The 72,089-nt window shown below is 47.4% G+C and overlaps 1 protein-coding gene and 1 pseudogene across 1 annotated transcript; both read right to left on the bottom strand.

Annotated features, from left to right (window-relative positions):
* Nucleotides 1-30,199: 30,199 nt before the first annotated feature.
* LOC119924003 (olfactory receptor class A-like protein 1) lies at nt 30,200-31,090 on the bottom strand. Its single transcript, XM_038743123.1, has one exon. The coding sequence runs from the start codon at nt 31,088-31,090 to the stop codon at nt 30,200-30,202; it is 891 nt and encodes a 296-aa protein (XP_038599051.1).
* A 20,002-nt stretch (nt 31,091-51,092) lies between these two features.
* Nucleotides 51,093-52,019, bottom strand: LOC119923966 (annotated as a pseudogene).
* Between the last annotated feature and the right edge of the window lie 20,070 nt (nt 52,020-72,089).

Below are 72,089 nucleotides of genomic sequence, written 5' to 3'. Positions count from 1 at the left end.
AAAACCTTCCAAAGGTTGTTCACCCATCCTCCCATTATTTTATGGTATTTGTTAAAGTTTATTCTATGTGTCAAACACTGTTCTAAGCACTGGGGAAGGTGCAAGCAAATTAGGTTTGACAGAACCCCTGCCTCACATGGGCCTCACAGTCTAAGTAGCAACAAAAATGCATGAAACCAAAGTACCTTACTATCAGCTTTAAGACAGTATGCCATCTCTCTCCTTCCTGCTTTACCTTGCTGATCTCCCACTGAAACCCAGTCCACTCACTTTACCTCTCTATTGCCAATCTATTCACTATACATCAAGCACTCTTTTTTTACATCTTCTTCTAGCGTGCAACTGATCCCCCTCCTTCCTCTTTGACAGACTATCTCTCTTGCCACCCTCAAAAGCAAACTGGAATTACAGTTCCCCTAAGAAGTTTCCACTAAGGGGCCTCTGACTAAACCCTCATTACTCCCATTCACCCTCACTTATATGTCAACAAAGCCCTTAGGTCATTACACTTCAAACACTTTGAATTTTGTCCCACCACATTCCACTTACATATGCATCCATCTGTCACTCATTTTAATGTCTGTCTCTCCCTCTAATCTGTGGGCTCCTTGTAGACAGGGATAGTGTCTACTAGCTACATTGAATTGCACTCATGATACCCGTAGTTCAGTGCTGTGCACACAGTAAGCACACAATAGGTACCATTGATTGATTTATTGATTGATTTGTATAAGAGGATGGGAACTATGAACCAAGAAATAGCATCACAAGAGACTCAGGCTTGGCTCCTGGCAGAGCTGAGCTGGGGGTAGATGCTGGGATGTCTCTGGGGCAGCAGGATATGGCAGTGATGATGCCATGTCTCTCCATGGGCATCTTTAATGGTCAATTAATTTTGGGGTAGAGATTTGGGCTTGTTTCAGATTGTTGGACAGCAGGGAGTTTAGTCTGGTTACTTCTAGAGATGTTCCAGTTCAAGTGTCAGAGCTGATGAGTGCTCAGCAAGTCACTCCTTCACACACACACACACACACACACACACACACACACACACACACACACACACATCACTCCCTGAGGGAAGGAAGAAGTGAGGAAAGTGGCTGATAAATGCTGCCTCAGCCTTGTCCTGGCCAGAGTCTGACTGCTCGCTATCTGCCTTCTCATCCAGCATGAGCAACGGAGAGAGGTGAGTAAAATGAAGCCATCTCTCTGTCAGTGCAGTTTCTGGGCTTTCCTTAAGAACTCTGCGGCTTTCGAATGGACCTACAGTGGGTGCCAGGGCAGGTCACTTCTGAAGAGCCCTCTACCAGGGCTTCCACTTCCCATTCCCAGGACCTATGGAGCAGAGGACTCTTGGTAATGATAATTATAACAATATATAATAATATAATAATGATAATTATAACAATAATAACTGTGGTATTCGTTAAGTACTTATTATGTGTCAGGCACTATACTATGTGCTGGTGTAGATACAAGGTAATTGGGTTGGACATAATCCCTGTCCCACTTGGGGCTCACAATCTTAATTCCCATTTTACAAATGCGGTAACTGAGGCACAGAAAATTGATTTGCCTAAGGTCACACAGCAGACAAGTGGTGGAGCCAGGATTAGAACCCAGGTCCTTCTGACTCCCAGAGTCGGGCTCTATCCACTAGTCCAGGCTGCTTCCCTGTTAGACTAGATCCTCTCCTACCCAATGTTTCTGAAAATGATTAGTTTTAATCTCGAAATGTAAGAGGCAAATGTTGCTATCAAAGCGGTTACTGAGAGCTCTGAACGGCTCTCAGTGCTCCCAGGTGGTGGATAGCAAGGATGGCTTGGACAAAGAGAGGTGGATGCACAGCACACATCTCTCTGTGCCCCCACGGTTCTCCCTATGTCTTTCTGCAGCTGTGTCTCCTGAGATAGCAGGGCTAGGTATGGCTGCCTATACCTCAGGTGAAAAGGCCCAGATTTTGACATTTTTACATATCAGCTGCTGTCTGTCTTCACACCAACCCAACCCCAGTTTTCTCCTAAACACTGGGCTCTTCAGTCATTCATTCATTCCATTCATTCAGTCATATTTATTGAGCGCTTACTTCACTCTCAAGGACCCAAGGATAATAATAATAGTGATGGCATTTGTTAATCAATCAATCAATCAATCAATCAATCGTATTTATTGAGCGCTATGTGCAGAGCACTGTACTAAGCGCTTGGGAAGTACAAATTGGCATCACATAGAGACAGTCCCTACCCAACAGTGGGCTCACAGTCTAAAAGGGGGAGACAGAGAACAGAACCAAACATACCAACAAAATAAAATAAGTAGGATAGAAATGTACAAGTAAAATAAATAAATAAATAAATAGAGTAATAAATATGTACAACCATATATACATATATACAGGTGCTGTGGGGAAGGGAAGGAGGTAAGACGGGGGGATGGAGAGGGGGACGAGGGGGAGAGGAAAGAAGGGGCTCAGTCTGGGAAGGCCTCCTGGAGGAGGTGAGCTCTCAGCAGGGCCTTGAAGGGAGGAAGAGAGCTAGCTTGGCGGATGGGCAGAGGGAGGGCATTCCAGGCCCGGAGGATGACGTGGGCCGGGGGTCGATGGCGGGACAGGCGAGAGCGAGGTACAGTGAGGAGATTATTGGTGGAGGAGCGGAGGGTGCGGGCTGGGCAGTAGAAGGAGAGAAGGGAGGTGAGGTAGGAGGGGGCGAGGTGATGGAGAGCCTTGAAGCCCAGGGTGAGGAGTTTCTGCTTGATGCGCAGATTGATCGGTAGCCATTGGAGGTTTTTGAGGAGGGGAGTAATATGTCCAGAGCGTTTCTGGACAAAGACAATCCGGGCAGCAGCATGAAGTATGGATTGAAGTGGAGAGAGACACGAGGATGGGAGATCAGAGAGAAGGCTAGTGCAGTAGTCCAGACGGGATAGGATGAGAGCTTGAATTAGCAGGGTAGCGGTTTGGATGGAGAGGAAAGGGCGGATCTTGGCAATGTTGCGGAGCTGAGACCGGCAGGTTTTGGTGATAGCTTGGATGTGAGGGGTGAATGAGAGAGCTGGAGTCGAGGATGACACCAAGGTTGCGGGCTTGTGAGACGGGAAGGATGGTAGTGCCGTCAACAGAGATGGGAAAGTCAGGGAGAGGACAAGGTTTGGGAGGGAAGACAAGGAGCTCAGTCTTCGACATGTTGAGCTTTAGGTGGCGGGCGGACATCCAGATGGAGATGTCCTGAAGGCAGGAGGAGATGCGAGCCTGGAGGGAGGGGGAGAGAGCAGGGGCAGAGATGTAGATCTGGGTGTCATCAGCGTAGAGATGATAGTTGAAGCCGTGGGAGCGAATGAGGTCACCAAGGGAGTGAGTGTAGATTGAGAACAGAAGGGGACCAAGCACTGAACCTTGGGGAACCCCCACAGTAAGAGGATGGGAGGGGGAGGAGGAGCCTGCAAAAGAGACTGAGAAAGAACTACCGGAGAGATAAGAGGAGAGCCAGGAGAGGACGGAGTCTGTGAAGCCAAGGTCAGATAACGTGTTGAGGAGAAAGGGGTGGTCCACAGTGTCAAAGGCAGCTGAGAGGTCGAGGAGGATTAGGACAGAGTATGAGCCGTTGGATTTGGCAAGCAGGAGGTCATTGGTGACCTTTGAGAGCGCAGTTTCCGTGGAATGAAGGGGACGGAAGCCAGACTGGAGGGGGTCGAGGAGAGAGTTGTTGTTGAGGAATTCTAGGCAGCGCGTGTAGACAACTCGTTCAAGGAGTTTGGAAAGGAATGGTAGGAGGGATATGGGACGATAACTAGAAGGTGAGGTGGGGTCAAGAGAGGGCTTTTTAGGATGGGAGAGACATGGGCATGTTTGAAGGCAGAAGGGAAGGAACCAGTGGAGAGTGAGCGGTTGATGATGGAAGTTAAGGAGGGGAGAAGGGATGGAGCGAGAGATTTCATAAGATGAGAGGGAATGGGGTCAGAAGCACAGGTGGCCGGAGTAGCACTTGAGAGGAGGGAGGAGAGTTCCTCTGAGGATACCGCTGGGAAGGATGGGAGAGTAGCAGAGAGTGTTGAGAGCCGGGGGGTTGGAGAAAGGGGGGAAGAGACTTTGGGGAGGTCGGACCTGATGGATTTAATTTTGTTAATGAAGTAGGAGGCCAGATCGTTGGGGGTGAGGGAAGGAGGAGGGGGAGGAACCGGGGGCCTGAGAAGGGAGTTGAATGTACGGAAGAGCTGGCGGGGGTGATGGGCATGGGTGTCAATAAGGGAGGAGAAATAGTTTTGTCTGGCAGAAGAGAGGGCTGAGTTAAGGCAGGAAAGGATAAACTTGAAGTGAACGAGGTTGGCATGGTGTTTAGACTTTCGCCAGCAGCGTTCAGCAGCTCGAGCATAAGAGCGAAGGAGGCGGACAGTGGCAGTGATCCAGGGCTGTGGGTTAGTGGTGCGAGAGCGGCGAAGGGAAAGGGGAGCGAGCGAGTCTAGCTGAGTAGAAAGGGTAGAGTTGAGAGCAGTAATCTGATCATCAAGACTGGGTAGAGAGGAGAGGGCGGCGAGGTGGGGTGTGAGGCGCTCCGAAAGATGGGTGGGGTCCAGAGAGCGGAGATCTCTGTGAGGGAGTAATACGGATTTACAGGGGAAAGGAGTGTGAGTGAGGAGGCAGGTGAGAAGATTATGATCAGAGAGAGGGATCACAGAGTTGGTGAGGGTGGACACAGTGCAGCGGTAGGAGATGATGAGGTCGAGGGTATGACCAAGTTGGTGAGTGGGTGAGGTGGGGTGGAGGAAGAGGTTGGCAGCGTCAAGGAGAGATAGAAGGCGGGCGGCAGAGGAGTCGTTAGGGATATCCATGTGGATATTGAAGTCTCCGAGGATCAGAGTGGGCATGGAGAAGGAGAGAAGGAATGTGAGGAAGGGGTCAAAGTCGTTAAAGAAGTTGGAAGTGGGGCCCGGAGGGCGGTAGATGACGGCTACAAGAATCTGGAGGGGGTGGTAGAGGCGAATAATGTGGGCTTCAAAGGAAGGGAAGGAAAGGGAAGGGGGAGGAGGGATAGTGCGAAAGCGACATTGGGGGGCGAGAAGGAAACCGACACCTCCTCCTTTTCCGGTGAGTCTGGGGGAGTGGGAGAAGAAGAGGCCTCCACTGCAGAGAGCAGCAGAAGAGACCGTGTCGTCCGGCGACAGCCATGTTTCAGTTAGGGCGAGGAGGAGTAGAGAACTGGAAAGGAAAAGGTCCAGGATGAAAGGGATCTTACTTAAAACGGAGCGGGGGTTCCAGAGGCCACACTTGGCATCAGCTGTCGAGGGTGGGGAGGGAGGGGGAAGGGTGCGAGGGGTGGGGAGGGTTTGGATTGGGATGAGTTGGCGGGGGCCTGGGCGGGGAGAGTGGGAAGGGGGGTGGCGATGGGAAAGGAGAACTGGGATGGGGTGGGGACGGGGAGAAGGGGAGGAGGGGGGCCGGGAGGGAGAAGCGGAGGACCTGCGCTGGTACAGAGGAATCCTTGGTAGGGGTTGAGGGGGAGCGGTCTTGGTGGGTGAGAGGGAGGGAAACAGCTGGGTGGGAGAGGGGAAGGGGAAGGTGAGGAATGGGAATGGCAGTTGGGAGCAAGGGAACTGAAAGTTCATAGTGAGGTCAGCAGGGCGAGTGACAGTACCGCGGGGGGTTAACAATTGAGATGCAGAAGCAATAAAACAGTAGCAATGATAAAAGTAGGCGATGGCATCACAGGGTGTAGTTGAGCAATCAATATGCTATGGCAATAATAGAATTGGCAGACAATGATGCCACAGAGAGCAGATACAAACTATTAAGAGCTGGAGTAGGGTGGGCCAGTTAAGGGGGGTCAGGGAGCAGAGATACCTGGGGAGGGGAGCGAACAGTCAACTAGCATGGGAGGGCTGAGGAGGTGTGAATGAGGTTGTCGTTAATGTAACATGTAACATGGTGCTAACGTGGTGCTAACAAGGTACTAACAAGGGCTTTTTACCTTGGGGCCGGGCGGGGGAAGAGTCAGTCAGGACCGGACCGGGAAGGTGGGGGGGGGATGAGGGGCACTTTACGGAAGGCCTCCTAAGTGGGGGGGTGGAAGCAGGGGGGGCGTCCATGGGGGCGCTGAGATGGCGGGAGGGTGGGCGGCCGGGCCTCTCGGGAACGGAGTCCCGGGCGTCAATGGCGGCGCTCTGAGGAGAGGAGCCTTCCGGGAGCGGCAAGGCCGCGCGGTGTGATGGGGGCGGGCGGGCCTCTCGGGAACGGAGTCCCGGGCGTCTATGGCGGCGCGCTCTGAGGAGAGGAACCTTCCGGGAGCAGCAAGGCCGCGCGGTGTGATGGCGGGCGGGCCTTTCGGGAACCCCTTTTGCTTTTGTTAAGCGCTTACTATGTGCAAAGCACTGTTCTAAGCGCTGGGGGGGGGGTACAAGGTGATTAGGTTGTCCCAAGTGGGGCTCACAGTCTTAATCCCCATTTTACAGATGAGGTAACTGAGGCTCAGAGAAGTTATGTGACATCCAAGGTCACAGCAGACATGTGGTGGAGCCGGGATTAGAACCCATGACCTCTGACTCACAAGCTCGTGTTCTTTCCACTGAGCCATGCTGCTTCTTATGTGCACACTGTTCAACAAATCTTCTGAGGGAATCACCAGATTAAGTAGCTATTGCTATCAATTACCTCACCTACAATGTTTAAGCTTCCCTGACCCCCCGATATCCCCTCAAACCCCTGCCCACCATTCAGCCCAACCTGGTCCTCCCCTTCCAACACACCTTCCCCCTCGGCCTCCACCCAAACCCTCCCCACCCCTTGCGCCCTCCCCACCCTCTCCCCTGCCCCATCCCATCATTCTGTCCCAGCACCACCCCTCTTCCCTCTCCCCCCTGCATTGGCCCCCATCAACTCACTCTCCCCACCCCTCCCCACCCCTCTCGTCGTCCTCTGCCCCAGAACCACCCCACAACATAGCCTCAGCCAAGTACACATTGATAGATGGAACATATAGCGCATGTAGTTAGTTATTATTGTCAAATACCATTGAGTCATTTCCGATTCATAGCGACTATAAGGATATGTTTTCTCCAGAAAGTCCTATCTTCTGCCATAGTCTGTAACTTTGTTAAATGTTCTTCCGTTATCATTGTTGTGGTTTCTATCCATCTAGCTGCTGGTCTGCCTCTTCCAAGTTTTTCCCAGACTTTTCCTAGCATTAGTATCGTCTCCAGTGAATTAATCGTCTTGGTGATGCGTCTAAAATATGCTAATCAAAGTAGAGTCATTTGTCATTCCAAAGATCCCATTGGCTTAATTTGCTCCAAAACCCATTGTTTGTTTTTCAGGCAGTCCATGATATAAGCAAAAGACTCTTCCAACCCTACATTTCAAAAGAATTGTTCTATCCTGTTTTTTCACTGTCCACTGTCCACTGTTCACTGTTAGATCCAAACATTGTCACTGGAAACGCAATAGGATTAACAATTTGTATTTTTGTGGCAATTGTTACATCAGCATGTTAAATGATTTTTATCCTGGATCATTATAGCAAATCTTCCTAACATTAATCTTTAGCAAATTTCTTGACTACTAGTCCCTTTATTTTTGATTATTGATCCCAGGAGAGAAAAATTGTCAACTATTTCAATCTTCACTCCATCCACTATAAATCTGTTAAAACTTCCAGTTGTCATGATCTTTGTTTTCCTGACACTCAAATGCAGGCCCATCTTTTTGCTTTTTGAGTTAAGTTCTTCAAATCTTCCTCACTTTGTGCTAGTGGGGTTGTATCATCAGCACAATGAATGTTACTTATATTCGTTCCTCCAATCTTTACTCCCTGTTCATCTTCATCCAATCCAGCTTTTCATCTTCATCCAATCCAGCTTTTTTATTATGCATTGAGCATAAGGGACGAACAGATAAGGTGATAAGACACATCCTTGTCTTACACCCTTACTAATGGGAAACCAGTCAGTTTCTCCATATTCTGTTTTTATTGTAGCCTCCTGTGTGGCACACAGATTCCATATTAAGGCAATTTAGTGGTCCAGCATGCCCATTTACCTTAATGTGTTCCAGAGTTACTCATGATCCATGCAGTCAAAGGCCTTAGTATAATGAATAAAGCACATGCTGACTTCCTTTTCATATTCACTTGTTATTTCAATTATCCAGAGGACATCAGCAATAATATCTCACATCCCTCATCCTTTCTGGAATCCTGCTTGAACATCAGGCAATTCACATTCTATGTAGCAATAACTTTTAACTTTTTAACTTTTAGTAATACCTTGCTGGCATGTGAGATCAAGGAAATTGTATGATAATTGTCATGTTTAGTTGTATCTCTTTTCTTCAGTAATGGAACATAAGTTGATCTCTTTCAATTAGATGGCTATTGAGTGGTTAGCCATATCTGGCGATATAAGTTGGTAAGGGCTTTAACCAATTCCTATTCAGTTGCTTGAAACACCGCAATAATAAGTCTATAAAAACCTGGCGCCCTATTTTTGGCAAGACCTTTCAATCATTCATTCAACCATTCAATCATATTTATTGAGCATTTACTGTGTGCAGAGCACTGTACTAAGCTCTTGGGAAGTATAAATCGGCAACATATAGAGACAGGCCCTACCAAACAATGGGCTCACAGTCTAGAAGGGAGAGATAGACAACAAAGCAAAACTAGTAGGCAGGTGTCAATACCATCAGAATAAATAGAATTATAGGTAGATACACATCATTAATACAATACCTAGAGTAATAAATATGTACAAATATATACAAGTGCTGTATATATTTGTACATATATACAAATAGGTAGGGCAGAGGGAGGGAGGGGAGCGATGGGGAGGGGAGGAGGAGGAGAGGAAAAAGGCGGGCTCAGTCTGGAAAGGCCTCCAGGAACAGGTGAGCTGTCAGTAGGGCTTTGAAGGGAGGAAGAGAGCTAGTTTGGCGGATGTGTGTGGGGAGGGCATTCCAGGCCAGATGTAGGGCATAGGCCAGGGTCGATGGCGGGAGAGGTGAGAACAAGGCACAGTGAGGAGGTTGTTGGCAGAGAAGCGGAGTGTGCAGACTGGGCTGTAGAAGGAGAGAAGGAAGGTGAGGTAGGAAGGGGTGAGGTGATGGAGAGCCTTGAAGCCAACAGTGAGGAGTTTTTGCTTGATTCGAAGGTTGATAGGGAACCACTGGAGATTTTGAGGAGGGAAAAGACCTCCTTCCAGACCTCCAGAACTCTGGACCTCCTTCCAAACCGCTTCTGTACACAGATAATCCGGGCAGCATAGTGAAGTATAGCCTGAAGTGGGGAGAGAAAGGAGGTTGGGAGATCAGAAAGAAGACTGATTCAGTAATCCAGTTGGGAAAGGATGAAAGATAGAACCAGCAAGGTAGCAGTTTGGATGGAGAGGAAAGGGCGGATCTTGGCGATCCTGCAGAGGTGAGATCGGCAGGTTTTCGTGACAGATTGGATGTGTGGGGTGAATGAAAGCGTGGAGTCGAGGATGACACCAAGGTTGCGGGCTTGTAAGTTGGGAAGGATGGTAGTGTCATCCACAGTGACGGGAAAGTCAGGGAGAGGACAGGGTTTGGGAGGGAAGATAAGGAGCTCAGTCTTGGACATGTTGAGTTTTAGATGGCGGGCAGACATCATCCAGATGGAGATGTCCTGAAGGCAGGGGGAGATACGAGACTGGAGGAAGGAAGAGAGAACACGGGTGGAGATGTAGATTTGGGTGTCATCAGTGTAGAGATGATAGTTGAAGCCATGGGAGCGAATGAGTTCACCAAGGGAGTGAGTATAGATGGAGAATAGAAGGGGACTATGAACTGACCCTTGAGGATCCCCTACAGTTAGGAGGGGGAGAGGGAGGAGGAGCCCGCGAAGGAGACTGAGAATGAACGGCCAGAGAGATAAGAGGAGAAGCAGGAGAGGACAGAATCTGTGAAGCCAAGGTTGGTTAGCGTGTTGAGAAGAAAGGGGTGGTCCACAGTGTCGAAGGCATCTGAGAGGTCGAAGAGGATTAGGATAGAGCAGGAGCCATTGGATCTGGCAAGAAGGAGGTCATTAGTGACTTTTGAGAGGGCAGTTTCGTTCGAGTGTAGGGGACAAAAGCCAGATTGGAGGGGGTCTAGGAGAGAGTTGGAGTTAAGGAATTCGAGGCAGTGAGTGTAGACGATAGTTCTAGTAGTTTGGAAAGGAAGGGTAGGAGGGAGATAGGGCGATAACTGGAAGGGGCAGTGGGGTCGAGAGAGGTCTTTTATGATACGGAGATGTGGGCATGTTTGAAGGCAGAGGGGAATGAACCAGTGTAGAGTAAGCAGTTGACAATGGAAGTTAAGGAGGGGAGTAGGGAAGGTGCGAAAGTTTTCATAAAATGAGAGGGAATGGGGTCCGAAGCCCAGGTGGATGGGCTGGCACTTGAGAGGACGGAGGCGATCTCATCTGAAGAGCCTGCTGGGAAGGATAGAAATAGCGGGAGGGTCTGAAAGCTGGGGGGGATGGAAAAGGGGGAGGGATGACTTTGGGGAGCTCAGACCTGATGGTGTTAATTTTACTAATGAGTAGGTGGCCAGATGGTTGGGGGTGAGGGATGGAGGAGAGGGAGGAACAGGGGGCCTGAGGAGGGAGTTAAATGTCCGGAACAGTTGACGGGGTTGTGCCCACGGGAATCAATAAGGGAAGAAAAATAGTTTTGCCTGACAGAGGAGAGGGCAGAGGTAAGGCAGGAAAGGTTATATTTAAAGCGAACAAGTTTGGCTTGGTGTTTAGACTTTCGCCAGCAGCATTCAGCAGCTGTTGCATAAGGGCGAAGGTGGCCAACAGTGGCAGTGATCCAAGGCTGTGGGTTAGTGGTCCTAGAGTGACGAAGGGAAAGGGTCGCAAGCGAGTTGATTTGAGTAGAGATGGTGGAGTTGAGAGCAGTAATCTGGTCATTAAGAGTGGGTAGAGAGGATAGGGAGGCAAGGTGGGGTGTGATGTGCTGAGAGAGATGGATGGGGTCGAGAGAGCAGAGGTCTCTGTCGGGGAGTAATATCGGGCAGGTGAGAAGGTTATGATCATAGAGAGGGATTTCAGAGTTAATGAGGGTGGAGATATGGCAGCCGTAGGAGATGATGAGGTTGAGGGTGTAACCAAGTTGGTGAGTGGGCGAGGTGTGGTGGAGCAGGAGGTTGGCAGTATCAAGGAGAGATAGAAGGCGGGCTGCAGAGGAGTCACGGGGGACATCCATGGGAATGTTAAAGTCTCCGAGGATCGGCATGGGAATGGAAAAGGAGAGAAGGAAGGAGAGAAAGAGGTCAAAATGGTTAAAAAAAGTTGGATGTGGGGCCAGGGGGTGGTAGATGATGGCTACAAGAATCTGGAGTGCGTGGTAGAGGCGAATAATATGGGCTTCAAAGGAGAAGAAGGAAAGGGAAGGGGGAGGAGGAATAGTGTGAAAGCGACATTGGGATGTGAAAGGGAAGCCAACACCTCCTCCTTTTCCAGTGAGTCTGGGGGAGTGGTGAGAAGAAGAGACCTCCGCTGGAGAGAGCCGCAGAAGAGACCAGGCATAGCTGATCTGACTTTGCTTTCCATGATGAGTGGCACTAATTCACAAGGAACTTCTACAGATACTTTTTGTATATTGCTACCCTTCTGTTAGAGTTCCTGTGTGCATTTCTTCCATCTCTGTTTGATTCCACTGGCATCATTTATCATCAGCCCATTTTTGCTTTTAACAAAGCTTATCCGAGGATGAAATGTTCCTTAAATTTCCTCACTGTTCTGAAATAGTGATCTCGTCTGCCCGCAATTGCTATTGACCTCCATTTCTTTACATATGCTGTTATAATATTCCTGTTCGTCCTACTTGGCAGAGTGCTGGATTTCTTGCTCAGTTCTTTATCCAGCTCATCTTTTCCTCTGAATTTTACTTTCTTCCTTTTCCTGGCTTCTTCCAGGGTTATATTCGACATTCAATTTGGCTTATTTTCCTTCCTAACATTTTGCAATACGGGGTTGCTTTCTTCCTTGAAGGCGTTTTTAATCTCCATCCACATTTTCTATGGTTCCTTGTCTGTGAGATTTATGTGCCTCAAATCGATTCTTCACATGATTCTTAAATGCAGGGGGAAAATTCATCAGGTCATATTTGGGCAGCTGTAAGGCTTTCTAAGTTTCAGCCCGAGTTTACATATTAACAGCTTATGATCTGATCCAAATCTGCTCCAGACCATGTTTTTGCTACCAAAATAGAACTCTTTCATCTCTCTCTACAAATAAAATAGTCTATTTGATTTCTATATAGTCCATCTGATAAAGTGCATGTGTACAGAGGTCATTTAGGTTGGTTAAAGAAGGTAAAAAAAAAGTCATCTGATTCACAGAAATCAATCATATTTTCCAACAACCCTCATTTCCATTTGATTACCAACTTTTGGATTCCAGTCCCCAGTGGTAACCAACACACATTGCTTGCAGCTTTTATTAATCTCTCCCGGCACTTTATCATAAAACCAATTTCTTCTTGCTCTGAATCTGTTGTTGGGACATATACCTGATGTATTGTCATACTGAATGGTTTTCCTCTGAATCTAAGGTATTCAACTCTTATGCTGGTAGATACAAATAGCTATTGGATACTGGACAGCATTATATCCAATAATGGTCTTGGCAATTTTCTTCATCACAATTACCGCTACACCTTTCTTCCCTTTTTTCAGCATGTGCAGAGTAGTAGATGATGTGCTCAGTAGATTGGAAATGCCTAATACCAGTCCATTGCAGTTCGCTTATTCCTAGGATGTCGATCCATTTCATTCTTGACTATTTCCAGCTTTCCGTGGTTCATTCATTCATTCATTCATTCATTCAATCATATTTATTGAGCACTTACTGTGTGCAGAGCACTGTACTAAGCGCTTGGGAAGTACAAGTTGGCAACATATAGAGACGGTCCCTACCCAACAGCGGGCTCACAGTCTAGAAGGGGGGGACAGACAACAAAGCAAAACATATTAACAAAATAAAATAAATGGAATAGTAAATATGTACAAATAAAATAAATAGAGTAATAAATCTGTACAAACATATATACGGGTGCTGTGGGAAAGGGAAGGAAGTAGGTTGGCGGGGATGGGGAAGGGGAGAGGAAAAAGGGGGCTCAGTCTGGGAAGGCCTCCTGGAAGAGGTGAGCTCTCATTAGGGCTTTGAAGGGAGGAAGAGAGCTAGCTAGGCAGATATGCAGAGGGAGGGCATTCCAGGCCAGGGGGAGGACGTGGACCGGGGGTCGACGGCGGGACAGGCGAGAACGAGGCACGGTGAGGAGGTGAGCAGCAGAGGAGCGGAGGGTGCGGGCTGGGCTGTAGAAGGAAAGAAGGGAGGAGGGGGCGAGGTGATGGAGAGCCTTCATAGGTTGATTGGTAGTCACTGGAGATTTTTGAGGAGGGGAGTAACACGCCCAGAGCGTTTCTGCATAAAGATGATCCGGGCAGCAGCGTGAAGTATAGATTGAAGTGGGGAGAGACAGGAGGATGGGAGATCAGAGAGGAGGCTGATGCAGTAATCCAGTCGGGATAGGATGAGAAATTGAACCAGCAGGGTAGCGGTTTAGATGGAGAGGAAAGGGCGGATCTTGGTGATGTTGCAGAGGTGAGACCAGCAGGTTTTGGTGATGGATTGGATATGAGGGGTGAACGAGAGAGCAGAGTCGAGGATGGCACCAAGGTTGCAGGCTTGTGAGATGGGAAGGATGGGAGTGCCGTCAACAGTGGTGGGAAAGTCAGGGAGAGGGCAGGGTTTGGGAGGGAAGATAAGGAGTTCAGTCTTGGACATATTGAGTTTTAGATGGCGGGCAGACATTATCCAGATGGAGATGTCTTGAAGGCAGGAGGAGACACGAGCCTGAAAATAGGGAAAGACAGCAGGGGCAGAGATCTAGATTTGGGTGTCACCTGTGTAGAGATGATAGTTGAAGCCGTGGGAGCAAATGAGTTCACCAAGGGGGTGAGTGTAGATAGAGAACAGAAGGGGACCAAGAACTGACCCTTGAGAAACCCCTACACTAAGGGGTTCATACTATTCACATCCCATGTTCCATGTTCCAATAATAAGGGATCTTTATAGCTTTGGATAGTCATTTCTTGCAAGGCAACATCAGCGACCAGAGGACCCTAAGGCTTTATTCCAGCCATGTAGCAAACTCCCATGATACTCTGAGACATCGTCTACTCATCCCCAGGAGCTCGTTGAGTGCATTCCAACCAGAGGGGCTCATCTTCCAGCATTATATCTGTGGTCGTTCTGGTATGTGTATCCATAGAGTTTTCTTAGTTAAAATACAGAAGTGGTTTACCATTGCCTTCTTCCACGAAGTGAAACCTTGAGTCTCTGCCGTCATCTTTGATCAAGCTAGCTCTCTTTCTCCCTACAAAGCCCTACTGAGAGCTCACCTCCTCCAGGAGGCCTTCCCAGACTGAGCCCCTTCCTTCCTCTCCCCCTCCCCATCCCCCCTGCCCTACCTCCTTCCCCTCCCCCAGCACCTCTATATATGTTTGTACGGATTTATTACTCTATTTTATTTGTACATATTTACTATTCTATTTTATTTTGTTAATTTGTTTTGTTTTGTTGTCTGTCTCCCCCTTCTATACTGTGAACCCGTTGTTGGGTAGGGACCGTCTCTATATGTTGCCAACTTGCACTTCCCAAGCGCTTAGTACAGTGCTCTGCACACAGTAAGCGCCCAATAAATTCGATTGAATGAATGAATGAGTGAATAGAAGTTAACCAGGCCAGACATGGTCTCTGTCCCACGTGAGGCTTATAGTCTAAGGAGAAAACAGGGATTGAGTTCCCATTTTATTGACGAGGAAGCAATATTATTGATTGATTTGTAGATTTATAAGTTCCCTGTGGGGAGGGATCGTGTCTACAAACTGACAACTTGACATCTGTCAACACGTTTTGTTTTGTTGTCTATCTCCCCCTTCTGGACTGTGAGCCCGTTGTTGGGTAGGGACCGTCTCTATATGTTGCCAACTTGTACTTCCCAAGTGTGTAGTACAGTGCTCTGCACACAGTAAGTGCTCAATAAATACTATTGAATGAATGAATATCAAAAAACTCTCCTGTCATGGTAAGGCATTGGATTCGTAGGAGAGATATAGATAGTACTTAGCTATAATTTCATTTATTTGTATTAATGTCCGTCCCCCCCTTTAGACTGTAAGATCCTTGTAGGCAGGAAATTTGTTTATTGTTGTATTGTACTTTCCCAGGTGCTTAGCACAGTGCTGGCAGTGGAAAGAGCATGGGCCTGGGAGTCACAGGTCGTGGGTTCTAATCCCAGCACTGCCACTTATCAGCTGTGTGACTTTGGGCAAGTCACTTAACTTCTCTGCACCGCAGTTACCTCATCTGTAAAATGGGAATTAAGACTGTGAGCCCCACAAGGGACAACCTGATTACCTTGTGTCTATCCCAGCGCTTAAAACGGTGCTTGGCATATAGTAAGCACTTAATAAATACCATCATCATCGTCATCATCATCTGCTCACAGTAAGTGCTCAATAGAAACAAATGATTGAATGAAATGAATAAAATGCAGCCCGCGGAATTCCCCGCTTCATTATGAGAAAGCTTCCTTCCATCCGTGACCTGTTCCTGACCCAGTCACTACTTCTCTTCACCGTCTCTGAAACTTGGCTCTTCCTAGATGACATAGTCACCTCTGATGCTCTCTCTAGAGGGGGCTTTATCTTCACCCACTCCCGTAGACTCACTGGGAAATGGGGAGGTGTCGGCTTCCTTCTCATGCCTCAATGCAGTTTTCGCCCCATTTCACCTTCCCCATCCCTTTTTCCCCCTTCCTTCGAAGCCCATATCACCGGTATCTACCACTCACTCCAGATTCCAGTAACGGGTAACTACCCGCTCCTCCCCACGGGCCTCACTTCCAAATTTTAACCATTTTGATCCCTTTTTCACGTTCATTCCCTCTTTCTCCATATCCACATTGATTCTTGGGGACATCAGTATCCATATAGATAGTCCCGATGACCCTTCTGCTGCCTGCATTTGATCACTCCACAACTCCCTTGATCTCCTGTTCCACCCCAACTCACCCACTCACCAATTTATACACATCGATCTCATCGTCTCTAGCCACTGCACAGTCACTATCCTCACCAACTCTGAAATCCTTCTATCTGACCACAACCTCCTCACTTGCCTTCTCTCCCACACACATCCTCCCCACAAATCTGTACTGTTCCCTAATGAAAGCTCCAATCTTTTGACCTCATCCAATATTCTTAAGTCATTATGGCCCCCTTTAGTCTCCATACCCAAACTACCACCCTTTGATTATGAAACTGACACTACGCCACCCTCTCTACTGAACTCAACTCACTCGCTGCCCCTTGCCTTCATTGATCTCATACCACTAACCCACCTCACATGGAATATGGGAGTGAAGGCTTTGAGCCCCACATGAAACAGTGGGACAGTGACTGTTTCCAACCCAATTACCTTGTATCTACCCCAGTGCTTCAGACAGTGCCTGGACACACAGTAAGAACATAACGAACACCATTATTATTGTTACTTCAGCCCTGAATCACCTCCACAGTCTAACTTCTTTGCACTTGTGCATGAGTTGCCGAGCGCTGGTGGTGGAAATCTAGATATTGGGCTGACCTTGTCCACATCTATAATAGTAATAATTATGGTACTTGTCAAGGGCTTACTACTTGCCAAGCACTGTCCTAAACTCTGGGGTAGAAACAAGTTGATTAGTTTGGACACAGTCCCTGTCCCACGGGAAGCTCACCCTCTTTATCCCCATTTTATAGACGAGGTAACTGAGGCCCAGAGATCTTAAATTCATTCATTCATTCAATCATATGCATTGAGCGCTTACTATGTGCAGAGCACTGTACTAAGCGCTTGGGAAATACAAGTTGGCAACATATAGAGACGGTCCCTACCCAGCAGCGGGCTCACAGTCGAGAAGGGGAAGACAGACAACAAAACAACACATATTAACAAAATAAAATAAATAGAATAGTAAATATGTACAAGTAACGTAGAGTAATAAATCTGTACAAACATATATGCAGGTGCTATGGGGAGGGGAAGGAGGTAGGGCAGGGGAGATGGGGAGGAGTAGAGGAATGGGGGGGCTCAGTCTGGGAAGGCCTCCTGGAGAAGGTGAGCTCTCAGTAGGGTTTTGAAGGAAGGAAGAAATCCAGCTTGGTGGATGTGCAGAGGGAGGGCATTCCAGGCCAGAAGCAGAGAGGAGAATAGGGGGAAGGAAACAGCGCCCCCCCTCGCCATCGCCATGGATGTGATCGGAATTGAAAGATTGCGTGTGGCTCTGACCACGCCGCGGCCCTGTTCTGGGGGGGGGGGGGGAGGGGAGGAGGGGAGACTAAGCGAAGGAGAACTCGAGTCAGCGCATGGAAAACCGATATTCCTCGAGCCACCAGCCCCCACTCCCAGTCCCCACCCAACAACCTCAGCTGTAGAGCATTTGGGGTTGAGGAGACCTGCGGGAAAAGGGGAGATGATGGGGAGGGAGCACTGAGGATTCCCCTACATTCACACCTGCCCCAAGGGAGAAAAGCCAAAGTGGGCTCTCCAAGCACTTAGGCCTGCAGTCGGAGACCTGCAGGGGCCACGCTGGGGGGAGAGGGTCAGGAAAGAGTCATGCCAGGATTGGGGGGAACGGAAGCCCCCAGAAAGTGTAAGAGGAGCTCTCAGAGCTGGGGCGACTATCCTGCATGGACACAGAGGGATGGACAAAGTGACGCCTTCAGCAAAGATGACCACAATCCCAAGAAGCAGTATGGCCTAGTGGAAACAGCATGGACAGGAGTCAGCAGGACCGGGTTCTAATCCTGGTTCTGGCACTTGCCAATCCAAAATCACAAAGTAGACTTGTGGTGGAGCCCGGATTAGAACCCAGGTCAGCTTGACTGCCAGGCCCATGCTCTATCCACTAAGCCATGCTGCTTCTAATTTATCCTTATGTGGTTTAACTCTGCCTTCTCCTCTGACCTGCCAAATTGTTTCTCCAGCCTTATTGACATACATGGCCATTTCCCTTGCCAGTTGTTCCAGACATATAACTCCCTCCTCAAACCCCCTGTCCCCCTGTCTCCTCCATCCCTTACTGTTAATGACCTGGGTACCTACTCCCCTGCCACTCCCCAGTGCCTCCCAACTCCCACCCCCTCTTCAATTCTACTATCTTTCCTATCTGCTTGGCTGTTCATTCTCGGTCTCTTTCACGGGCTCCTCCTCTGCCTCACTTCGCCTAGCTGTGGATAACCCTCAAGTTTCAGTTCTGGGTCATCTTCTATTCTGCATCGACACATACTCCCTTGGAGATCTCATTTGCTCGAATGGATACAACTACCTCCTCTCTGCAGATGATTCCCAATTCTATATCTCCAGCACTAATCTCTCTCCTTCTCTGCAGCCTCGCATTTCCTTCTGCCTTCAAGACACATCTACCTGGATATCCTCCCATCACCTCAAGCTTAACACACCCTCCCACCCAAACCTTGTCCTTTCCCCGACTTTCCTATCGCTGCAGATGGCATCACCATTCTTCCTGTTTCATAATCCAGCAATCTTGGCATTATGCTTGACTCCTTTCTGTCATTCAACACACACATTCAGCCCATTACTAAATCCTCTCGGTTTGACCTTCACGAGATCACTAAAATCCACCTTTTCCACTCCATCCAAACTGTTACTACATTAGTCCAAGTACTCACCCTTTCCTGCTTTAATTACTACAGCAGTCTCCTTGCCTCCTATATTTCCCCACTCTGATCCATTCATCACTATGCTGCCCAGATCCTTTTTCTACAAAAAATGTCCAGTCCATGTTTCCCCACCCCTCAGGAACTTCCAGTGGTTGCCAACCCACTTCTGCATCAAACAGAAACACCTTTCAATTAGCTTTAAACCATCCACTTACCTTCTCTGCTACAATCTCACCTCACTATTCTAATACAACCCAGCCAGCAGACTTCACTCCTCTAATGCTAACCTTCTCACTGTACCTCGATCTCATGTATCTCACCTCTGATCTCTTCTCCATATCCTGCCTTTGGCCTCGAATGCCCTTCCTCTTCATATCTGGCAGAAAATTACTCTCCCTAGCTTCAAAGCTTTAGGAGGCACATCGCCTCCAAAAGGCTTTCCCTGACTAAGGCCTCCTTTCCTCTTCTCCCACTCCGTTGTACACCACCCTGGCTCTCTCCCTTTAATCATCCGCCCTCTCAGCCCTAAAACACTTTTGTACATATCTGTAATTTATTTATTTACATTACGGTCTGTCTGCCCCTCTAGACTGTAAACGTTGTGGGCAGGAAATGTGCAATTATTATATTGTACTCTCTCGAGCACTTGGTATAGGGCTCTTCCCACGGTAACTGCTCAATAAAGATAGTTGACCAACTGACTGACCGACTACAGTGATCATGGCCTGGGACCCTGGTTCCTGTCCTCCATAAGCCATCCTTCAGGATACTACTGACCTAGCAACGATAACACTTTGCATAGGAGCAGAAGAGGAGATGTGCATATGTGGCAGGACCACAGAAGTATCTGTCTCACTCCAGGTGGCCACATCTGAGATGAAGACTCCATACTTCATGCTGCTGCTCCCCGGATTGTCTTTGTTCAGAAACGCTCTGGGCATGTTACTCCCCTCCTCAAAAATCTCCAGTGGCTTCCAATCAATCTGCGCATCAGGCAGAAACTCCTCAGCCTCGGCTTCAAGGCTCTCCATCACCTCGTTCTCCCCGACCTCACCTCCCTTCTCTCCTTCTACAGCCCACCCCGCACCCTCCGCTCCTCTGCCGCTAATCTCCTCACCGTGCCTCGTTCTCGCCTGTCCCGCCATCGATCCCTGGCCCACGTCATCCCCCGGGCCTAGAATGCCCTCCCTCTGCCCATCCGCCAAGCTAGCTCTCTTCCTCCCTTCAAGACCCTACTGAGAGCTCACCTCCTCCAGGAGACCTTCCCAGACTTAGCCCCTTCCTTCCTCTTCCCCTCGTCCCCCTCTCCATCCCCCTCATCTTACCTCCTTCCCTTCCCCACAGCACCTGTATATATGTATATATGTTTGTACATATTTTTTACTCTATTTATTTATTTATTTTACTTGTACATATCTATTCTATTTATTTTATTTTGTTAGTATGTTTGGTTTTGCTCTCTGTCTCCCCCTTTTAGACTGTGAGCCCACTGTTGGGTAGGGACTGTCTCTATATGTTGCCAACTTGTACTTCCCAAGCGCTTAGGACAGTGCTCTGCACACAGTAAGTGTTCAATAAATATGATTGATTGATTGATTGATTGATGAAGACAACACAGAGCAGAAAAGGCTAAGGTCCTGTTCCTCCTGACTGCTTCCAAATGTCTCTCTCACTCCCTCTCCCTTCCTTCCGTCAAACTTCCCCCCTCTTCCCTTCATCCATTGCTTATTCCTTCCCTTGCATCACAGAATTCCTTCTTGCATCAGAGAATCAGATGTCCCAATCCACTTTCCCTCTCTTCACAGTGAGATAATCATCCATCTCAGACCTGTACCCTTGAATCAGAGTACAGGGTAGAGAGGGGAGACCCTGTCAAGGGCATCCTCAGAGAAGGGGTTTTGCAGGAGTTGAAAGATCTTTTCTATAGAACTAAACCCTCAATCGTGGCCAGGGGCAGGGTTGGACTCAGGGAGCTGAAGATGTCCAGTTTGCTCTCTCAAACCTAATACCACTGTCCAGTAACTGTGGTTTCTGTTTCTCTGTTCACACCCCCCAAGTCACAGAGCATATACAGAGCCAGCAATAAGCTCCAGGAAGATGTCCCAACTCCTGGAGAGGAGGAACTGAAGGTGTCCACTAGCAGGAAGAGCTGTGCCCTGCAACATGGGATCAGATAACAGCTCCATGGTCCGTAATGGATCGTTAGGAGGGAAGCTTGGGGGACATCAGAGCCCGAGACGGATGGCCAAAAGGGAAATCATCCCACTATTCCTTCTAAGCCTGGAGATAATCAAGTACATTCATTGGTATTTATTGTGTGCTTATTGTGGGCAAAATACTGTACACAGTGCTTTGGAGAGTACAGTACAATAGAATTGGTCACTGCCCCCAAAGAGCTAACAGTTCAGAAGGGAAGACAGAGAGCTAAATGAATTATGATAGAAACGTAAGGATATGTAACATAGGTGTTGTGGGCTTGTGAGAGGGATTTCTAGACTGTGAGCCCGTTGTTAGGTAGGGACCATTTGTATATGTTGCCGATTTGTACTTCCCAAGTTCTTAGTATAGTGTCCTGCACACAGTAAGTGCTCAATAAATATTATTGAATGAATGAACATCCAGTGTTAAAGAGGTCCCGATGTAAGTGTACAGGCGATGCAGAATGGAGCAAGGGCGGGGAGGGCTTTGTCTGGGAAGATTTCTTGGAGGTGATATGGTTTGACGTGGTTTTGAAGGTGGGGAGAGGTTCTCCCCTCCTATCTTGCTCTGACAGTCTCTTCATCCCCATTGTTGAATCTAATCTACTGCCGGTGTATCACTGCAGGAGGCTGCTGTCGTATTTTTTGAAATATTGATGCAATGGATGCTTACTGAAATATTGATACAATGGATGCTTCTGATCGTGATCATTTGGAATCATGATTCTAATTCGGTTCAGCCTTGGGCTCTTAGTCAACACCTTTGACTAATGTCATTTCAATATTGGTGATGTTGTTGGGTCCCTCCATGTACAGCGGTGCAGTCACATCTATCAGCAGACTGAGGACTCAAGAGAAGAGTCAGGAAGGGAGTATGCTCCTGGGTAATCTGGCTTTGACTCTTGCCCACTGGGAGGTGCCAGGACTGTTGGTGATGGCCTGGAAGAAGTTCAGGAGGCAAGTGGTGCAGATGACAAGGCCCCGGCCCACTCAGTAGAGGTTTACATCCAACAGCATCCAAGAAGTTCCTCAGCCCCCAAGCTCACATGGTCTCCTGGATGCCAAGAGTGAGAAGGATGGTGGTGTTGGCCAAGGCCAGCTGGGCCAGGATCAAGTCCAAAAGGTTCATGTTGTGGTTGGTGAAGACAACATGAGCATAAACCAGGAGGAGGATGATGTTCCTCCAGATGCCAATAGTGAACTCTAGTAGAGTCAGGATCCCATAAGGATATCTCGCTGGCATCCATTCTCTGGGACTCAGAGCAGGAACCCTGGGAAATGGAGGAGATTAGAGATATGTTGGCAACTCACACTCAGGCACACACACACACACACACACAGCAAGACAGAAAGACAAGGTGCAAATGTGCATCTAAATCAGTTGAAAAAGATATTAAATTTGAAATGCACAAATCCTACCTTTTTTCCAAAGGCGTTACCAAAATCCATCCTGCTGTCAAGCTGACAGGAAAAGGGATCCTACTCTGGACCTCTCCTCAAATGCAACAAGCAATTAATCTCGCCTCCTCCAAAGCTTCACTGAGGTCACATCTCCACTAAGAGGACTTTTCTGGCTAAGCCCTCCTTTCCTCTTCTCCCACTCTCTTCTGCATCCTCCTGATCCCTGTATTCATCCCTCCTCCCAGCCCCACAGACCTATGTACATATCTGTAACATCTATTTCTATTAATGTCTGCCTCGCCCTTTAGACTGTAAGTTCACTGTGGGAAGGAGGTGTGTCTGTTCATTGTAATATTGTACTCTCCCTAGTTTTTAGTTCAGTTCTCGGCACACAATTAGTGCTCAATAAATACCACAGAATGAATACTATACTCTTTATCCGCTCTTGATGACCAGATTACTGCTCTCATCTCCACCCTCTCTACTCAACTTAACTCACTTGCTCCCCTTTCGCTTCGCACCACTAATCCACAGCCTTGGATCACTGTCACTGTCTGCCTCCTTTGCTCTTATGCTCGAGCTGCTGAACGCTGCTGGCGAAGGTGTAAACTTCAAGGCAACCATGTTCACTTTAAATTTATCCTTATCTACCATACCTCTGCCCTCTCCTCTGCCAGGAAAAGCTATTATTCTTCCCTTATTGGCACCCATGCCCATCACCCACGCCAGCTGTTCCGGACATTTAAGTCCCTCCTGAGGGCCCCTATTCCTCCCCCTCCTCCACCCCTCATCCCCAATGATCTGGCCACCTAGTTTCATTAGGAAAATTAAATCAGGTCTGAGCTCCCAAAGTCACCCCTCCCTCTTCTTCATCCACCCTGCTCTCAACCCTCTCCTCTACTTTCCCATCTTTCTTAGCATTGTCTTTAGATGAGACAGGAGGAAATGCAAAACCAAAGACAGAGAGAGAGATCAGGACTGGAGACGTAGATATGGGTATCATCCGTGTAAATGTTAGTTGAAGCCAGTGGAGCAAGCGAATTCTCCAAGGGAGTGGGTGTAGATGCAGATCAGAAGGGAACCCAGAACTGAATCTTGAGAGTCCCCCTCAGTTAGGGGTTGGGAGGCAGAGGGGGAACCCGCCAAGAGACCAATAATGAGCGGTCAGAGAGATAAGAAGAGAACCAGGGGAAGACAGCATCAGTGAAGCTGAGGTTGAATAATGTTTCCAGGAGAAGGGGGTGGTCGACTGTGTGAAAGACATCTGAGAGGTCGACGAGGATTAGGATGGAATAGAGGCCAGGATATGGCAAGAAGGGGATCATTGTTGACATTCTGGAAGGGAATGGAAGGCAGACTGGAGTCAAAGAAAAAATTGGAGGAGATGAATTAGAGGCAGCAGGTATAGACAACTCACTCAAGGAGTTTTGAGAGGAATGGTGGGATGGAGATTGGGCGAAAACTGAAGGGAGCCGTGGGGTTCAGGGAGGGTTTATTTAGGAGAGTGGAAACATGGGCACCCTCACCAACTCTGAAATCCCTCTCTCTGATCATAACCTTCTCACCTGCCTCCTCTCGCACACTTCTCCCCCTCGTAAATCTATATTATTCCCCGACAGAGACCTCTGCTCTCTTGATCCCATCCATTTCTCTCAACGCATCACACCCCACATCGCCTCCCCATACTCTTTATCCGCTCTTGATGACCAGATTACTGCTCTCATCTCCACCCTCTCTACTCATCTTAACTCACTTGCTCCCCTTTCGCTTCGCACCACTAATCCACAGCCTTGGATCACTGTCACTGTCTGCCTCCTTTGCTCTTATGCTCGAGCTGCTGAACGCTGCTGGCGAAGGTGTAAACTTCAAGGCAACCATGTTCACTTTAAATTTATCCTTTTCTACCATACCTCTGCCCTCTACTCTAGCAGGAAAAGCTATTATTCTTCCCTTATTGGCACCCATGCCCATCACCCACGCCAGCTGTTCCGGACATTTAAGTCCCTCCTGAGGGCCCCTATTCCTCCCCCTCCTCCACCCCTCATCCCCAATGATCTGGCCACCTAGTTTCATTAGGAAAATTAAATCAGGTCTGAGCTCCCAAAGTCACCCCTCCCTCTTCTTCATCCACCCTGCTCTCAACCCTCTCCTCTACTTTCCCATCTTTCCTAGCATTGTCTTTAGATGAGATCCCCTCCCTCCTCTCAAGTGCCATCCCACCCACCTGTGCTTCCCACCCATTCTCTCTCATCTTATAAACAACCTCGACCTCCCCTCCTTAACTTCCGTCTTCAACCGGTCAATCTCCACTGGTTCCTTCCCCTCTACCTTCAAACAATGTCCACGTCTCCCCCATCCTAAAAAACCCTCCCTTGACCCCACTGACCCTTCTAGTTATCGCACTATCTTCCTCCTACCATTCCTTTCCAAACTCCTAGAATGAGCCGTCTACACTCACTGCCTCGAAATCCTCAACGCCAACACTCTCCTAGAATCCCTCCAATCTGGCTTCTGTCCCCTACACTCTACCGAAACTGCCTCCTTAAAGGTCACCAATGACTACCTTCTTGCCAAATCCAATGGCTCGTACTGTCCCTTAATCCTCCTTAACCTCTCAACTGCCTTTGACACTGTGGACCATCCCCTTCTCCTCAACTCGCTATCCAACCTTGGTGTAGATGCAGAAAAGAAGGGAACCCAGAACTGAACCTTGAGGGACCCCCATAGTTAGGGGTTGGAAGGCAGAGGAGGAACCCATCAAAGAGACGAATATTGAGCAGTCAGAGAGATAAGAAGAGATCCAGGGGAAGACAGCATCAGTGAATCTGAGGTTTAATAATGTTTCCAGGAGAAGGGGGTAGTCGACAGTGTGAAAGGCATTTGAGAAGTCGAGATGAAAAACACCTCAGTTCTCTCCCGGTTCTCCTCTTATCTCTCTGGCCATACATTCTCAGTCTCCTTCGCGGGCACCTCCTCCCCCTCCCATCCCGTTACTGTAGGGTTTCTGCAAGGGTCAGGTGTTGGTCTCCTTCTGTTCTCCATCTGTACTCACTCCCTTGGTGAACTCATTCGCTCCTACAGCTTCAACCACAACCTCTACACTGATGACACCCAAATCTACATCTCCACTCTTGTTCTCTCTCCCTACCTCCAGGATCGTATCACCTCCTGTCTTCAGAACATCTCCATCTGGATGTCTCCATCTAAAACTCAACACGTCCAAGACTGAGCTCCTTATCTTCCCTCCCAAATCCTGTCCTCTCCCTGACTTTCCCAATTAGTGTGAACGGCACTACCATCCTTCCCGTCTCACAAGCCTGCAACCTTGGTGTCATCCTTGACTACGCTCTCTCATTCACCACACATCCAATACATCACCAAAACCTGCCGGTCTCACGTCCACAACATTGCCAAGATCCGTCCTCTCTTCTCCATCCAAACCGCTACCTTGCTGGTTCAATCTCTCATCCCATCCCGACTGGATTACTGCAACAGCCTCCTCTCTGATCTCCCATCCTCCTGTCTCTCCCTTCAGTCTACACTTCACTTTGCTGGCTGGATTATCTTTGTACAGAAAGGCTCTGGGCATGTCACTCCCCTCCTCAAAATTCTCCAGTGGTTGCCTGTCAACCGACGAATCAAGCAAAAACTCCTCACTCTCGGCTTCAAGGCTTTCCATCACCTTGCCACCTCCTACCTCACCTCCCTTCTCTCCTTCTCCGGCCAAGCCCATACCCTCTGCTCCTCTGGCGCTAACCTCCTCACTGTGCCTTGTTCTCGCCTGTCCCACTGTCGGACCCTGGCCTACATCCTTCCCCTGGCCTGGAATGCCCTCCCTCCACACATCTTCCTCCCTTCAAAGCTCTACTGAGAGCTCACCTCCGCCAGGAGGCCTTCCCAGACTGAGCTTTTTCCTCTCCTCCTCCCCATCCCCCCACACCTCTTTCCCCTCCCCACAGCTCTTGTATATATTTGTACAGATTTATTACTGTATTTATTTTACTTGTACATATTTACTACTCTATTTTGTTAATGATGTGCATATAGCTACAATTCTATTTATTCTAACGGTTTGACACCTGTCCACGTTTTGTTTTGTTGTCTGTCTCCCCGTTCTAGACTATGAGCCCAATGTTGGGTAGGGACCGTCTCTATATGTGGCCAACTTGTACTTCCCAAGCGCTTGGTACAGCGCTTTGCACACAGTAAGCGCTCAATAAATACGATTGAATGAATGAATGACTGCTGGATGTGAAGGGGGAGGCACTTCCCCTGCGGGGGAGAGAGGATGTGAGCAAGAGGTCGGTGACAGCAGGGATGAGAAAGACACAAGTTTACTAGGGTGGCTTGAGAATAAAGAAAACTGCAAGATGGGGTGTAGTGGATTGTTAGTAGGGGAAAAATTGATGCAGTGACTTAAAGATACTGGTGAGACCCTGCTGCAGAGAAGACTGGGCAATGGCTGGGAGCTGTTTTCTTCTCAAATGGTGGGACCTCATCAGAATTTAGGAGGGAATCCTGATAAACTGGCAACAGTCTCAATATTACTTGTCCACCCAGAACCTGGCCTTCTGGGTCTGCCGCTGACAGTCAGCCTCTCTGTGGCCAAACCCCAGTGCAGGAACCTTTAGAATATTGAGAAAGGTGCGTATACTAGAGTGCTGGATGGTCTGTCACCCCTTCTTCCTCACCTAACAGATCTTAACCCTTGTTATCGTGGTTTGTTGGCACTATTACTTGTAATTGTTCCAATGTCAATTTTATTCCTTTAATCACAAGCTCTGTCCTTGCCCCTGAAGCCCAGTAGAAAGAGCACAGGACTGGAAATATGGAAAATCAGGATCTAGTTCCAGTTCTGCCACTGGCCTGCTGTGTGACCTTGAACCTGACACTGCTTCTCTGGGTTTCGTTTTCTTATCTGTAAAATGAGACTCTCTTAGACTATAAACCTTTTGTATTTATCTCATATATCCTATTTCTCAAGCACTAACTCATGTTCATTGCAACAGTCCTTATTGCTAACTGTAATTTACTTTATTGTTTGTCTCTCTCCCCTACCAGACTGCAAGCCACCTGAGGTTATGGATCATGTCTGCTAACTCTTTTGTACTCCCAGAGTGCTTAGCACAATATTCTAAACACAGTAGGTGCTCAGAAATACTGTTGGGTGATTAGATTGCATGCCCCCTCTGGGACAGGGGCTGTTTCTTATCTGAGCATATGTAGTCATCCCAGCACTTAGTACAATGAGTATTTAATAAACTCCAAAACAAATTGAGAAATATCAAAAATGAGGTCCTTTAGATCATTTCTTCCAAGCTCTTGGTACACTGCTCGGCACTCAGTAGGTGATTAGTGAATACGTTTAACTACTACTGCAGAGAAAACTCTGCATGACAATTGGTGGAACACCAGTAGAGGAGGTAGTGGGGAAACCAACGAAATCAAAATCTCCACTGTGAGTAATTTTCATGACCAGTGTTCTTCAACATCACTAATAACAGCAGCATATCTCCTCCAAGAGTCATTCTCCAACCATATTCACCTTTTGCATTGCCTATGCTCTGGGGTCTGTATCCCCTAAGTGCTTTGAGATCTATCTATCTATGAAATGTAAAGGCTATGTAAAAAGGTATAGATAGTTAAATGGATATATATATATATATATATATATATATACATCTTTGTATATATCTATATCTATCTAGCTATATAAGAAATATAAATAGTTTATATAGATATATAGATAGATAGATATGTATAGTAAACTCTGCCATTTCCCCATCTGTTTTTTTTAATGTTTGCCTTCCCTCTAGACTGTAAGTTCTTTGGGGATGGAGATCGTGTCTACCTTCTCTATTGTTACATATTTCAACCTCGAATAGAGTTGAGATGTGAGATACCAAACCTCGTGTTTCTTATGATCTAATACTTTTCTTTTTATGCTTGTCTTCCAGTTAGAATGTAAGCTCACTGTGGGTTGGTAGTTTGTTATCTATACTTTCCTAGCGACTAATATAGTACAACACAATGAGTGAGTGCTCAATAAACATTACTATCACTTCTATTACTACAACAACTACTACTGCTACTATAAATAATTTTACTAATAATAGAAGATAATAAGAATATGTAGTAGGGTTGCACTTTGAATTGAAGACAGTACCCTGCTGCTGGTGAGATTGTATCCATGATTGCGTTGTTGAGAGAGAATTTATTGTACACTTGTCTGTCATAACCCTTGAAAAGTCATGCACAATTCCTGGCTCTTTGATATTCTGATGAGCATTGGTGAAACACCAGTCTTGAAGAGGTATGTCCCTCCTCCAGCAGGAATTTGTATTTTCATTAGGGGTAGTGGTTTGCACAGAGATGCAGTGTGGCCTAGTGGATAGAGCATGAGCCTGGGAATAAGAAGGAACAGGGTTCTAATCCCAGCTCCACCAATTATTTTCTGTTTGACCTTGGGCAGGCAACTTCCCTGTCCCTCAGTTACCTCATCTGTAAAATGTGGATTAAGATTGTGAGCCCCATTCTAGACTGTGAGCCCATTGTTGGGAGGGATTGTCTCTCTTTGTTGCTGAACTGTTCATTCCAAGTGTTTAGTACAGTGCTCTGCACACAATAAGCACTCAAAAAATACAGTTGAATGAATGAATGAATGAATGAATGAATGTGGAGCATGAACTATGTCCAACCTGATTATGTTGTACCTATCTCCGTGATTCGTACAGTGTCCAACACATAATAAGCACTTAACAAATGTTATTAAAAAGGTATTCACACTACCTGGCCCAGTCCTCATAACAAATAACATGCGTCATGGAAATGTTAGCAGACTCTGACAGACCTGAATTTACCCCCTCTGCTAATGGCAGCTTCCTCTGTCCTGGGCCTTCCTTTTTTCCCAAGTAACGATTTTCAGAACTATCAAGAATTGTTTGGTGTCATGGACCATGGAGAAACTTAGAGCAGGGTACCAGCACCCCAGGAAGTTCTGTTTCTATGTCACAAACACATACATTCATTCATTCAATCATATTTATTGAGCGCTTACTGCATGCAGAGCACTGTACTAAGCGCTTGGGAAGTACAAGTCGTCAACATATAGAGACCACCCCTACCCAACAACGGGCTCACAATCTAGAAGGGGGAGACAGACAACAAAACAAAGCTGTTAGAATAAATAGAATTATAGCAATATGCACATCATTAATAAAATGAATAGAGTAGCAAATATGTACAAGTAAAATAGAGTAATGATAGCTGTATGCACATCATTAATAAAATTAATAGAGTAGCAAATGTGTACAAGTAAAATAAATAGAGTAATGAATATGTACAAATATATACAAGTGCTTTGGGGAGGTGAAGGAGGCAGGGCGGGGGGCGATGGAGAGGAGGAGAGGAAAAAGGGGGGCTCAGTCTGGGAAGGCCTCCTGGAGGAGGTGAGCTCTCAGTAGGGCTTTGAAAGGAGGAAGAGAGCTAGCTTGGCGGATGTGCGGAGGGAGGGCATTCCAGGCCAGAGGGAGGACGTGGGCCGGGGGTCAATGGTGGGACAGGAGAGAATGAGGCCCAGTGAGGAGGTTAGCGGCAGAGGAGCAGAGTGTGCGGGCTGGGCTGTAGAAGGAGAGAAGAGAGGTGAGGTTGGAGGGGACGAGGTGATGGAGATCCAGACATAGAAGCCAGCTTAGTGAATATGAAGGCCTCCCGGATCCAGGAGAATGAGACTTGCAGGACAGAGTATCTCTAAACCTTCCAGCCAAGCTCCAAGACTCTCCTGTTCCCCAAATCCCTGAATCCTCCATTCCCCATTGGACATGCACCATTTCCTAAGACCCTAAGTGAGATCCCAGTTGGAAATATGAGAATGCCTTTTCTAGAACATTCTCACCCTCCTGTCACTAAGAATTATCAGAAACGGACTGACAGCTGAGAACGTGAAGGACATAATGTTATGGCTACTAAGAATGAGAGGGGAAATTTTCTTCATATGAAATAATAAACTCAGGGTGATTGTATCCCGTCCATACAGTAAGACATAGAGGGTGACCAGGGCAATGACTCTCTTGGCTGCTTGGACCTCGGGCCTTGTCCTAGGTGAGCGGCTGAGCCCGTGGAGGTGCTGGACCCGCCGGTGGTGTCTGTGCAGGACAAACACCATGTAGCCACTGGCTGCACTCATGAGTCCCACAAAGAACATATCGCGGAGGGAGAGCACCACTGTATTGACCAGCGTTGTGGCTGCACTGACACTGATAGAAGAGCAGTATTTCAGGAGGTTGACTCTATTTATGCTGGTGCTGTTTCCGGGTTCCGTGACCAACATCGGTGTATTCATGTCAATCAGCAGATTGAGGATCCAGGAGAAGAGGCAGGAGGGGACGATGTACTTGGGTAATTGAGTTTTGACTTCTGTCCACCTGGAGTTTTGGGGACTGATGGTGACGGCCTGGAAGATGCTCAAGAGGCAGGTCGTGCTTATGGCAAGTCCCCGGGCCACTCGGTAGAGGTATAAGAGGATTTTACACCCAACATCATCCAGTAAATTCCTCAGCCCCCAAGCTGACAGGATGTCGGGGATCCCCCTGCTGAGAAAGACCATGGTGTTGGCCAGGGCCAGGTGGGCCAGGATCAGATCTGGGGGATTCAGCTGGTGTCTGGTGGAGACCACATGTGTATAAACCAGGAGGAGGAACATGTTTCCTGAGACCCCAAATACAATCTGTAATAGAAAGAGGGTCCCATAGACAAGCTCACTGACATCCATTCTTTTCTCTCTACCCTATCAGAAGAGACCTGTAGTAGCACAACCTAGGAAACAAGAGAACAGGGGAGAGAGATATATACACACTGAGACAGAGAGAGAGAGTCAGAGAGAGACAGAGGTAAAGGAAGAGACAGAGAAAGAAAGAGTCAGAAAGAGAGAGAAGAGCAGAGAAGCGGGGGAAGATGGAGAGACAGAAATCCAACTATCAGTCAATCAATGGAATTTGTTGAGTACTACGTGCTTGGGAGAGTACCCTACAACAGAATTAGGAGATATGTTCTCTTCCCATAATGATCTTAGTCTAGATGGGGGAAATGGGTCCACGTGGAGAATGAAGGCAACAATCCCGCTCCCTCTGGCATGCCAAGTGAGTGCTCTACCATGTGAGCTCATTCCCCTCAGACAGTCAGAGAGGCAGAATTGCAGAAGCAGGAGGTGGAGAGAGAGTGAAACCAGGTCAGAAAGAGACAAAATGAGTCAAAGAGAGACAGAAAGAGTCATAGATAAGAGAAAGAAGTCAGGGAGGGAAGGAGGGACAGATGGAGATAGAGAGGTAGAGAGGGACAGAAATTAATCCATCAGTGGTATTCATTGAACACATACTTGCAGCACACTGTAATAAGCACTTGGGGGAATACAATATAGTTGATAACTTCCCTGCCCACACCAAGCTTACAGTCCAGTGGGGAGAAGTGTATCAAAGTAAATAAATACATTTTTATATGTATGAAAAGAGGCAGAAGCAGAGACAGAAACAGTGTATGACAGATGGATATAGAGAGAAACAGAGAAGGTGTCAGACAGAGATACCGGGAGAGAAACTGAGGGAAATGGAAAGACAGAAGCAGGAAGAGAGTCAGAAAGACTTAGTAGAGAGACAGATATATAGAGAGACAGAGACAAACAGCTGGAGAGACAGTCAGAAAATGACAGAGAAACAAAGTGGAGAGATTGAGAGTGAGAGAGGTAGAGAGAGATCATGAATGACAGAGAGAGGAAGAGTGAAACAGAAACTTTGATTAATTAATTTGAATGCCTAGTTGATTTCAGGACTACTAACTACATAGACCCCAGATAAACATATTTTCTTGTGGAAAGGTTACACAAACAACTCAGAAGGTTCCCAGATCTCACTTTGTCCCAATTTAGTCTTCTCAAAGACAATGCTGGAAATGTGCCCCCAGTTCAGCAAGAAAGTCCTGGAACTCTTCAGACTGGAATCAGGAAAGATGAGACAGGATACCCATGGTACCCTTGGGAAAATGTAAAGGAGACATGGGAGGAGGCCTGAGGGGCTTTCAGTCTCTCCCCTCGGGATGTTGGATACTGTGAAATCCGAAGTGACCACTATGTGTGCGAGTTGAGACTGGCCACTTCTCCGCTCAACCTCCTGGGTTCCATGGCGGAGTGGAGGGAGGAAAAGTGATGAATAGTGACCCTTGGACACCAAAGAGAGAGAGCTCACTGAGTATGCTCAGTCACTGAGGCCAGCCCTGTCGTGGGCAGGAAGGAGACATGGTCTAAATTCTGGCTGGCTTCAGGGTGGGCTTACAGCTGGATGGGCTTTTGGGGAACAAGAAAAGCTCTGTGGTCTGCCTGCATTTCCCAGTAGGTGGCCAGGGGGTGAGACCAGAAAGACTGAAGGAAGCTGGGTTTAGAAGGGGTGGGAAAGGTAGAGGAAAAAAAAAGAAAAGGAGAATGGAAAGGGAAAAGGAGAAAAGGGAGAATTGACTGGTGGAGAAAGGGAGACAGGCCTGGGGGAGTAAGAGAGAAGGGGCAGGATGGGAAAGAAATAAGAGATAAAGAGAAAAGGGAGAAGATGAGATAGAAAGAAGGGTCTCTCTATCTGAGAAGCAGAGAAGCACCATCCTCTACGGTGCTTCTGCTACCTGAGAAGTAGCGTGGCTCAGTGGAAAGAGAACTTGCTTGGGAGTCAGAGGTCATGAGTTCTAATCCTGACTCTGCCACATGTCAGCTGTGTGACCTGGGGCAAGTCACTTAACTTCTCTGAGCCTCAGTTATCTCATCTGTAAATTGGGGATTGAGACTGTGAGCCCCACGTGGAACAACGTGATCATCTTGTATCCTCCCAGCGCTTAGAAGAGTGCTTTGCACCTAGTAAGTGCATAACAAATGGCATCATTATTATTATTATTATTAGGGGTCATGGGAAAAAAGAGAGAAAGGACAAGGAGAGAGATTAGAAAGGGAGAGTAGGAAGAAGGATAGGAGCCAAGAGAGAGCAAAGGGAGAGGAAGTAAGGGAAAGTATGGCAGGGATAAAGCATAAAAGGGGAAGGCATGGAGATGGGGCAAGATGAGCCAGGTGCAGGGAGTGGGGATTTACAGGGATTCTAATCCCAGCTACACAACATGTTTGCTGTGGGACCTTGGGAAAATAGCTTAATTTATCTGGGCCTCAATTTCCCCATCTGCAAAATGTGAATTAAATATCTGTTCTCTTCTGTAAGCTGTGAATCCTATGTGGTACAGGGATCGTGTCCAACCTTATTATCTTCTGTCTAACCCTGCTATTAAAACAGTGCTTGGCTTAGAACAAATACTTGATTGAAACATTTATTCATTTACTCATATTTATTGAGCACTTACTGGGTGCAGAGAACTGTACTAAGCGCGTGGGAAAGTACAGTGCAGCAATGGAGACAATCCCAGCCCACCACGAGCTCAAAGTCTAGAGCAGGGGAAACAAACATCAATACAAATGAACAGACATCAATATAAATAACAAAATTGCAGGAGTATACATAAGTGCTGTGGAGTGGGGAGAAGGGAAAAGAGCAAAGGGAGCAAGTCAGGGTGACACAGTGAGAAGGTTAGTGCCAGAGGAGCAAAGTGTGCGTCGGGAAGGAGAGAAGCGAGGGGAGGTAGGAGGGGGTTATCATTATCACTATTACTCTTTTTATTATCGTTATTATTATCATTACTATTATTACATTATTGCTGACTTCACGTCATTCACTGATGCCAGTGATGTTCTATGAGATGGTTCACCACCTTTGACCCCCCCATCTCCACCATTGCTGGCTGTCTGGTGCCAGATTGTCTCATCCCCACTTTTTCCCTGGACCTGAGGACCCAGGGGAGCTGCAGGTGCTGATGGGTGAACATCGGCCACTGGGCGAAGGGTGGACACCAGGACTTTCTCCTCCAGGCATAGTTGGAAATTTTCCACGTGGACCAAAGGTGGGACTAGGAGTCAGGAAACCCAGCTTCTGCCAGTTACCTGCTGTGAGACCTTTGACAGATCACAGAATCTCTCTGTGCCTCAGTTACCTCTCTTGTTAAATGGGGATCAGTTCCCTCATCTGTCTCCCTCTTAGACTCTGAGCCCAAAAGGGGACAGGGTCTGTGTCCAATCTGATTATCTTGTTTCTACCCCAGAGGGTGGTGCATAGTAACCACTTAATAAATATTATCCTTATAAGCCCCATTGTCTAGTAGAAAGTGAGCGGGTCTAGGAGTCAGGAAACCCAGATTCTTGTCTCGGCACTGCCACGTGCTTGCTGGGTGACCTTGGGCAAACCACTACACCTCTCTGGACATCCATGTCCTCACCTGTAAAGTGGCAGTCGAAAATACAACTGAACAGAGATGCTGAGAGTGGATGTTGTGAGATACGTCGAGACAAGCCCTTAGTACAGTGTTCTGCATAGTGAGCACTAAATAAATACCACTGATTGACAACAGCTTGAGTTAACAATAGGACTGGGCAAACTGGGAGCTTTATTATTATAACTGTATCATTGTTAAAATTATCATCACGCTGTACATAGAGGGTTGTCCCTAGCCTTGCTGGCCTGAAATGGGGCTCAAGTAGGCCCCGCCTTTAGTGCCAGCATAGAACTCCAAATAGCCCGACCCTCTCACCTAATGAGGGTTGTCTGAATTTTGTGTATCCCTGACCTGTGGACCTCTTTCTGCTATGTCTGACTGTTCCATCCAACATGAAAATGGAAGTCTAGCGTAGAAGCAGCATGGCAAGAGGAAAGAGCCTCGACCTTGGAATCAGAGGACATGGGTTCCAGTTCAGTTATGCCAGGTGCTTATTGGAGTTTTCACGCGGATTTCTCCCAATTCTGTCCCACGTACCCTGACCTCTCTCGTCTGCTACAATCTTGGATTTCCCCCTCTCTCCAAGTCATTTCCACAGGCATTACCCACTGAGGCATCAAGCTCACCATGTTCAAAACTAAACTCTTCACCTTCTTTTCCATTGCCACCCCTTCTCCTAACGTTCCCTTTATGCTTGGTAACACTGTCATCCCACCGAAAACTTTGGTATCATCCTTGACTTCTCTCTCTTTCCATTCATACATTCAGTCTGTGGCTAAATCCCTTTGGATGTTTCTCAAAATATTTCCCAGATCAACTGCTTTCTCATGATGCAAATAGACAGCATGCTGGTGCAGACACTTTTCATACCCTGTCTAGACTGCTGTCTGAATGTCCTACCACTAAAGACATCAGGAGCATTTCCACTGACAACATTCTGATTCATATTATCGACATTATATATCAAGGCAGTATCATGGGCAACGGAGACCTGGAAGGAAGTCAGTCTCCCAAGCATTGAAGCTATGCTCACTGTGACCCCACTGTTCTGGGGAAGGGGGCACGGAGAAGACTGACCAGCAGCAGGATACCCAAACAACTGTTACCTGGAGGGCTGAAATTGAAAATAGAACCCAAGGAGGGCAGAGGAGACTGTTTAAGGGCATCATAAAACAAAGCCTCGTATCATACTAAAACCCAGATGAGAATCAGTAGCTTTAGAGAGACCAGCATATTGCACTGTGATTAGGAATGGAGTTTTGCAGCAGTGACTCTCTTAGGAGCATGAAAGTACGAGGGGAAGGAGAAACAGCTCAGATGCTGCAAGCTACAAATAACACAACAGGCAGTCTTGCATAACTAGACTATTGTGAATATTTATTTCTATTGTTCTTTCCCAAACACTTAGTGCAATCTAGACTCAAGTGCTTAACCCTATTGTACTGCACTCTCCCAGCTGCTTAGCACAGTCCTGTGCATACAGTAATCTCTCAGTGAATACCACAGATGGACAGATTGCATGGATAATGCAGCCAGGACTGTGGCTGTTCCCTTAGATTTTTCACACTCGCTTGCACACGAATAACACCTTCAGTAACATCTTCGAATACCAAGGACAAAATTGTGTGTGTGTGTGTTTCTGTGTACAAGTTACATGTGCTGGCAGGGAGACCAGTGAGGAGATTGTTACAGTATCCCCCTCCTTACTGGTGTTCTTTCTTCCACACTCTTCCCACTCTAGTCCTTATTTCAGTCTGTTGCCTGGATCACCTCTCTAAAATGCCATTTGTCATTTTTATCTTACTTACCCGCACCACCTGTGAATCCAGCCCAGAAGGACAGCTCATGGACAGTGAGACTCTGTCGGGACAAGGCTGAGGCAGCATTTATTAGCAGTTTTCCTCATCTCTCCACTCCCTGAGGGAGTGATTAGTGTGTTTGTGGTTGGAAGGGGGGAAGGAAGGTGTCAGTGTGTGACTCGCTGAGCTCTAATCCAGACACTCAGATTGGGACATCTCTTGAAATTCTCAAACTCCCCTCTCTCTTGCCCACCAATCTGAGACAAGATGAGCCCAGCTCTCTCCCCGCAATTACCTCATTTCATTTAACACAACAGAAGTGCCCATGGAGGGACGTGGTATCATCAGGGCTGTACCTGCACGTCCTTTTCTTCCCCCACTTCTTGTCCTTCTCCCTTTCCCTCTGCTACCCTTTCTCTCTTCCCCTTTCCTCCCTGCCCCTCCATCCCACCCTCTCCCTGAATTAGGTTTGGCCCTCGGCTCTTGGAGCTGTAGACAAGAGGAGTGTGTATCTTTAAGAACGGGTAACGACTAAGTGGTTTTTAGAAGATTTCAACCGAGATCCCAGTTGAGATTAGGAAATAGGGTAAAGAATAACAGATGACAATTGGTGTCAGGATGTGGTTGATCTTCAACCACATACAAAGTATTTCATGCCTTCTATAGTCTTGCAAACTGTGCGGAAAGCAATGCAATGGAACTGCCATATGTGAGCCAAGGTGCTGCAGCTTCAGGGGTAGAAACATAGCCCTTGCCTGAAATAACACCTTTCGGTGGAGCAATTGTTATATGAGATCCCTCTCGTTGAGTCAAATTGCTAATATAAAATCCCTCTGATTTAGTAAATCCTGCTCCTCTAGTTGAATTGTTAAAAGGGAATCCCTCTGGTTTAGTGAGTCCTTTGTAAGTGGCCAAATTGTATTGCTGACCACTGAGTGTGTCAACAAGCCCTGGCACCTTAGATAATTATATCTGAGAATCAGGATGCCTATGTTAGAGATGGCAAAATGCATGTAGGGGAAAGGGAGAGATTGTTTGGGTATAAATGTAACCTAAAACGTTTCTTTGGGTTCTTACACTGACCTCCTCACGAGGTGTGGTGTCTGACTATTCTGCAGAATAAAATTTGGAGACCATCCGAATCATACATGCATCTCACTGGAAATGCAGAATCAAAGAACAGGTATAATTTTACATGCAACTGCCGTTTTTGTTTTTTTTTTCAATCTGTTATCTTAAGTGTGAAATAGCGTAGTGCTTGTAAGGCTTTAAAGGAAGGGAGGTCTGAAGTCTACCAGATGTGAAGGGAGAGGTAGTTCTAAGGGTGAGAGAGGACATGAGTAAGAGGTTAGAGGCAGGAAAGATGAGCATGAATTACGGTGACTAGGTTGGCTTGAGAGGAATGAAAAGTGCAAGCTGGTGTGAAGTGGGAGAATAGTGTGGATAGAGAAGCAGCGTGGCCTAGTAGATGGAGCACAAGACTAGGAGACAGAAGAAGCTTTTCATTCATTCATTCAATCAAACTTATTTATTGATCGCTTAATATGTGCAGAACACTGTACTAAGCACTTGAGAAGTACAAATTAGCAACATATAGAGACGGTCCCTACCCAACAGTGAGCTCACAGTCTAGAAGAGGGGGATAGACAACAAAACAAAACACGTAGACAAGTGTCAATACCATCAGAATAAATAGAATTATAGCTATATGCACATCGTTAATAAAATAAATAGAATAATAAATATGTACAAATATACACAAGTGCTGGGGGGAGGGGAAAAGCGTAGGGCAGAGGAAGGGAGGCGGGCAATGGGAAAGGGAGGAGGAGGAGCAGAGGAAAAGGTGGGGGTTCAGTCTGGGAAGGCCTCCTGGAAGAGGTGAGCTCTCGGTAGGGCTTTGAAGGGAGGAAAAGAGCTAGTTTGGCAGATGTGTGGAGGGAGGGCATTCCAGGCCAGAGGAAGGACGTGGGCCGGGGCTCGACGGTGGGACAGGCGAGAACGAAGCACAGTGAGAAGGTTACCGGCAGAGGAGTGGAAGGTGCTGGCTGGGCCATAGAAGGAGAGAAGGGAGGTGACGTAGGAGGGGGCAAGGTGATGGAGAGTTTTGAATCCGAGAGGGAGGAGGCTTTCCTTCATGAGAAGGTTGATCGGCAACAACTGGATATTTTTGAGGAGGGAAGTGACATGCCCAGAGCCTTTCTGTACAAAGATAATCCAGGCAGCAGAGTGAAGTATAGACTGAAGAGGGGAGAGACAGGAAGATTGGAGATCAGAAAGGAGGCTGATGTAGTAATCCAGTCGGGATAGACTGAGCGATTGAATCAGCAAGGTAGCGGTTTGGATGAAGAGGAAAGGGAGGATCTTGGCGATGTTGTCGAGGTGAGACCGGCAGGTTTTGGTGACGGATTGGATGTGTGGGGTGAATGAGAGACCGGAGTCAAGGATGAAACTAAGATTGCAGACTTGTGAGACTGGAAGGGTGGTAGTGCCGTCCACAGTGACGGGAAGGTCAGGGAGAGGACAAGGTTTGGGAGGGAGGATAAGGAGCTTAGTCTTGGACATGTTGAGTTTTAGATTCATTTATTCATTCAATCAATCGTATTTATTGAGCGCTTACTGTGTGCAAAGCACTGTACTCAGCGCTTGGGAAGTACAAGTCAGCAACATACAGAGATGGTGCCTACCTAATAACGGGCTCACTGCCTAGAAGAAGGAGACAGACAACAAAACAAAGCATGTAGACAGGTGTCAAAATCGTCAGAATAAATAGAATTATAGCTATAATGCACATCATTAACAAAATAAATAGAACAGTAAATATGTACAAGTAAAATAAATAGAGTAATGAATCATTACAAATATATACAAGTGCTGTGGAGAGGGGAAGGAGGTAGAACAGGGGGATGGGGAAGAGAGGAAAAAGGGGCTCAGTCTGGGAAGGCCTTCTGGAGGAGGTGAGCTCTCAGTAGGGCATTGAAGGGAGGAAGAGAGCTAGCTTGGCAGGTGTGCGGAGGGAGGGCATTCCAGGCCAGAGGGAGGACGTGGGCCGGGGGTCGACGGCGGACAGGCGAGAACGAGGCACACTGAGGAGATTAGTGGCAGAGGAGCAGAAGGTGCGGGCTGGGCTGTAGATGGAGAGAAGGGAGGTGAGGTAGGAGGGGCCTAGGTGAAGGAGAGCCTTGAAGCCGTGAGTGAGGAGTTTTTGCTTGATTCGTAGGTTGACAGGAGCCACTGGCGATTTTTGAGGAGGGGAGTAGCATGCCCAGAGCGTTTCTTTACAAAGATAATCCGGGCTGCAGAGTGAAGTAAGTATATAAGTAAGGATTGTAAGTATAGACTGAAGCGGAGAGAGACAGGAGGATGGGAGATCAGAGAGGAGGCTGATGCAGTAATCCAGTCGGGATAAAATAAGAGATTTATTCATTCATTCAATCGTATTTATTGAGCGCTTACTGTGTGCAGAGCACTGTACTAAGAGCTTGAGAAGTACAGGTCGGCAATATATAGAGATGATGCCTACCCAATAACGGGCTCAAGGTAGCAGTTTGGATGGAGAGGAAAGGGCAGATCTTGGCGATGTTGTAGAGGTTAGACCGGCAGGTTTTGGTGATGGGTTGGATGTTTGGGGTGAACGAGAGAGCGGAGTCGAGGATGACACCAAGGTTGCGGCTTGTGAGACATAAAGGATGGTAGTGCCGTCTACAGTGTCGGGAAAGTCAAGGAGTGGACAGGGTTTGGTTGGGAAGATAAGGAATTCAGTATTGGACATATTGAGTTTTAGATGGCGAGCAGACACCCAGATGGAGATGTCCTGAAGGCACGAGGAGATACGAGCCTGGAGGGAGGGAGAGAGAGCAGGGGCGGAGACGTGGATTCGGGTATCATCAGCGTAGAGATGATAGTTGAAGCCGTGGGAGTGAATGAGCTCACCAAGGGAGTGAGTGTAGATAGACAACAGAAGAGTCCAAGAACTGAGCCCACAAAGAGACTGAGAATGAATGGCCGGAGAGATAAGAGGAGAACCAGAAGAGGACGGGGTCTGTGAAGCAAAGGTTGGATAGCGTGTTGAGGAGAAGGGGATGATCCACAGTGGCGAAGGCAGCTGAGAGGTCGAGGAGGGTTAGGATAGAGTAGGAGCCATTGGATTTGGCAAGAAGGAGGTCATTGGTGACCTTTGAGAGGGCGGTTTGGGTGGAGTGTCTGGAACGGAAGCCAAATTGGAGGGGTTCTAGGAGACATTTGGAGTTGAGGAATTCGAGGCAACTAGTGTAGACGAATCGTTCTAGGAGCTTGGAAAGAAACGGTAGAAGGAAGATAGTGCGATAACAAGAGGGGGCAGTGGGGCCAAGAGAGGGGTTTTTTAGGATGGGGGAGACGAGGTCATGTTTGAAGGCAGAGGGGAAGGAACCAGTGGAGAGTGAGCGGTTGAAGATGGAAGTTAAGGAGGGGAGGAGGGAAGGGGCAAGAGATTTCATAAGATGAGAGGGAATGAGGTCCGAAGCACAGGTGGATGAGGTGGCACTTGAGAAGAGGGAGGAGATCACATCTGAAGATACTACTAGGAAAAACGAGGAGAGGGTTGAGAGTAGGGAAGATGAAGAAGAGGGAGGGGTGACTTTGGGGAGCTCAGACCTGATGGTGTTAATTTTACAAATGATGTAGGAGGCAAGATTGTTGAGGGTGAGGGATACAGGAGGGGGAGGAACAGGGGGCCTGAGAAGGGAGTTAAATGTACGGAAAAGCTGACGGGGATGATTGGCATGGGTGTCAATAAGGGAGGAGAAATAATTTTGCCTGGCAGAGGAGAGGGCAGAATTAAGGCAGGAAAGGATAAACTTGAAGTGAACAAGTTTGGCTTGGTGTTTAGACTTTCGCCAGCAGAGTTCAGCAGCTCGAGCAGAAGAGCGAAGGAGGCGGACAGTGGGAGCGATCCAAGGCTGTGCGTTAGTGGTGTGAGAGCGTAGAAGGGAAAGTGGAGTGAGCGAGTTGAGTTGAATAGAGAGGGTGGAGTTGAAAGCAGTAATCTGGTCATCAAGATTGGGTAGAGGATAGGGAGGCAAGATGGGGCGTGATGCTCTGAGAAAGATGGATGGAGTCGAGAGAGCAGAGATCTCTGTGGGGTAATAATATAGATTTACCGGGGGAGGAGTGTGAGTGAGGAGGCAGGTGAGAAGGCTATGATCAGAGAGGGATTTCAGAGTCGGTGATGGTGGAGATAGTGCAGCGCTAGGAGATGATGAGGTCGAGAGCGTGACCAAGTTGATGAGTGGGTGAGGTGGAGTGGAGTAGGAGGTTCACAGCATCAAGGAGAGATAGACGGTGGCGGCAGAGGAGTCACCAGGAACATCCATGTGGATGTTGAAGTCTCCGAGGATGAGTGAACATGGAAAAGGAGAGAAAAAAGTTGAGAGAGTGGTCAAAATCGTTTAAAAATTTGGAGGTGGGGCCTGGGGGCGGTAGATGACGGCTTCAGAATCTGGAGGGGGTGGTTGAGGCGAATAATATGGGCTTCAAAGGAGGGGTAGGAAAGGGAAGGAGGAGGAGGGATAGTGCAAAAACGACATTGGGGTACACGGAGGAAGCCGACACATCCTATTCAGGTGAGTCTGGAGGAGTGGGAGAAGAAGAAGTCTCCGCTGGAGAGAGCAGCAGAAGAGACCGTGTCATCCAGAGTCAGGCATGTTTCGGTTAGGGCGAAGAGGAGGAGAGAGCTGGAAAGGAACAGCTCCAGGATGAAATGGAGGTTACCTATAATGGAGCAGGGGTTCCAAAGGCCACACTTGACAGCAGCTGTGGAGGGAGGGGAGGGAGGGGAAGTGTGCAAGGGGTGGGGAGGGTTTGAATTGGAATGAGTTGGTGCGGGCTTGGTGGGGGGAGAGGGGGAAGAGGGGTGGCAGTGAGAAAGGAGAACTGAGATGGGGTGGGGGCGGGGGGAGGGGAAGGAGGGGGTTGGAGGGCAGGGGTTGAGGGTTGGTGCTGCTACAGAGGGATTCTGGGGAGAGGGTCGGGGGAGGGGTCGGGGGAAAGGCAGCCAATGAGCTGGGTGGGAGAGGGGAAGGGGAAGGTGAGGAATGGGAAGGGCAGTTGGGAGCACGGGTATTGATAGTTCATGGTGAAGTCAGCAAGGTAAATGGCAGTGCAGCGGGTAGTTTAAAATGCAGTGACAATAATTCAGAAGCCATAATAAAATAAGTAGATGATGACATCACAGAGCATAGTTAACAATTAACAAGGGATGGCAGTAATAAAATAAGTTGATGATGACATCACAGAGAGCAGTTAACAATTGACATGCAGAAGCAAAATGGGCAGATGATGCCCAAAGCAGAAAGATGAATTGTCAAATCAAATCAAAGAGGCTAATGGCAAGGAGAGTCCAGGGGCTCTTGGCAAAAATGTCTCTGAGGTGGTGGAGGATGGAGTCCTATGGACAGCAGTTTTGGAGTAGGGCGGAACTGTTAAGGGGTGTCATGGGAGAGGAGACGCCTGGGAAGAGGAGAAAACAGCCAAATAGCGTGGGTGGGCTGACTACGTGCGAATGGGATTGTTGTTAGAGTAACTCGGTGATAACAAGTGTCTTTTTCCCCGGGGAGGGGAGCGAGGGGACATCAGTCATGTCCGGTCCGGGAAGGAGGAAGTGAGGGGGCTCCTCAAAGAAGGTCGTTTATGGCGTGGGGGGGGGGGGGTGGAATGGAAGCGGGGGACACAATGTCCCACGATCCCAGTTGGCTAATTGGACGGAGTGGAGGTGGATTCGAGGGGTGAGTCTAGTGATGATGGGTGGGTGGGGGTCCAGCCCGGGGGCCTCGGTATCCTGGGGCGGGGTTGCAGATGTCCGGGCGATTTACAGCTAGGAGCCCGACTGTGGGTCATGGGCGCCCGATAGCAGGCTGCTCGGGGACGGAGGGAGGGGATCCCTGGCCCTCGCGTCGGCGTCTGGAGGAGAAGGATCCTACCGGGAGCAGCAGGGGCCCCGTGCTGTCATGGCGGGCGGGTCTCTCAGGATCGGGATCCCGGGCTCCTATGGCGGTGGGCAGGCATCCAGGTGGAGATGTCCTGAAGGCAGGAAGAGGTACGAGCCTGGAGGGAGGGAGAGAGAACAGGGGTGGAGATGTAGACTTGGGTGTCACCAGAGTAGAGAAGATAGTTGAAGCCGTGGGAGCGAATGAGTTCACCAAGGGAGTGAGTATAGATGGAGAACAGAAAGGGACCAAGAACTGACCCTTGAGGAACCCCTACAGTAAGCGGATGAGGAGGGGGGAGCCTGTGAAGGAGACTGAGAATGAACGGCCAGAAAGATAAGAGGAGAACCAGGAGAGGATGGAGTCCGTGAAGCCAAGATTGGATAACGTGTGGAGGGGGATAAGCGGATGGTCGACAATGTCAAAGGCATCGGAGAGATCAAGGAGTACTAGGATAGAGCAGAAGCCATTGGATTTGGCAATAAGGAGGTCATTGGTGACCTTTGAGAGGGCAGTTTCAGTGGAGTGTATGGGGCAGAAGCCAGATTGGAGGGGGCCTAGGAGAGAGGTGTAGTTGAGAAATTCGAGGCAGCGCGTGTGGATGACTCATCTAGGAGTTTGAAAAAGAAGGGTAGGAGGGAGATAGGGAGATACCTAGAATGGGCAGTGGGGTCAAGACAGGGTTCAAATCCAGACTCTTCAACTTGTCTGCTCTATGATTTTGGCCAAGCAACGTTACTTCCCTGTGATTCAGTTACCTCAACTAGAAAATGAGGATTAAGAATGTGAACACCGTGTGATACAGGGATTGTGTCTGACCTGATTACCTTGTATCTACATTAGCACTTAGGACAGTGACTGGCAAATAGTGCTTAACAAATATTGTTATGATTATGACTGGTAGGGGGAACCATAAACCTGTTGGATTGCCTTTAGGCCAATGGTGAGACTGTATTCGCTGTAGAGAGGAGTAACCAATAGGAGTTTTTGTCTTCTCCAGATGGAGGGAACTCATCAGAATTTAGGAATGAGTTCATTCATTCATTCATTCAATCGTATTTATTGAGCGCTTACTGTGTTCAGAGCACTGTACTAAGCGCTTGGGAAGTACAAGTTGGCAACATATAGAGACGGTCCCTACCCAACAGTGGGCTCAAAGTCAAGAAGAGAGAGATAGAGAACAAAACAATACATATTAACAAAATAAAATAAATAGAATAAACATGTACAAATAAAATAAATAAGTAAATAGAGTAATAAATACGTACAAACATATATACATATATACAGGTGCTTTGGGGAGGGGAAGGTGGTAAGGCAGGGGGATGAGGAGGGGGAGGAGGGGGAGATGAGGGGGGGCTCAGTCTGGTAAGGCCTCCTGGAGGAGGTGAGCTCTCAGTAGGGCCTTGAAGGGAGGAAGAGAGCTAGCTTGGCGGATGTGCGGAGGAAGGGCATTCCAGGCCAGGGGGATGACGTGGGACGGGGGTCGACGGCGGGACAGGCGAGGACGAGGCACGGTGAGGAGATTAGTGGCAGAGGAGCGGAGGGTGTGGGCTGGGCTGTAGAAGGAGAGAAGGGAGGTGAGGTAGGAGGGGGCGAGGTGATGGAGAGCCTTGAAGCCGAGGGTGAGGAGTTCTGGTAAACTGACCACCACCCCAAGGTCCTTGTCCCCTGGAGCAACGAGCCACCTCGAGACTGGCTCTCTGAAGTTGCCATTGCCCAGATCAGCTTCCCAAGTGCAGGATGAGTCTCCTAGAATTCCAGATACTGGACTGTCATTCATTCTTTCCCAACTTTCCAATTTTAACCCTATTATACTGATTTGTTGGCAGTGATAGTTACAGTTATTCTTAATCCATTGTTATCCTGCTTTTCTCCGTCTATGCCCTGTCCTTGTCTCTGAAGCCCAGAGGAATGAGCATGGAATTGAAAATCTGAGGAACCGGGATGTAGTCCCAGCTATGCCTCTGGCCTGTTGTGTGACCTAGAGCAGGTCACTTCGCTTCTCTGGACTTTGATTTCCTAATGAGTAAAATGGAGACATGAAACTTCCATCCCTCCCTCTTAGACTGTACACATTTGTACCTATCTTATTAAACTATTTCTCAAGAATTAACTCATGTACATGGCAACATTCCTTCTTATTTCTATCGGCAATGTACATTATTATCTGTCCCCTAACTTTCCCGGCCCAACCCCGCACCACCCCACTCCATCCCCCCTCCTCTAGGCCTTGAGTTCCTTGAGGCATGGATAATGTCTTTTGAACCCTCACGAGTGCTTAATACACAGAATAAGTGTTTCAAAAATATTGTTGATTGGTTAGATTTTATGACCTCTATTGGACAGAGACTGTGACTAATCCAATTTTTTGTATCTATCCCAGCACTTACTAGGATAGGTATTTAATAAACATGAAAAGCAACCAGTGAACACCATAAATAAGGTCTTCCAAGCTCAGAGTACAGTGCCTTGCACTCAGAAGTTGATTAATACATTTGTTTACTACTACCATGACATAGAAAACTGATAATAATAATTATTGTCTTCCATCCATCTCATCCATCTCTCTCAGCGCATCACACACACCCCCAGCCTTCATTTCCATTCTACCCACTCTTGATGACGAAATAGATGCTCTTAACACCACCCTCTCTCAACTCAACTCACTTGCTCCCCATTCCTTCGTTCCTCTCCCACCACTAACCCACGGTCCTGGAGGTGATCCACCTCCACTGTCTGCCTCCTTCGCTCTTCTGCCTGAGTCGCTGAAGGGTATTTGTGGAAATCTAAACAATCAGGCTGACTTTGTCCACTTCAAGTTTCTCCATTCTTGCCTTAACGGTGCCCTCTTTTCTGCCCGGCAAGATTATTTCTCTTCCCTTATTGACGCCCATGCTCATCACCCCCATCAGCTGTTCTGGACATTTAACTCCCTCCTCAGGAACCTTGTCTCCTCACACCCCCCATGCCTTGCTCTCCAACGATCTGGCCAACTACTTCATCAAGAAAATTAACATCATCTGGTCTGAGCTCCCCAACTCCCCTCTCCCCCCTCCTCCATTCTGCCTCCTCCTGGGCCCCTTCTGTATTTTCCCATCTTTCAGCAGTACCTTCAGAGGAGATTTGCCTTCTCTCAAATGTCACCCCCTCTTCATGCGCATTGGACTCCATTCCTCCACACCTTATAAAAACTCTCACCCCGTCTCTCCTTCCTTCAGTAACTACCACATTCAACCGCTCACTCTCCATTGGCTTCTTTCCCATTGCCTTCAAATAAGCTCACATCTCCCCATCCTAAAAAAACCCCTCTCTTGACTACACTACTCCCTCCAGTTAGCGCCCCATCTCCCTCCTACTCTTCCTTTCCAAACTTCTGGAGTCAGTCATCTTCACTCGCTGCCTCAAATTCCTCTCCTCCAACTCTCTCCTGGACCACCTCCAATCTGGATTCTGCTCCCTTCATTCCACAGAAACCTCCCTCTCAAAGATCACCAATGACCCCTTTCTTGCCAAATCCAATGGCTTCTACTCCATTCTAATCCTCCTCGACCTCTCAGGTGGCTTTCACACTGTGGACCATCACATTCTCCTTAACAGGTTATCCAACCTTGGCTTCACTGATTCCATCCTCTCCTGGTTCTCCTCATCTCTCTGGCCGGTCATTCTCAGTATCCTTCTTGGGCTGCTCCTTCCCCTCCCAACACCTAACTTTAGGTTCACTTCTTGGTCCCCTTCTATTCTCCAACTGCATTCACTTCCTTTGAGAACTCATTTGCTCCTATGGCTTCAACTATCATCTCTATGTGGATGACAACCAAATCTATATCTCCTCCCCTGTTCTTTCTTCTTCCCTCCAGGCTCGCATCTCCTCCTGCCTTCAGGACATCTCTACTTGGATCTCCTCCCGCCACTTAAAACTCAATATGTCCAAGACAGAGAACCTTAGTTTCTCTCCCAAACACTGTCCTCTCCCAAACTTTCCCATCACTGTGAACGGTACAACCATCCTTCCTGTCTCACATTTCACAAACTTGATGTCATCCTTGACTCCTCTCTCTCATTCACCCCACATATCCAATTCGTCACCAAATTCTGCCGGTCTCACCTTCACAATATCGCCAAGATCCGCCCTTTCCTCTTCATCCAAATTCTTAGTACAATCACTCATCCTAACCCAACTGGATTACTGGATCAGACTCCTTTCTGGCCTCCCTACTTCCTGCCTCTCCCCACTTCAGTCCATACTTTCCTAGGCTGCCTGGATTATCTTTCTACAGAAAGTTCAGAAAATGTCACCCCCCTCCTCAAAAATCTCCAGTAGTTGCCTGTCAACCTCCGTATCTAACAAAAACTCCTCACTATTGCCTTCACAGCTCTCCATTACCTTCCTTCTTCTTACCTCACCTCCCTTCTTTCCTTCTACATCCCAGCCCACACAGTCCACTCCTCTGGTGCTAACCTTCTCACTGTGCCTCGATCTTTCCTGTACTGCTGTCAACCCCTGGCCCATGTCCTACCCCTGGCAGGGAACACTCTCCCTCCTCAAATCCACCAAGCAATCTGTCTTCCCCTCTTCAAATCCCTACTGAAGATTCGCCTCTTCCACGAGGCCTTCACAGACTAAGCCCCCTTTTTCCTCAGTTCGCCCTCCCTTCTGCGTCACCTCGACTACCTCTTTTAGCTCTTCTCCCCCACCCCACAGCACTTGTGTGTATATGCATATATCTATAATTCTGTTTATTTATATGGATGCCTGTTAACTTATTTTGATGAGTATGTATCTATAATTCTATTTATTTGTGTTGATGCTTCTTTAGTGGTTTTGATGTCTGTCTCCCCGCTTCTGGACTGTCAACTCAGTGTGGGCAGGGATAGTTTCTCTTTATTGCTGAATTGCACTTTTCAAGCACTTAGTGCAGTACTCTGCACACAATAAGTGCTCAATAAATATGATTGAATGAATGAATGAATGAATGAGAAAACTCTGCTTGAGTTTGGAGGGAGACGAGTAGAAGATTTCTAGTATGAATACTTTCACTCATCAATTTTCATCTTCATCATCATCAGCAATGTCAGCATCACTATTTACATAATCATCGCTCTCCCAAGAGCCCCTTTCAACCCTATTCTCCATCGTGCTTTGCATCATCAAGGCTCTCAGGTATGTAGCCTTTAAGCACGTTGATACCCTATACCCAGCTCCAAAGAGGTATGTACATGTCTTAAAACTCTGCCATTTCCCCTATTTGTAATTTTTTTAATACCAGTCTCCCCTCTAGACTGTAGTTCTTATTGGCTAGGGATCACATCTACCAACACTATCATATTGTACTCTAACAGAGAATAGAGTTAAAATGGGAGACCCCGGATTTCATTATGATTATAATCTGCTATTTTTATTCATGAATTCATTCATTCCATCGTATTTATTGAGCACTTACTGTGCGCAGAGCACTGTACTAAGCACTTGGAAAGTACAATTGGGAAACAGAGACAGTCCCTACCCAACAATGGGCTCATAGTCTAGAAGGGGGAATCAGACAACGAAACAAAACAATTAGGCAAGTGTCAGTGCCATCAGAATAGTTTAATAGAATTATAGCTATGTATGCATCATTAATTCATTCATTCATTCAATCGTATTTATTGAGCACTTACTGTGTGCAGAGCACTATACTAAGCGCTTGGGAAGTACATGTTGGCAACATATCGAGACGCTCCCTACCCAACAACAGGCTCACAGTCCAGAAGAAGGAGACAGACAACAAAATGAAACATGTAGACAGGTTTCAAGTCGTCATAACATATAGAATTAAAGCTAAATGTACATCATTAACAAAATAAATAGAATAGTAAATATGTACAAGTAAAATAGAGTGATAAATCTGTGCAAACATATATACAGGTGCTGTGGGGAAGGGAAGGAGGTAGGGCAGGGGAATGGGGAGGAGGAGGGGGAAAGGGGGACTCAGTCTGGGAAGGCCTCCTGTAGGAGGTATGCTCTCAATAAGGATTTGAAGGGAGGAAGAGAGCTAGTTTGGTAGATATGTGGAGGGAGGGCCTTCCAGGTGAGAGGTAGGACCTTGGCCAGGGATCGACGGCGGGACAGGCGGGAATGAGGTATAGTGAGGAGGTGAGCTTCAGAGGAGCAGTGAGTGTGGGTTGGGCTGTAGAAGGAGGAAGTGAGGTGAGGTAAGAGGGGGTGAGGTGATGGAGAGCTTTGAAACCAATAGTGAGGAGTTGATACGCAATCACTGGAGATTTTTGAGGAGGGGAGTGACATGTCAAGAACGTTTCTGTAGAAAAATAATCTGGGCACCAGGGTGAAATACAGACTGAAGCATAGACTGAAGCAGGGAGAGACAGGAGGATGGGTGATGAGAAAGTTTTGAACTCGTCTTTCTGGTTAGATCGTTGAGTTGGTATGTCTCTCTTTCCTTTTCTATACTTTCTAAGGTTCTAGTAGAGGACAATACACCAATAAAGTGCTCAATAAATGCTACTATCACTTCTATTACTACTACACTGCTCCAACAACTACTATGACAACTACTACTAATAATAGTAAATAATAAAAATGATGATGATAAGAATAAGAATAATGAGAAAGGTAGTAGAGTTGTTCTTTTGTTCAAAGACTGTTTTTATAGAATTTGTTAAGCACTTACTATGGGGCAGACACCCTACTAAGCACTGGGGTTCACACAAGTTAATCAGGTCTCTGCCTGGCATGGAACTCGTAGTTTTAAACCCCATTTTGTAGCTGAGGTAACTGGGGCTCAGAGAAGCAAAGTGACTTGCCCAAGGTCTCCCAGCATGTGTCTGTTTATTGTTATATTGTTATTTCCCAGATGCTTAGTACTGTGATCTGCACACAGTAAGCACTCAATAAATATGATTGCATGAATGAATGAAAGTGGCAGAGCCAGGAGTAGAACACAGGGTCTTCTGGCTCCAAGGCCTGTGCTCTAACCACTTAGCCATGCTCCTTCTCATTTCCACTTCTGGTGCTGAGATTGCATTCAGGATTGTGTTGTTGAGAGTGAATTTCTTCCATACTTGCACATTCTGCCCATAAAAACTCAGTCATGCACATTTCTGGTTCTTTGCCATTTTGATAAGCATTGGACAGACACCAGTCATAGTGAGGCATGCCCTGCCTCCAGCAAGACATGTGCATGAATTTGTATTCGCACTAGTGGGGATGGTTTGCACTGAGGTATTCAAACTCCCTGGCTAGGCCCTTGTATGAAAAGCCATGCACCATGGGAATGCTGGCAAACCTTGACAGACTTGAATTTACACCCAATGTTACTGATTGCATCACCTGTTCTGGGTTATCTCCCTTCCCCGAACCAGTGACTCTCAGAATTATCAGGGATTGGTTGGTGTCAATGACCATGGGGAAACTTGGAGCAGGGTACCAGGACCCCAGGTAGTTCTGCTTCAATGTCACAAACACATACAGACGTGGAAGCCTGCTCAGTGGAGATGGAAGTACCACCTGGGTACCAGGTATACAGGGGTATGCTCTGGGCATACAGGAGAATGAGATTTGCAGGACAGGGTGTCTCTAGCCCAACCAACCCAGTTCCAATACTATCCTGTTCCCCAGATCGCTGGATTCCCCCCTCCCCCCATCAGGCATGCACCTTTTCCCAAGATCCTAAGAGGGATCCAAGTTGGGAATATGAGAATTCATTTTCCAGAACATTCTTACCCTCCTGTCACTGCGAATCCTCAAAAATGGACTGACAGCTGAAAAAGTGAATGACATAATTTTGTGGCTATTAAGAATGAGAGGGGAATTTATCTTCATATTTAGTAAAAAAAACTCAGGGTGATTGCATTCAGGAAGACGAAGAGGGTCACCAGGGCAATGATTCACTTTGCCGCTATGACCTCGGGCATTGTCTTGGGGGAGCATCCGGGCCCATGGAGGTATCGGACCTGCCGGTGGTGTCTGTGCAGGACAAACACCATGTAGCCACTGGTCGCACTCATGAGCCCCACGAAGAACAAATCATGGAGGGAGCACACCACTACATTGACCAGAGTTGTGTCTGCACGGACACTGATGGAAGAGCAGTATTTCAGGAGGATGATCCTATTTGTGCTGGTGCTGTTACCAGGTAGGTCCCGTGACACCTCTCAGTGTAGTCATGTCAAACAGCAGATTGAGGACCCCGAAGAAGTGACAGGAGGGGAGGATGCACTTGGGGAATTGGGTTTTGACTCCTGCACACTGGGAGGTGCTAGGGCAGATGGTGATGGCCTTGAGGATGCTCAGGAGGCAGGTGGTGCAGATGGTAGACCCTGGACCACTCCATAAATGTATGAGAGGATTTTACAACCAACGTCATCCAGGAAATTATTCAGGCCCCAAGCGTACAGGATGTCGGGGATAACCTCGGTTGGGAAGGGCCATGGTGTTGGCCAGGGAAAGATGGGCCAGGATCAGGTCCGGAGGATTCAGCCGGTGGGTGGTGGAGACCACATGTGCATAAACCAGGAGGAGGAACACATTCCCTGAGACCCCAAAGACAATCTGTAACAGAGAGAAGATCTCAAAGGCAAGCACTCTGCCATCCATTCTTTTCATTCCAAAGTGACAGAAGAGATTCCAGTGGCATATCCTGGGGATTAAATAAACACAGAGAGAGAGAGACACAAAGACTGAATGAGAGAGTTCATAGAAGCAGAGGGACAAACAGAGACAGAGAGAGAAAGAGAGAGACACAGAGAGAGAGAGACCAAGAGAGTCAGAGAGTGAGAGGCTGAAACAAAAGAAAGAGGGATATAGGAAGAGAAAGACAGAAGCATAGACAGAGAGAGACAGAGGAGAAAAATAAGAAGAAATGGAAAGACACGGAGAAAGACAAAGAGATGGGGCAGAGACAGAGAGAGGGAGATTGGGAGATTTCAGTGACAGATATCAGTGTCTGTCTCCCCTTCTAGATAGAATCCTCATTGTGGGCAGGGACGTTGTGTTATATTGTACTCTCCCAAGTGCTTAGTACAGTGCTCTGCACCCAGTAAGTGCTCAATAAAAATAATTGACTGGCTTACTGAAAGGGAGAGGAAGAGGCAGAGAGAGATAGAGAGAGAGAAAGAGAGGGAGATGGAAAGACAGCGAGAGACAAGTAGACACGGGAAGTCAGAGAGAGGAGAATCGAGGAAGAGCGCAGAGAGACAGAAGAAGAAGATACAGTGATAGAGAGAGAGAAGCAGCATTGCCTAATGGAAAGAGCACAGGCCTGGGAGTCAGAAGGACTTGGGTTCTAGTCCTGCTTCCTCCACTTTTGTGTTGTGTGACCTTGGTCCAGTAACTTAATTTCTCTGTGCCTCAGTTCCTTAATCTGTAAAATGGGGATGAAGACTTTGGGCCCCATGAGAGACCCAGACTCTGTCCAGCTAGATTAGCTTGGATCTATCCAAGTGCTTATATGCCTGGCACATAGTGAGCACTTAAGAAAATGCCATAGAATTTTTTTAAAAAAAGCTAAAAAAGAAAAAAGAGACCGTGAAAGACAGAGAAGTAAAATGAAACCAGAGTTGGAAGGCAGAAAGAGATGGAGAGACAGAGAGGCAGGGTCAGAAACAGACAGATTGAGACAAAGAGGTACAAAGAGAGTCATAGAAAGAGAAAGAGTGATTAGGTCAGAGAGGTAGAGACAGAGGTAGATGTGTCAGGGATACATAAATACTAACAAACTTTTATACATATATGCATATACATAGAGAGATACAGAGTCAGATAGAGAAAAATTAGAGAGGCAGAGAAAGACAGACAGAAGGAGACAAACAGGTGAAGAGGCTGGGTCAGAAAATGAGAGAAAAACAAAGAAGTTGAGAGATTGAGAGTGATAGAGGTTGACAGAGATAAACGGAGAATGAAAAAGGCAGGGAGAGTCAGAAACTTTATTCATTTGGATGCCCATAATCCCAGCTCCACCACTCCCTTGCTGTGTGACCTTGGGCAAATCACTTAACTGCTCTGGACCTCAGTTTCCCCCCAGCTATAAATAGGGGGTTCAATACGAGTTCTCTTTCAACTTTAGACTGGGACTGTGCCCGACCTGATTAACTTGTGTCTACTGGAGTGCTTGGGATATAGTAAGTGCTTTACAAATGCCATTAAAGTAAAAAAGAAGGAGACCAGGCCTAGACAGGAAGAAGATTTGTTCTGTGTTCTGGATGTTCATTCAATCGAATTTATTGAGCGCTTACTGTGTGCCGAGCACTGTACTAAGCACTTGGGAAGTACAAGTTGGCAACATATAGAGACGGTCCCTACCCAACAGTGGGCTATCAGTCTAGAAGGGGGAGACAAACAACAAAGCAAAACATATTAACAAAATAAAATAAGTAGAATAAATATGTACAAATAAAATAAATAAATAAATAGAGCAATAAATACGTATAAACATATATACATATATACAGGTGCTGTGGGGTGGAGAAGGAGGTAAGGCAGGGGGGATGGGGAGGGGAAGGAGAGGGAGAGGAAGGAGGGAGCTTAGTCTAGGAAGGCCTCCTGGAGGAGGTGAGCTCTCAGTAGGGTTTTGAAGGGAGGAAGAAGATGTCTTCAGGGAGGGCTCTCAGAAGGGTGGGCTTTAGGGGAACAAGAAAGCACTCCTGTCTCCTTGTAGCAGAACATATGGCTGCTGACTCCTAGTCCCATCATCACTCCATGAGGAAAATCTCCAACAACACCCTGGAGGAAACAGTCCTGGTACTGGTCAGGTGTTAATAATACTACTACTACTACTACTACTACTAATAATAATAATAACACTTATTAAGTGATTACTGTGTGCAAAGCACTGTTCTAAGCGCTGGAACAATAATAATAATAATAATAATAATAATTGTGGTATTTGTTAAATGATTACTATATATCTGGCACTGTAGCAAGTACTGGGATGGATACAACGAGTCCCTAACCCGTATAGGGCTCATAATCTCAATCTTCATTTTACAGATGAGTTAATTGAGGCACAGAGAAGTGAAGTAACTTGTCCAAGGCCACAAGAAGGGCAGGTGGCAGAGCCAGGATTAGCACCTATGACATTCTGACTCTCAGCCCCGTGTTCTATCCACTACGTGGGATAGAACACGCAACCCTGAGAAACAACGTGGCTCAGAGGAAAGAGCACGGGCTTTGGAGTCAGAGGTCAGGGGTTCAAATCCCAGCTCTGCCACTTGTCAGATGTGTGACTTTGGGCAAGTCACTTCACTTCTGTATGCCTCAGTTACCTCATCTGTAAAATGGGGATTAAGACTGTGAGCCCCCCGTGGGACAACCTGATCACCTTGTAACCTCCCCAGCGCTTAAAACAGTGCTTTGCACATAGTAAGCGCTTAATAAATGTCATTATTATTATTATTATTATTATTACGTGATTGCTGCTTCCATCATTTGCCCAGTGGCCGATGTTCATCCAGCCATAGCTGCAGTTCCTCCGGGGCTCAGACTCCAGGCAATTAGCTGGGAATGACGCAGTCTGGCCTCAGACAGTCCAGCAATGGTGGAGATAGGGGTCAGAGGTGTTGAAAGACTGGGTAGAACATCACTGGCTGTAGGTGGTCAGAAGGTGGGACCAGAAAGAGTGAAAGGGACTGTGTAAAGGATGGGTGGGAAGAAGAGAGGAGAAAAGGGAAAAGGATAGAGTAAAGGGAAAATTGAAAAAGGGAGAAAGGACAAGAGGAGAAAGGGAGAAGCCATCAAGGGAGAAAAGGAGATGGAACCGTGAGAGAAAGGGTTGATGGGACTGGGAGAGAAAGAGACCAGGGAACAGAGGGGCAAGGGAGAAGGGACCGGAAGAGAAAGAGACAAGGGACAGATGAAAAAAAAAAGGGAAGGAAGAATTGGAGAAGGGACGGGGGAGAAAGATACATGGGCATGGGGAAGAAACAGAAGGGACAAGAGAAGAAAGAAAGTTCAGAAAGATGGTGATGTGCAGGAAACAGGAGAGGGTAAGCCAAGAGAGAAGAGGTAAGGGATAGACAGAGGGGATGAAGTTAAAGTGGAAGAGATAAAAAGATGTGAAAAGTGAGAAAGTAGAGCTAAATGCAGGGAGTGGAGATTTACCTGGATTTTAATCCCAGTTCTGCCACGTTTCCTCTAGGACCTCGGGCAATCCCACTTCATTCATTCATTCATTCATTCATTCATTCATTCATTCATTCATTCATATTTATTCATTCATTCATTTGTATTTATTGAGCGCTTACTGTGTGCAGAGCACTGTACTAAGCGCTTGGGAAGTATAAGTTGGCAACATATAGAGATGGTCCCTACGCAACAATGGGCTCACAGTCTAGAAGGGGGAGACAGACAACAAAACAAAACATGTAAACAGGTGTCAAGGTCGTCAGAACAAATAGAATTAAAGCTATATGCACATCATGAACAAAAGGAATAGAATTGTAAATATGGACAAGTAAAGTAAATAGTGCAATAAATCTGTACAAATATATATATACAAGTGCTGTGGGGAGGGGAAGGAGGTAGGGCGGGGTGATGGGGAGGAGGACAGGCAAGAGTGGGCTTAGTCTGGGAAGGCCTCTTGGAGGAGGTGAGCTCTCAGTAGGGCTTTGAAGGGAGGAAGAGAGCTAGCTTGGTGGATGTGCAGAGGGAGGGCATTCCAAGCCAGGGGAAGGACATGGGCCAGAGGCTGATGGCGGGACGGGCGAGAACGAGTTAGAGTGAGGAGGTTAGCGACAGAGGAGCTAAGGGTGTGGGCTGGGCTGTGGAGGGAGAGAAGGGAGGTGAGGTAGCAGGGGGCTAGGTGATGGAGAGCCTTGAAGCCGAGAGTGAGGAGTTTTTGCTTGACATGTAGGTTGACAGGCAGCCACTGGAGGTTTTTGAGGAGGGGAGTAACATGCCCAGAGCGTTTCTGCACAGAGATGATACGGGCAGCAAAGTGAAGTATAAACTGAAGTGGGGAGAGACAGGAGGATGGGAGATCGGAGAGGAGGCCGATACAGTAATCCATTCGGGACAGGATGAGAGATTGAACCAGCAGGGTAGAGGTTTGGATGGAGAGGAAAGGGCGGATCTTGGCGATCTTGTGGAGGTGAAACTGGCAGGTTTTGATGACGGATTGGATGTGTGGGGTGAACGAGATAGCGGAGTCGAGGATGACACCAAAGTTGCAGGCTTGTGAGATGGGAAGGATGGTAGTGCCATCTACCGTGAAGGGAAAGTCAGGGAGAGGGCAGGGTTTGGGAGGCAAGATAAGTAGTTCAGTCCTGGACATACTGAGTTTTAGATGGCTGGCAAACATCCAGGTGGAGATGTCCTGAAGGCAGGAGGAGATACGAGCCTGAAGAGAGGGAGAGCAGGGTCAGAGATGTCATCAGTGTAGAGAAGATAGTTGAAACCGTGGGAGCCAATGAGTTCACCAAGGGAGCGAGTGGAGATAGAGAACAGAAGGGGACCAAGAACTGACCCTTGAGGAACCCCTATAGTGAGGAGATGGGAAGGGGAGGAGGAGCCCGCAAAGGAGACTGAGAATGAACGGACTAAGAGATAAGAGGAGAACCAGGAGAGGATGGAGTCTGTGAAGCCAAGGCTGGATAGCCTGTTAAGGAGAAGGGGGCGGTCCACAGTGTCGAAGGCAGCTGAGAGGTGGAGGAGGATTAGGATAGAGTAGGAGCCGTTGGATGTGACAAGAAGGAGGTCATTGTTGACCTTTGAGAGGGCAGTTTCGGTGGAATGTAGGGGATGGAAGCCAGATTGGAGGCGGTCAAGGAGGGAGTTGACGTTGAGGAATTCGTGGCAGCGGATGTAGACGACTTGTTCTAGGAGTTTGGAAAGGAAGGGTAGGAGGGAGATAGGGCGTTAACTAGAAAGGGAAGTGGGGTGAAGAGAGGGTTTTTTTAGGATGGGGGAGACGTGGGCATGTTTGAAGTCAGAGCGGAAGAAACAAGTGGAGCGTGAGCGGTTGAAGATGGAAGTTAAGGAGGGGAGGAGGGAAGGGGCGAGAGATTTCATGAGATGAGAGGGAATGGGGTCTGAAGCACAGGTGGATGGAGTAGCACTGGAGAGGAGGGAGGAGATTTCATCTGAAGATACTGCTGGGAAGGATGGGAGAGTAGCGGAGAAGGTTAAGATCCTGGGGGGCTCTGTATCAAATAAAAATTCCTCCCCACTGGCTTTAAAGCCCTCTATCACCTCACCCCCTCCTCACTTCACTCCTTCTACAACCCAGCCCGCACACTTCGCTCCTCTGGTGCTGACCTTCTCACTGTGCCTCGACCTTGCCTTTCTCGCCACTGACCACTGGCCCACAACCTGCCTCTGTCCTGGAACACACTCCCTCCTCAAATCTTCCAATTACAATGCTCTGCATACAGTAAGCACTGAATAAATGTAATTGAATGAACGAATAAACGCAGCACACGTAGGGGAACAGAACTTCACAAGAATCGATTTTCCAGTAGCCCATGTAACATCCCCAGGCAGGGACTTCAAAAGAGCCAATGAAAGTCAATGAAATGAACTAGTGTTTTTGCCCAGAATGGTATAAACAGACCGCCTGTAGACTCTAAGCTCCTTGTAGGCAGGGAGTTTATCTGCCAGCTCCTGCAAGCCCATAGTACAGTGTTCTACACCTAGTAAGCACTCAGTAAATCCCAACATTTAATTGATCGATTTGTAAACACAGAATGCTGATGCCCTGCCTGTCCGTATGTCCATTTCGGAGTCTCCTCGTCCCCCAAATCTGCCACCTATGTAGATCTGCTACAGCCCTAAGGCCCTATCTCTCAGAGATAAGGCCCGGCTCCTGTCCCTCTATCAGATTTATGTGAGTTCCCCAGATCTGCCCTCCGCCATAATCTGTCTCATGAAACATTTTCATTGGGTCTGGATTGGTCTCCTGGTCACCGATGATGTTGGAGAGGAGCTGTTTGCCATGGTCCTAACAGAAGAGATGGCCAAGAATGACATCTGCGTGGTTTATGTTAAAAGGGTCAGTGAATGCATTAGCAAACCTTCACTCAGTTCTATGTGTAACCACAGAGAAATTATTACATCATCAGCGAATTTGGTCGCTGCCTATGGGGATATATTCTCTTTACTGGCGTAGTAGAGTGTATAGAGCACAGTCCAGTTATCGGCAAAGTCTGGGTCACCACATCCGATTAGGAGTTTTCAACAGACTTGTATGTAAGAAATAAGACGTTTTTCCAAGGCTTCTTGTCATTTTCAGTCCATAGGAAGGAGATTCCAGACTTCAGGGATTTCAAAAGGACCCTGAACTCTTGCAAATATCCACAGGACGTGTTTCTATGGTTCTTCTGGGAGAGGGCCTTTAATTGTAAGTTCCTGGAAAATTACGATTCCCTGAGAATGTGGGATTTGAACAATACGTTGGAAATCAGGCCCTTGGACTTCTGGGACATGAACCTGTCTGGAGCACCATAGCTCACGCCCTCCACCAAGAGATCTGGGCAGCAAAGGACATGAAGACTTCGGGAGATTGTCCAAGTAGGGTTCCTCATCTATGGCAGGCATTTCTCCTCTCCCTGCCTCGCTGAAGCCCGGTCTGAGGATGGTCTCATCCACCTGTGGACCCTGGCGATCAGAGTCCAGTTATTCGAGTTCCTGGGTAACTTCCACACGGGTTGAGCCGCATGGACAGAGGAACATTCACCTTTTTGTCTTAAATGATGTTTTTTAACCGCTTACTATGTTCCAAGAACAGTTCTGAATGCTGGGGAACACACAAGCTAACCGGGTTGGATCCAGTCCACATCCCAGATAGGGTTCCCAGTCTTAATCCCCCTTGGAAAGATGAGGGAACTGAGACCTAGAGAAGTGAAATGACTCGCTCAAGATCCCCCAGCAAAGGAGAGGCAGAACCGGGATGAGAAATCACATCATTGTGACTATCCTCTAGGTAACATTGCTTCTTTGGTAACTTTGAAGGTGTCCCCATCTATCTCTAGCTCCACTCATCCCTGCTAAACACTCGATCCCACACCGGCACCAGTGGGCAGATCCATTTGTATGATCCCGTCTGGGTGACCAGTAGGTTCAACATCTTGAACTATTAGATGTTAAAGAAGGGCACCAAGGTCTACATCACAGTGGAGAGTTCCTGGCCCTGGCCCCAGATGGCCAAGATTTCACCAACAGTGAGAAGAGGATAACGTAGGAGGGGTATTTTCTAAAGTAAGGAAGGAAGAATTAGGAGGAGGAGGAGGAGGAGGAGGAGGAGGAGCTGGAGCAGGAGGAGGGTGAGACGACCTGCATCCTGAAACAGATGGCTTCTGGACTCTTCTTCTCTGTGGCCATTTCTGCCGTGTTGGCCAAGACGATTACCGTGGTCCTGGCCTTCAGGGCCACACGACCAGGAAGCAGCATAAGGACATGGTGTAGGCCCAGGGCACCTTGCTCCATCGTCTGTGTCTTCTTCCTGGTCCTATTTGGCATCTGCATGGTCTGGCTGGAGACGTCCTCCCCGTTCCCCGATGCAGATGTGGCGTCTGAGGCCGGGATCATCATTATTCATTAATTCATTCATTCAATGGTATTTATTGAGTGCTTACTGTGTGCAGAGTATTAAGCGCTGTGAAAGTACAATTCAGCAACAGAGACAATCCCTGTACATGACAGGCTCACGGTCTAGAAGGCAGGAGACAGACATCAAAACAAGTAAACAGGCATCAGTAGCATTTTTATAAATAAATAGAATTATAGGTATGCACACATCATTAATAAAAATAAATAGAATTATAATTGTAAATATGTACATATATACACAACAGCTGTGGCGTTGGAAGGGAGCAAAGGAAGTGAGTTGGGGTGATAGGGAGGGGGAGCAGAGGAAAAGGGGGGTTTAATCCGGGAAGGCCTCCTGTAAGGGGTGAGCTTTCAGCAGGGATTTGAAGAGGGGAGGTATGCTAGTTTGGCGATTTGAGGATGGAAGGCATTCCAGGCCAGAGGTAGGACGTGGGCCAGTGGTTGATGGCGGGGCAGGGAAGAACGAGGCACAGTGAGAACATTAGCACCAGAGGAGTAGAGTGTGCGAGCAAGGCTGTAGAAGGAGAGAAGAGAGGTGAGGTAGGAGGGGGCAAGGTGATGGAGAGCTTTGAAGCCAATAGTGAGGAGTTTTTCTTGATATGGAGGTGGATAGGCAACAATTGGAGATTTTTGAAGAGTGGGGTGACATGCCCAGAACGTTTCCGTAGAAAGATAATCGGGGAAGCAGAGTGAAGTATAGACTGAAGTGGGGAGAGGCAGGAGATATGGAGATCAGAAAGGATGCTGATACAGTTGTCCAGTCGGGATACGATGAATGATTGTACTAACAGGGTAGTGGTTTGGATGGAGAGGAAAGAGCAGATCTTGGCGATGTTGCGTAGGTGAGACCGGCAGGTTTTGCTGATGGATTGGATCTGTGGGGTGAATGAGAGATCAGAGTCAAAGATAACACCAAGGTTGGGGGCTTGTGAGAGGGGAAGGGTGGTAGTGCCTTCTACAGTGCAACAAGGGCTCTGCCATCACCTTCTACTGCATCCTGGGCTACATGAGGCTCCTGGCCCCGATCAGGCTCATGGAGGCCTTCTTGTCACAGAACCTGCCAGACAGCTTCAACAAGTCCAGTTCATGCTGATATTCACCCCACGCTCAACCCCACAGCCCTCCTGTCCATAGCCATAATTTATTTTAATATCTGTCCCCTCCTCTGGCCTGGAGGCCGCTTGTGAACAGGAAACATGTCTTCCAACTCTGTTCTGGTGTACTCTTCCTAATGTTGAGTATAGTGTTCTGCACACAATAAGTGCTCAATAAATACCACAGATTAATCAGTATACTGAAGCGGAGTTATTGGACAAGATCTGGGATTGTCATTTCAGAGCAGGAGTCACTTGGACTGTAGAAATGGATGAAATGAAATGAGAAAACTCCATATCACTGGCTTGAAAGCACTCAGTCAGCTCACCCCCTCCTACCTTACCTCACTGATCTCCTACTGCAGTCTAGCCTGCACACTCAGCTCCTTTAGCGTCAGCTTACTCACCAGGCCTTGATCTCATTTTTCACACAACCTAACCCTATCCTATTTCCTACCTCTGACTCTTGGGCCCCGTCAATATACACCAGACCATCACTCTCCTTTCCTATAAAGGTTTTTTAAGGTGACATTTCCTCCAAGAAGGAGGTGGGCTGTTTAAGCCCTCCTTTCCCAGAACCCTCTTCATTCTGGGTCGCCTATGGATCTGTGCCCTGTAGACATTTAATATTCATCTCCAAGCACGGATGTACATAGCTCTGTATTCCATAGAAAAAATTGATTAAAAAATGTCTCCCCCTCTGTTCTCTCGTCATGTGCTGTCATCGTGTCCACCAATTCTGCTGAATTCTACCAGTGCTTAGAATGTACAGTGCTCAGGACAGTGCTTTGCACATAGTAAGCGCTCAACAAGTACCATAATCATTATTCTCCCAAGCACATTGTGGGCAGGGAATGTGTCTGTTTAATGTTATGATGTACTCTCCCAAGAGTATAGTACGGTGCTTTACATATAGTAAGTGCTCGGTAAATACGAATGAATGAATGAATGATGCTCTTAATACAATCCTCTGCACACAGTAAGTGCTCAATAAATGGCATTCTTCAGTGAGTCTGTCATATTTTTTGGACACTTACTGTGTGCATAGCATTGTACCAAGTCCTTGGGAGAGTACAGTATAACGATATAACAGACAGGACGAGTTTACAGCCTAGAGGAGGACACAGGCATTAATATAAATAAATGAATTTCAGATGTGTAAATGACTAACGTTGGTCTGGGAGCAGGGATGAATCCCTCTTCCCCTCCTCACGCAGACCCCCCACTCTGTGTGTAGTGAGAGCTGCTAGATGGGATTCAGAAAACAGCTCAGGAAGGGAAAGCTGCCCGCTGCTATGGCTGCGTGCCCTGTGCCGAGGGAGAGATTAGCAATCAGACCGGTAGGTGCCCACCGAGAATCGTCCTTCCCACTCAAGCAGCGGTGGGCGGGCAGGACATTCTCAGAGAGCTTTCCGAGAGGGTGAAAAAATAACGGTAATAAGAATAATGATTGCGATATTCGTTAAGCATTTATTAGGTGTCTACAGAAGCACCATGACTTAGTGGATAGAGCAGAGGCCTGAAGTCAGAAGGAGTTGGATTCCAATTCCGCCTACTCCACTTGTCCGCTGTGTCACCATGGGCAACTATCTTCACTTCTCTGGGCCTCCATTCCCTCAATGTAAAATGGGGATTAGGACTGTGAGGTCGAGGTGGGACAGAGACTGTGTCCCCCTTGATTAACTTGTACTTACCCCAATGCTTAGGTCAGTGCCTGGAACATAGTAAGCACTTAACAAATACCAGACAGAATAAGAAAAAACAAACAAAGAATGTTCTAAGTGCTGGGGTAAACATGTCAGACACAGTCTCTGCCCCCACGGGGAACTCCCTAATTTACAGTTGAGGAAACTGAGGTCCAGAGAAGTGAAGTGACTTACCTCAAATTATAAAGCAGACAAGTGGCAGAGCAGAGACCTCAACCCAGGTCCTCTGATTTGTAGGTTTTCCTCTACACCACACTGTAATAAACTTGTAGCAGCCACTGAGGCCTAGAAGAAGGAGACTTGGGCCTGGGAGTGAAAGGACCCGGGATCAAATCCAGTCTCTGCCACTTCTCTGCTGAATGACCTTGGACAAGTCATATCACTTTTCTAGGCCTCAGTTCCTTCATCTGCAAAATGGGGATTCAATCTTAATTCTCCCTCCTCCTTAGTCTGTGATCCCCAGTTGGGACCTAATGATCTTGTATCTACTCCAGCACTTACTACACTTCTTGGAGTATTGTAAGCACTTAATATTAACAAATACCACAATAATTCTGATCTGAGCCTCAGTCTCTGAGAGAAGTATTATTATTATTATAGTTTCTGTCAAGTGTCTACTATGTGTCAGGCACTGTACTCACTGCAAGGGTAGATACAAGATAAGCAGGTTGGACACAGCCCGTCCCAAATTTGGCTCACCATCGTAATCTCCATTTTACAGTTGAAGTAAAAGAGACAAAGAGAAGTGAAGTGACTTTCCCAAATTCATCCAGAGAAAAGTGGTGGAGCCAGGAGTAGAACCCAGGTTCTTCTGATTCCCAGACCCCAGCTCTGTCCACTAGGCCAGGTGGGAGGTGGGGGGCGTGGGACATTTGGGGTCTCAGCCTCCTCCTCACCATGTTGTCTCTTTGGGGTTCATTCAATCATTCACTCCATTGCATTTATTGAGCACTTACTTGGCAGAGAACGATACAGCAATAAACAGACACATTCCCTGGGCTGGACTCTGCCTGATCCACAGCCTTTTCAATCTGGGAGGCTTCCTTCATGTCCATGTCAATCAGCCTATCAATGTTATTAATTGAGCTCCTATTGTGTGCAGAACACTATACTAAGCACTTGGGAAAGTACAATTGAGCAGAGGTGGTAGCCATGTTCCCTCCCCACAATAAATCGATCAGTGGTACTAATGGAGCACTTACTGTGTGAAGAGCACTGAACTGAGTGCTTGGGAGAGTACGATATAACAGTTCCCTCACCCAGGGACCGGAATTTCAAGCTTGACCCAAAGGAGGTGTAAAATTCCATTTATTCCTTTCAGATATGGATCAATGCATCAATTGTCCCCAAGATGAATTTCCAAATCCTCAAAAAGATCATTGTGTCCTGAAAGCTGTGGTCTTCCTTTCCTACAAGGAGGCTTTGGAAATGGTTCTGGCATCCCTACCCCTCTTTTTCTCTCTTGTCACCATCCTGATTTGGGGGGTCTTCTTCCATCACCAGGGCAGCCCCATAATGAAAGTTTCTTCTCCATGGCCATTTCTGCCGTGTTAGCAAAGATGGCCACCGTGGTGTTGGACTTTAGGGCCACTGGGTCAAGGAGTAGAATGAGGATGTGGCTGGGGCCCAGGACACCTTCCTCTGAATCTTCTCCCTGGTCCAAGTGGGCATCTGCACTATCTGGCTGGGGATGTCTTCGTCCTTCCCCGACGTGGACGTGGTGTCCTAGACCGGGGTCATTGTCGTCTAGTGCAGCGAAGTCTCCTCCATCGCCTTCTACTGCATCCTGGGCTACTTGGGGCTCCTGGCCCTGGTCAGCCTCCCGGTGGCCTTCCAGGCCTGGATCTTGCCGGACAGCTTCAACGAGGCCAAGTTCATCACGTTCAGCATGCTGGTGCTCTGCAGCTTCCAGATCTCTTTCCTGCCCACTTACCTGAGCACCAATGGCAAACCCATGGTGGTTGTCCTGGCCTCTGGCGCCGGGCTCCTCAGCTGCATCTATGTGCCCAAGGTCTATGTGATCCTGCTGAGGATGGGCAGGAACGCCAGAGGGCAGCTTCTGAGGTGGCACGGGAGTCCGTGAACCGGGCACCATCTGGCGAGATCCTCGGGGCCGGATTTGGGGGGGTGGGCCCTCAAAAGCAAGGGTTCAAATGCAGCCCCTCCTCACCGACACGTGACCCCTAGAAGGATCTGTTTCACCTGAGGTGATTTCCCAATTTGTCTCCCAAATCCTCCGCATTCTTTCCTTCCCTTCAGCCGTCGACCTCCAGTCAGTGGTCAGTCCCGAGGGCCTGAACTCCGATGACTGAAGCGCCAATCTCTGTCCCCAGGAGGAGGCCGTGGGCAGCGCCTCCCACAAGCTGAGGGAAAAAGAGGCTGATCTCTACAGGTCCACCCTGGGTCTCCGGGAGAGCTCTACTTTTCTGGACGGGGCACAGCAAACCTGAACCAATCCCCACTCTGGGCCTAAGATCCTGTTCCCTCCCAGCTCTGCCCCCTTCCCCACTCTCGTCCAACCAATGAATCTGTCACATTGATTGATCACTTACGGTGCGCAGAGCACTCTACACGTGCCTGGGAGAGTATCCTGCAACATAATGTGCTTAACAAATACTATTATTATTATCATTATTATTATCATTACTCTATAACAGTGTAACTGGCATATTCCCTGTCCTCATTGAACTTATAGTATAGGTTGGGAGGCAGATATTACTTTCAATAAATGATGACTATGTATCTAATCTCTGTACATCTCTTCTTTGCACCCCTCTGCCCACCACTGTGGCCTGCAGTCCAATCCTCTCTGCTTCTTTCCTGGGCTTCCCACTTCCCATAGACCCTGCCCTGATCAGTCAGTCATTCAATCGTAAGGTTTGAGCATTTGCTGTGTGCAGAGCACTGTAATAAGCATTTGGGAGAGGTGCCTCCTGTCCCTGTCCTCCCTTTCCCAAACCTCCCGGACAGAAACCCAGAAGGCCAGAGGCAGAGTTCAATAGACGAGGGCAGTGGACAGTGGACTCAGAACCCTGGGGCCAGTGCTGGGGTCCTGGATACCCCCTCACTCCCCACCGTGGGAGCCCACACCATGAGAGGCAGTGGGACCAAATCAGAAGCGATGTGGTCTAGAAGACAGAGCAGTGACCTGGGAGCCACAAGGCCTGGGTCCTAATCCCATCTCTCGTCATGTGAGCTCGGGCAAGCCACTTCACGTTCTTTGGGTCTCAGTTGCCTCGTCTGTAAAATGAGGATTAAAGCTTTGAGCCCTCGGTGGGACAAGGACCGGGTCCCGCTGATGATCATGTATGAACCCCAGCCCTTGAAACAGTTCCTGACCCAAATTAAACACCAAACAGATCGCACGATAAAATAAAGCGAGCCAGGGCCAGTAGAAACACGGTCCCCTCTGCCCCACAGGTGCCCCCCAGCCTCAGCCTCCCCATCTTTCCCAACCCTGGCCACCGGGACCAGACCGAGTAACTGCCACCCACTCTTCCTGGCTGCCTATTCTGCTGTATCTGGGACTGTGTGGAGCCCAGACTTGTCTTGGCCCTGGTTCCCACGCCATCTGTCCCCGAGACCCCCATTCCACCACCCGACTGCCTTCCCTAAGTGAGGATTGTCTGGTCTGGACTCCCTCACCCAGGAACAGGGAGAAGAGGAGGGGATAAGGGCCGTATTCCAGCTCTCAGAGAGTAAGGAAATAAGTCACATCATTTATTATCCTTCATTTGGGTGGGAAAATCAGGGAGCGATTGTCCCGGGAGTGTGGGGAAGCTGAGGTTCCCTGTCAAAGAAATCTACACAAAAAGATCTTCTAGACTCTACAGCTTCTACTTGTCTGCCGAATCTGTTGGACTTTACTCTCCCGAGAGATGAAGACAGTGTTCTGTACACAGTAAGCTCTCAATACATATGGTTGATTGATTTTAGTCAAAGAGGAACTTAGCACTAAGGCAGAGAGAGAAGTTACTTTGAGATGATTTCTCAAGTGCTTATTTTGGCTCAAGCACTGTTTTAAGCACTGGGGAAGGGGAAGGTTCACCAGGTCCAGTACAGTCCCGTATCACTGTCCAGGTAGGAGGGAAAACCGGCACTGAATCCCCATTTCAGGATGAGGAAATTGAGGCACGAAGAGGTGAAGTGACTTACCCAAGGTCACACACCAGGCACCTGAAAGAGCAGGGATTAGAACACAGGTCTTCTGAGTCTCAGGCTCCTGCTCTTTCGACTAGGCTATGCTGCACCTCAGGACGATCAGATTAGACCAGATTCAATGGCATTTAATGAGTACTGACCATGTCCAGCGCACTGAACTAAGCACTAGGGAAAGTATAATATAGTACTATTGGGCAATTTCGGTCAAGGATCACGTCTACGTAATCTACTGTATTGTATTCCCTGAGGTTCTTAGTACAGTGCTTCATAATTGTGATTCATTGCATCCTTGATAGATTGAAGCCAGTAATGCTCTAGTCTCAGTGGATGTAACAACCAGTGCTATTTATTGAGCGCTTAGCATATGCAGAGGGCTGTACTGACCTCTTGGGAAAGTGTAGCAGATATGTTCCCTCCTCATAAGGGACTTACAGTCTAGAGGGGGAGATAGATATTAATATGAATAAATTTCTAATGCCTAATTTAAAGATAGGTGTATAAATGCTATGGGGTAGAGGGCTGGAGTGGATATCAAATGCTCAAATTGTAAGATTGGTCTATACGCCAATTTCAAGCTTGTCTAAGTGGATAATGTGCAGAAATCAGAGGATCTGTCAGAGTGTAGAGCTGGTCTATATCCCGAGAACAAGAAGGCCTAAGTCATCAATGGTTAGGGATAATGCTAATAATAGTAAAAATAATAATAATAATTGTATTATTTGTTAAGAGCTTACACTATGCCAGGCACTGTACTAAGCGCTGGGGTGGATACAATGGATTGGACGCAGTCCATGTCTTAATCCCCATTTTACAGAAGAGTTAGTTGATTGAAGCACAGAGAAGTGAAGTGACTTGGCCAAGGTCACAAGACAGACAAGTGGCAGAGCTAGGATTAGAACCCAGGTCCTTCTGACTCTCGGGCCCATGCTCTATCCACGAGGCTAGCCTGAGCAGGTCTGGCCTTTACATCAATGACGAGAGTGTCTAAACTGATAATGTTCTAGAATCAGAGGACATATTGGAGTGTAGGACTGGTCTCTACACCAATGACAAGAGTGTCTAAACTGATAATGTCTGGGGATCAGTGGATGTATCGGGGTGTGGCACTGATCTTGACATCAATCTCTGATCTAATCCCTGTTCTGCCCCTTGTGTGAAGAGTGACCTTGGGAGAATTACTTCACTGCTCTGTGACTCAGCTACCTCATCTGTAAAATGGACATTCAATACCTGCTGTTCCTTCCCTTTTAGATTGTGAGCCCCATGAAGCATATGGACACTGCCCAAGCTGATTAACTTCTGTCTGCCTCAGCACTTGATGAAATGCTTGACCCTTAGTAAGCGCTTAACAGATACCTATTTAAAAAAATCATTCTGATTGCAAAACACTTGGACAAAAAGGTAGCAGTGAGAGTGGGATGGTAACCAAAAACATGGATTCATAGAGGTAGCATGCTGATAGGGCAGGGTTTGGGAGGGAAGAAAAGGGGTTCAGTCTTGGACATATTGAGTTTTAGATGGCAGGCAGATATCCAGGGGAGATGTCCTGAAAGCATGAGGAGACACGAGCCTGAAGGGAGAGAGAGAGAGCAGGGGCAGAGATGTAGATTTGGGTGTCAGAAGAGTAGAGATGATAGTTGAAGCCATGGCTCGCCTGTCCTGCCGTCGACCCCCGGCCCATGTCCTTCCCCTGGCCTAGAATGCCCTCCCTCCACACACCCGCCAAGCTAGCTCTCTTCCTCCCTTCAAAAGCCTACAGAGAGCTCACCTCCTCCAAGAGGCCGTCCCAGACTGAGCCCCCTTTTTCCTCTTCTCCTCCCCATCCCCCGTCCTACCTCCTTCCCCTCCCCACAGCACTTGTATATATAGTTGTACAGATTTATTACTCTACTTATTTTACTTGTACATATTTACTATTCTATTTATTTTGTTAATGATGTGAATATAGCTTTAATTCTATTTGTTCTGATGACTTTGACACCTGTCTACATATTTTGCTGTTTTGTTGTCTGTCTCCCCCTTCTAGACTGTAAGCCCGTTGTTGGGTAGGGACTATCTCTATATGTTGCCAACTTGTACTTCCCAAGCGCTTAGTACAGTACTCTGCCCAGAGTAGGTGCTCAATAAACACGATTGAATGAATGAATGAATTAATGTTGAAATAATATCACGATGATGATGATAAAAGGGCAACTAAGAAGAAGCGTGGCTTAGTGGACAAGGCACAGGCCTGGGAATCAGAAAGACAGGATTCTAGTCCTGCCTCTGCCAATTGTCTGCCACGTGCCCTTGGGTCAGCCATTTAATTCTCTGTGCCTCAGTTACCTGATCTGTAAAATAGGGATTGAGGCTGTGAGCCCTATGGAGGACAGGGACTGTGCCTCCCCGTCCTGATTACCTTGTTTCTACTCCAGTGCTTAGTGGATTGCCTTGCATATAGGGAGCACATACAATCACCATTATCATTATTGCTATTATAATTACTGAAGATGGTAATAATGCTAGCAAACAATTTTATGGTGTATAACCCATAACCCTGTCCTGCACAGTTCATTCCTAAATGGGTCCCGTTCAGTAAAGTCATTCCCACTGCTCATCTTGAAAAGCTCCAGCCAACGTCCCCACTATGTCTGTCCAGGATGTGAAGCCAAGAAGTTGGGTTTTACTCTCTGAGGAAAAGCCCTGAAATGGACACAGGCACAGCCCCTTGCCCACTTGGAGCTCCGAGGCTAAGGGAGAGGGAGATCATATACTTCATTCCCCTTTGACAGATGAGGAAACTGAGACCCAGAGAAGTGAAGCTTTGCGCCCAAGATCTCCAGTCTTGATTCCTCTCCCTCATGGTCTGCATCCTCACATTTCCTCCTGTCTTCAAGTAGATATATCTACTTGGATGTCCTTCTGTCACCTCAAACTTAATATGCCTAAAACACAACTCCTTATCATCCCTCCCAAACCCTGTCCTCCCCCTGATTGACCCATCACTACAGGTGACTCCATCGTCCTTCCTGTCTCACAAGTCCGGGACCTTGGTGTTCACCTTTACCCCTCTCATTCAACCCACATACTCAATCTATTGTTATATCCTGTCATTTCCACCGTCGCAACATTGCTAAATTCCATCCTTCCCTCTCTAGCCAAACTGCTAGCATGTTAATTCCAGCACTTATCCTGTCCCACCTTGAATACTCTTTCAGCCTCCCTGCAGACCTCCCTGTCTCCTGTCTCTCCCAACTCCAGTCCATACTTTACTCTGCTAACCGGAGTATATATGTATACTGTACCTGTATATATGTATATATGTTTGTACATATTTATTACTCTATTTATTTTACTTGTACATTTATATACGCATATATTTACATTTATATATGTATATATGTTTGTACATATTTATTACTCTATTTATTTATTTATTTTACTTGTACATATCTATTCTATTTGTTTTATTTTGTTAGTATGTTTGGTTTTGTCCTCTGTCTCCCCCTTTTAGACTGTGAGCCCACTGTTGGGTAGGGACTGTCTCTATATGTTGCCAACTTGTACTTCCCAAGTGCTTAGTACAGTGTTCTGCACACAGTAAGCGCTCAATAAATACAATTGATTGATTGATTGATTATTTTTCTACAGAAACATACAGGCCATGTTTCCCCACTCCTCAAGAATCTCCAGTGGTTGCCCATCCACCTCTGCATCCAACAGAAACTCCTTACCGTGAGTTTTAAAGCACTCAATCACCTTGTCCACTCCTACCTCACCACACTATTATCCTACTGAAGCCCAGCCCACACACTCTGCTACTCTAATGCTAAGCTTCTCACGTTTCCTCCATCTCATCTATCTTGCTGCTGACCTCTTGCCCAAGTCCTGCTTTTAGCCTGGAACACCTCCCCACCTTGCCTTCACATCCGACAGACAGACTTCCCCTCTTCAAAGCCTTATTGAGGGCACTTCTCTTTCAAGGGGCCTTCCCTGACTATACCCTCTTTTCATTTTCTTTCACTCCCTTCTGCTCGCCCTGAATTGCTCCCTTTATTCATCCCCATCCATCCAACCCTAAAGCCCCTATGTACATGGGTGTAATTTCTTTATTGGCATTAATGTATTTCTCCCCCTGTAGACTGTAAGCTCGTGGTGGGCTGGGAATGTGTCCGCTGTACTGTTCTGTTGTACTCTCTCAAGCGCAGAGCATAGTACTGTGCACACAGTAAGGTCGCAATAAATAGAATCGACTGACTGACTCCGTGTTCTCCCTCCCCCTTACAGGATGAGCTCCTTGTGGGATAGGGGCCAAGTCCAACCTGATAAGCTTGCAGCTGCACCAGCGTTTAATAAAGTGCCCGGTACATAGTAAGCATTTAACAAATACCATTCCAAAAAAATCATTGGGAATGCAAAACTCTTGGGAAAAAAGGGAGTGGTGAGAATGGGATGGGAACTGAAAAGATGAATTCATAGATGAGGCATGCTGTGGAAAGTCGAGCAGAACAATAAGTTCAGGAAGCAGGATCTTTCTCCGTCTGGTCTCAGTGTGCTGGCATTGCAGGCCCCAAAGGAGAGAGAAAATCATAATCATAAGAATAATAGAGAAGCAACTTGGCCTACTGAATAGAGCATGCATCCAAGTAACAGAGGACCAGGGTTCTAATCCAGGCTCCACCACTTGTCTGCTGTGAGAACTTGGGCAAGCCATTTCACTTCTCTGAGCCTCGGTTGCCTCATCTGTAAAATGGGGATTAAGAATTGTGAGCCACAAGAGGTGTGGGAACTGGTTTCAACCAGATTTGCTTGTATCCACCCCAACTCTTAGTACAGTGCCTGGAACGTATTAAGTGCATAACAAATACTAATAATGCTAATACTACTACTACTAATTTTATGATATGCGTTCCATAACTCTATCCTGGGCAGTTCACTCCGCAAATGGGTACCATTCAGTGGAATAATTCCCACCGTTCAATTTCCCACTATGCCTGACTAAGATGTGGAAGTCAAGAAGCCGAGCTTTGCTCGCTGAGTAAAAGTTCTGGAACGGACACAGGAATATCAGGTCGGACACAGTCCATGTCCCACATGGAGCTCCCAGTCTGAGGGAGAAGGAGAACAGATATTTCATCCCCATTTTACGGACAAGGAGACTGAGGCCCAGAGAAGCGAAGTGATGC

The sequence above is a fragment of the Tachyglossus aculeatus genome, unplaced genomic scaffold, assembly GCF_015852505.1.
Source record: "Tachyglossus aculeatus isolate mTacAcu1 unplaced genomic scaffold, mTacAcu1.pri scaffold_75_arrow_ctg1, whole genome shotgun sequence".
Lineage (NCBI taxonomy): Eukaryota > Metazoa > Chordata > Mammalia > Monotremata > Tachyglossidae > Tachyglossus > Tachyglossus aculeatus.
Note: the sequence above shows the minus strand (reverse complement) of the source record. Positions and strands in the feature narration are given on the sequence as shown.

Excerpts from the sequence above, each read along its gene's own strand:
- LOC119924003 (XM_038743123.1), bottom strand. The coding sequence starts at position 31,090 with ATGGATGTCAGTGAGCTTGTCTATGGGACCCTCTTTCTATTACAGATT.